General features: G+C 34.5%; 4 protein-coding genes and 1 non-coding gene across 5 annotated transcripts; 3 read left to right on the top strand and 2 right to left on the bottom strand.

Annotated features, from left to right (window-relative positions):
• Positions 1 to 17,987: 17,987 nt before the first annotated feature.
• On the bottom strand, positions 17,988 to 19,342 carry LOC127788200 (putative E3 ubiquitin-protein ligase XBAT31). Its single transcript, XM_052316309.1, has 6 exons — positions 19,265 to 19,342; positions 18,595 to 18,716; positions 18,402 to 18,511; positions 18,289 to 18,319; positions 18,092 to 18,199; positions 17,988 to 18,006 (listed from the first exon to the last, which is right to left on the bottom strand). The coding sequence occupies exons 1-6, from the start codon at positions 19,340 to 19,342 to the stop codon at positions 17,988 to 17,990; spliced, it is 468 nt and encodes a 155-aa protein (XP_052172269.1).
• A 9,298-nt stretch (positions 19,343 to 28,640) lies between these two features.
• On the top strand, positions 28,641 to 28,712 carry TRNAP-AGG (transfer RNA proline (anticodon AGG)). The gene has a single exon. It is a non-coding gene; the product is annotated as a tRNA-Pro (tRNA).
• Positions 28,713 to 36,596: 7,884 nt separating this feature from the next.
• Positions 36,597 to 59,151, bottom strand: LOC127787830 (probable protein S-acyltransferase 3). Its single transcript, XM_052315858.1, has 7 exons — positions 58,132 to 59,151; positions 57,478 to 57,965; positions 53,724 to 53,903; positions 53,329 to 53,634; positions 41,837 to 42,058; positions 39,866 to 40,273; positions 36,597 to 37,253 (listed from the first exon to the last, which is right to left on the bottom strand). Exons 2-6 carry the CDS (start codon positions 57,571 to 57,573, stop codon positions 39,896 to 39,898), a joined length of 1,182 nt encoding a protein of 393 aa, XP_052171818.1. The 5' UTR covers positions 57,574 to 57,965; positions 58,132 to 59,151; the 3' UTR covers positions 36,597 to 37,253; positions 39,866 to 39,895.
• Positions 59,152 to 59,176: 25 nt separating this feature from the next.
• On the top strand, positions 59,177 to 61,357 carry LOC127788198 (mitogen-activated protein kinase kinase kinase 20-like). Its single transcript, XM_052316308.1, has 2 exons — positions 59,177 to 60,241; positions 60,520 to 61,357. Exons 1-2 carry the CDS (start codon positions 59,567 to 59,569, stop codon positions 60,997 to 60,999), a joined length of 1,155 nt encoding a protein of 384 aa, XP_052172268.1. The 5' UTR covers positions 59,177 to 59,566; the 3' UTR covers positions 61,000 to 61,357.
• Positions 61,358 to 65,328: 3,971 nt separating this feature from the next.
• LOC127789217 (mitogen-activated protein kinase kinase kinase 20-like) lies at positions 65,329 to 66,614 on the top strand. The gene has a single exon (XM_052318039.1). The coding sequence runs from the start codon at positions 65,351 to 65,353 to the stop codon at positions 66,443 to 66,445; it is 1,095 nt and encodes a 364-aa protein (XP_052173999.1). The 5' UTR covers positions 65,329 to 65,350; the 3' UTR covers positions 66,446 to 66,614.
• Positions 66,615 to 72,089: the final 5,475 nt, after the last annotated feature.

Below are 72,089 nucleotides of genomic sequence, written 5' to 3'. Positions count from 1 at the left end.
GACACACACTCACCCCCTCATATTAACCTGCTTGTGCACCCAGAGGAAAACCTTACACTTTTCATGAACCGTTTAAACTTGTTCATAGCCTCATGAAGATCATTTTTTACTTAAGCATTGGAGGCTCCACGCAAGAGGAATCCTCGTGTGCCTTTTGACTATGGATTGCCTTGCAAACCTTCTCTCATGTATAGTGGAGCACTCTCTACGTGAAACCATCTCACTTTTTTGGACAGTTGAGTACTTTTCTCAGGCAACTATCTCACTCTCTTACTTCAATCCTTGTGCTACTTATTCAAGTTCGACAGTTGCTTATTTGAGAAACTCATACTAGTAGATCTTTTTCCCAAACAACGAATCGAACTCTCCCCTAGAGAGCTTGCTACTTGCCTCTTGGTTTGTAGATCGAGTTCCTTACTGTACTCTACCTCAGCTTGGACTTTTCGTTCTATAAATTTTACTTGTTGTACCATGAGTAGATGAAATTTAACCACATACATTGCTTAAATCAAATGTAAATAAAGCGTATAATATTTATACTTGTGATTGAATCAAGGTTGGAATGCTTTCGTTGGGGCTATTATGAAGGGCCTAAAAGTCCTCACCAAGCAAGCTACTGAGAAACCACTCTCCATTTTTTTGTGCTAGACAAAATGAAGACGATGTTAAGTAAGAGTGGGAATCGTTCTTCAAAAATTAGTTCATCACAAGAACATATAAATGGAAAGATTTAGAGAAAGGTGTAGGCAGAAAATGAAGAGATTTCTCATTGGAAAAATTGCCTGTAAAACTATCGGTGCAACCGTTACTGGTCAACGTTGCAATTGCTGCTGGCAACTTTTTCCATCCATAATGCCACTTATTGCAAACTTTGTCGGAATTCACTTCTTCATCGGACTACTGGCCCGCGGCTTATCGGTTGCCTGGTTCGATGTTGTCAGTCATTGCGTTTGCCGGAGAAGATGAAGTCAAAAATAGTAAATAGACTCTCTCTCTATCCTTTCTGCTTTCTCTTTCTTTTCATAAGGCGTTTCTAAGATTGTCTTCAATGCTTTTCCAAACTACTCGCCAAGCCAAATAGATAGCGAGGCAACCCAATTTGGATGCCTCCAACGCTGCTCGCCATCGCCAAATTTGGTTACCAAAGTTTTGGTGAACCCCAATCCCCTCATCAGATTTGGTGATCCATTTCGACCAAGCCACCATCGCTATCTCTCATCCATAACGACCATATTAATGCTAGTATAAGTTGATTTGCTATTGGAAGTGGCCTACCATTATAGTAGATCCACAGATCGAAGGACCACCTTGGAAAAAGAAGTTAGCCAGAAAAGACAACCAGTAAACGCGCGTGAACAAATGTGGCGTCAACGAGCATCAGACTAGGTGGCGTCAACGACCATCAAATTCGATAACGATGATGACCAAATTGTTCGATAACAGTGACGACGATGGGAACATACGTGATCTGGGTTTGTGATTATTGATTTTGGGAAATTTTTTATTTATTTGTATATTGGATGAGTGAAATTGTGCTTTTAGTTATTGATTTGTGTATTTGATTATTAATTTTGTGTTTATATGTATTTGATTATTGATTTTGTGTGTGTATCTAATTATTTTATGTATTTAATTATTTAGTCTATTAAGTGTTCAAAGATAATCTCATGACTTGATGAATTGAATTCCCAAACAAAGTGTGATAAGTTATCTAAATTAGAGAAAACTATATTAAATATATTTATAATTTTTTATATAAAATGACACATTAGTGAATTATCTCATTGCTGAGTTAAATCACATAAAATTTGTATCATATTTTTTTTCTAAAGTTTTCAATGTAATATTTTCGATTTGATCTTAAAAATGGGTATCAAAGTTATTCAACAAGATTATTTATTTGTGTATTTGAAATAGTAATTATTGTATTATATTTTTTTATTTGTGTTTTTTAGCATATTTGGGCTATTGATGTACTATTGTTGTGTTTAATTTGATACCATAATATTTATTATTAAAATTTTATACCATAATATTTATAATTAAATTATAAAATAAAAAATAAATTTTTATAATAGTGAAAATTATATATAAGGTAAAATAAATAAAATTAAAATTTATTAACAAATAAATAAAATGGAGAGTGAAATATAAAAAAAATAAAAAATGTGATTAGATAAATATCATTTTTGGGATAAAAAATAAATTATTTATAATAATATAATAAGGATTGTGAGTGGAGCCATATTGTGACACTTCCTTCTTTCCTTGTCCGTGCTTTTATATATCATATGCAAGTGAGGTCAATGTCCACCTGATGCGATGTCCCGCTCAAGCATTAACTGCTTTTCTGCTGCTGCCACGTTTCATATATATATATATATCATGTCTATATATATATATCATGTCTTAAATGCACTGAGACCCTTTAACATGAGTGTGATTGGATCACGATAAAATAAAATTTACATAGTAAATCGTGAGTTCAATTTTTTATCATATTCAGTAAGACAAAATTTTCACTTACAATTTATCTTTTTTATCAAAATTAAGGAGATGAGCAACGAGAATCACACAAGAACAATCATCTCAAATGCATAAAAACATTTAATAAATATTAATAAATAAAAATATTTAATAAAAACTTACCACGATTAAAAAAGAGGAAAAGTTTAATTTATTTGAATTAATTAAATTGAATTGACTGAATTTGCTAATTTAGTTTGATTTTTTGTTTTGTATTAATTTGGTTCAGTTATATTTTTTTTTTAAAGTTCAATTTTTGTTTTTTTTTTATTAAAAGAACTGAACTAATCGAATTAATTGAATTTTAAAATAATTTTGGGTGTTTTCTATTGGTTATTTTGATTTTTTTTTTTTACTTTCTTTGATTTAATTGATTCGATTCAATTTATACTGTTTGGGTTCGATTTTTTCTATTATCGATTAGTTCGGTTTTCGGGTTAATCGATCGATAACTAAACAAACCGTTTGCAAACTCTTAATTATGGTAATTCTTTAATAATTAAAAAATATGACATTATCTATTCTATTAAAATAAATATGGTGTTATCTACGCCAAGTAAGGTACCACGTTACATAAAAAAAGTCATGTAACGGGACAAATTAGATTAATTTTAATATAAAAATATTATACTTGATTTCTCGATAATTAGAAAATTTGATATTTGGTCCCTAATATGAAAAAAAGAGATCACATTTGATAAAAGACTTACATTTCATAAAAAGACATAAAAATTTCACAAAAAAATACCTAAAATATTCAAAATAAGATCTAAATTTTATAACAAAACCTGGAAATTTCATAAAAACTAAAAATAATTCAAAAAGACCTAAGAATTTCATAAAAAGGCTTAAAATAATAAAAAAACCTAAATTTTATAAAAAGACCAAAAATAATTATAAAAAGACCTAAAATAATAGAAAAAACCTAAATTTTATAAAAAGACATAAAAATTCATTAAAAAACCTAAATATATTTGAAAAAAATACCTAAATTTCATAAAATGACCTAAAATTTTTTAAAAAAAAAAACCTAAATTTCATTTTATATGCTTTTTTTGGGGGGTTTTAAAATGAAATTTAGGTCTTTTTTTATAAATATTTTTAGGTCTTTTATGAATTATTTAGATCTTTTTATAAAATTTATGTTTTTTTTTAATTTTTAAGTATTTTTGATGAAATTTTTAGATTTTTTTTATAATAAATTTAATTTTTTTTATCAAATTCAATCTTTTTTTCATATCAGGGAGCAAATGTCAATTTTTTTAATTATTTAGAAATAAAATATCATATTTATGTATTAAACGTAATATAATGTGTCACGCTAATATAGTTTTTTTTATGTGACGTGGCATCCTATGTGGCATAAATAATGATTTCGTTATTCTTAATAACAGTGAGGGCTTAAATTAATAATTTTTAATAGTTAAGATATTAAATTTTGACATTTTGCACTTCAAGAACCAAATGTCATATGTTTTTAATTATTAAGAGATCGCTATACCTGTTAAACCTTTAATAAATGAGAGAGTTTTTCTTTTTTTCCTTTAAGATTTGTTCTATTACACTTTTATTTGTCATTATTAATTATACTTTAACCCTATTAATTTTTATTAGTGTTTTGTTTTACCATTAACTTTTAATGGTATTTTAATTCCCCATTAACTCTTAATTGTGGTGAAAAACAATATATTTGTTGCCCAGAAAAACACGCAAGAAGATGGTGAATTGGGTGTTTTAAAAATATTTAACTTTTTACTCTAATTAAAAGTTCTTTTTGTAGTGATATTTTTGTTGAGTTTTTGCAATAGATACAATAAAAAATAAAACAATCAACCACATAACACACAAGATAATTTTTATAGAGATTCAGCTCTTTAAAGAGCTTAGTCCTCTCTCCCAAGGACAAACTTTGAGCAAAGAGCTTAGTCCTCTCTCCCAAGGACAAACCTTGAGCTTCTCCTAGGGAAGGAAAAATAACATTAGCTTTTGATATGGAGTTAAAATCAATAGAAAATCCCTTGCTTACACACTAACATACAACTAGTAATAACCTCTTACACAATAAATGAGTAAAACAAACAAACAAACTTACAACCAATTTGAGCCAAATCGAAAACAAGCAATCAGCTATCTTTCACAATAGTAAATCTTCAACACTTGAACTTGCACTCTTGTTTTCAAAGCTCTTTGAAGTTTGTTTCTCTCAATCATGGACTGCTTTATCATTCAGGACATACATTATATTTATATTAGGAGCTTCAAGAACACTAGCAACACATGAGGGAATGAGCAGTAATAAAATCAATTTTTCAACCCTTTAGTCCATCTTTTTAGCAGCTGTTGGAATGAAATCATCAGAAAATAATTTATACAACAAGTTAAAGAGTTAGCAAGAAGGGACAACCTATAACATAACTAAACATAAGGTTTAAGGAAACAAAAAGTGGCAAAGATGTTAGAATAAAACAAAACTGAAAAAAAAGCAAACTAAAAAGCAACTTTATCACAAAAAGCATTTACCTTTTAAACATGAAAATCATACCAAAAAATGAAATATAAGGGTAAATAGTGGTACAAAAAAAAACAACTTAACATGCACTGAGTAGGAGATACAAAGAGTTAGAAACAACAGAGTTGACCAATGAACTTTGGTTAACTGAAGTCATTACTTGGGTCGACCTAAGTTATCTAGAGGGCTAAAAACCCATCTTCGGTCAAAAGATAGGTCGAACTAAGCTCAAAGGCTGACATTCTGGTCGACTTCGGTTTATTGAAGATACTACCTCAATCGACTTAAGTTACCCAGCATCCTTAGGCACAAGATCGGTCGACTTATAAGTCAACTTAAGATGTGGGCCAAACTTTTTGGCCAACTTTGGTTGACTTAAAATTAATTTCGATCAACCTAAGTTAAACAAAAACAGATCCAAACAAACTACCAAACTTTGGTCGACTTATTTGAAGTATCGGTCGATCGAAAATGCTTGTGTATGAAAGATAGAGATTTTAAAAGCATAGGAGACGTTGAATAGGTATAAATAAATAACAAATCATTTTTGTTATTATCAAAATCATTTTTGCTACCCTTGAGCTTAACAATACCAACTTAGACTTACTAATCCAGTCATTTTACTTTTAGGTGTGTGACTGTCTAAGTTTGTTACCAAATAGTAATAAAAAAACATCAGATCACTTTGACGTTAACCTAACTTTTTGATTTATTTTGAGAATCTCTCAATATTATCAAAATACCTTGAAAGGTCTTGAGTGACATTTAACAATATATCAAGATGATCTTATAAGGTAATGAATTCATACTTTGTGTGATCCTAGTTGGTTAATAATTATAGTGTAATAAAATAATTCCATTAACTAACTTCTTGATCAAGTGCAAGCTATGGACCAATCAAGCTCATATGACTCAATAAATATGCCAAGATCTAATTTTGGTGTGATGGAGATGATACATTGGAAACTTTTTTTCGATCATTCATACCTTGGCTAAGGGTTTTACCAATCAACCCTCAACAAAGATATCATAAGATGTTCCCCTCACATTGGAGACTAATGGATCTTATCTAGCAATCACCTATGTAACACCCCACTTTGCTGTGTGTGTTATAATTTAGGACAATTCTGAGAAATAATTTGTTTTTCTATTCAAAACTATGACTAAACTATATTATTGCTCATATTCATCCCAAAATCTTAATTCATCTATTTAGAATGAGAATTATCATAAACATCAAAGCGGAAGCTAGAATCAAACCTTAACTTTAACATTAACCATTAATAAGGTTATACATTATCGTTCTTCAAAACGTTTAGAATTCAAATAACAAAATTTAAATACATAAGCTACATAACATACAATCATTACATCATGCACTTTGCTAAGTGCCATTACATGCCTCTTTTAACCTCATTTTTGCTACAATCTCCATCTGGAGCGTTTGAATATTCCAGGGATAAAGCCCACGTTAGATGCTGAATCATCTAAGTAAGGGTTCATCATTTAATGCACATGTATGTATGCAATGCAACATTTATTGTTACTCTATGTTTGGGTCGATCGTACCCAACTGGTGCCCACCATTTTTATAATCTTCCTACTAGACCGAGATGTATGGGTGCACCATTAGAAAAACAACGATGTCAGTCCCTAATCCCAAACCCATGCGATGTATGACCGAAAATCTCATCATGCACATATGCATATTTCATCACCAAAAAATATAAATGCACTTTACGTGATGCATAACATGCCAAGACATGATAACAAAACATTTGCATGAAATTGGATTTTGGGTTAAACCACTTACCTCAAACGTATATCAGAATATCTTGATTCTCGTGCCAAACTTCTAATATGTTAAATTTGAAACATCAACGTACCTTTAACTTAACTTCTTAGGCTTCTTCGATATACGTGCCCCAATCTCAAAACGCCTGACCGAATAATTTCTTGGCTCTGACAAGCTTCTCTGGCCCCAAATTAATTTATAGAATTTTCAAAAAAAAATTCCTTATTTTTCTTTTCTTTCTTTTTTCCTTTCCTTTTCTTCTTCTTCTTCTTCTTCTTACACCTCCCGCATGAGTAGGGCCTCATTGCCACCCCTTACGCGCTAGTCGTCGTGTTGCTGGCCTTGTCGCTACTCTCGTAGGCCACTATAGGCCTCATCAGCCACTGTCCACGCCCATGCGGCCACCGTCGCAGCTGCTATCGGTCGTCGCTGCTTTGCCTGCTCCGCCACTGTTCGCTGCCGCCACAGCCTTTGGCCGCCACATCACCCAACTCCCTCTCTTTCTCAATCTCCTCCTAATTCTCCTCAACCAAGATCATTGCCAATTTATAGGCAGCCACGACTTGAGCTCTACGAAATATATATATATTATACATCACATTTATTATCCAATCTTATCCCAATCTCCTACTCCATACTTCTTATAGATTTCCTCCTCAAATCTTGCTGACAAATTTCCTTCCAAGTCTTGCACAAATCTCGGCCATGAAGATGCAGAGGCATGGCTGTGAAGTTATAGCTTAACATACAGGCATATATATATACTACTATATATTACATCAATATATATAGAAAATTATACATTTAAACTCCAATTTCATCTCTATTTCACTTGGATAATTTTTTAATTGTAATTATATCTTCAAACATCAAATTAATTTGCATTATGATACTGAAAATTCAAAATTAATAACTCAAGGCTTACTAGATAAGGAAGATTTTGCATTTGTGCCCTTAAGGGACCTTTGTTTCATCCCAAAACAACTTCTGGGTTGATCCTTACAAAAAAATCGAAGCCCCCTCAAGGTTTCGTTGACTTCCCGGGAGTCCCTATGATGATTCGATTTTTCAGTCTGAATCGAAATTATACCGAAAACTATATCGGTTATAATTTCTTTTAATACCATAAATTCTATCTCGGAACAGTCGTTAATACCATATCAATTTTCTTAGACATCTATGCTCCAGGTCATTCCCCACAATTGATTCGGTACTGATAACTGTAAAAAATTATACTTAAGTTCCAAATCTTTTGATAACTTCACCTATGACCCAAGGTAAAATTACTCTTGAGCCCTTTAGAAAATCTGGGATATTACAACCTATCTTCATATACCAATAAAAAAGGAACCACACGGTGAACATTCTTATCTCGTAATTGGATGGTTCCGCTCATTAGTAAATCTTTAACACAAGTATACAAGATGACAACACTAATAACGAAACACTATTTGATTCCAAAACATGCCGTGCATTCTATCAAAGGTGGGGAATTCACCTCCAAATAACTTTCGTTGAGTATCCACAAGCCAACGGTTATGCCAAGGCTAGTAAAAAAACCATTCTCCATAGGCTCAAAACTCAGCTTGAGAAGACAAAAGGTGATCCACAAGCCAACGGTTATGCCAAGGCTAGTAATAAAACCATTCTCCACAGGCTCAAAACTCGGTTTGAGAAGGGAAAAGGTGCTTGGGTCGATGAACTCCCAATGATCCCATGGGCCTATCGAACAACTAGCCAAATATTCATGGGGGAGAAGCCATTCAACTTGGTGTATAGTTTCGAAGTATTCATTCCAATTGAAATGGATATCCAGTCCCCCTAAGTGATGGCTTTTGAGGAGTAATTTAACTTGGAGCAATTATGCAATAACTTGGACTTGATTGATGAACTAAGAGACAAAGCTTCCATACAGCTAAGGGCATATAAAAAATGAGTTGTTAACTATTACAACTCGTGTGTTTGAGACAAGCCGCTACAATGGGGAGATTTAATCCTCAAGAAATCAAGGATCACCAACATGCTCTGAGAAGAAGGAAAATTAAGAGCCAACTAGAAGAACTCGCATCGAATCCAAAAGATACTAGGACCCAACATGTGTATCTTATAAACACTTCAAGGGGAGACACTCGGCAAAACATGGAATACAATGCATCTAAAGAGATACTTTTTAACTTATCATTCCATGTAACCACTATAAGAAAATAACGAATTTGAGAAAAAAAATTTAGATGGATTTTAATCCATCTCAATTTTGAGATAGATTTTGAGACGGAAAACTTATTTTAGATTTGAGACAAATTTTAAGACGAAAAATTATCTATGACAACATGATGCATCATCACATGCATCGGTAGGTGGCCCATTGAAAGATAGTGACGATGAACACCCCTTCTAGCCAGCTATTGATGAGACATTCTTATGGTTGGAGGTTGCAGGTGGGAAGAAAAATGTTGTGTGTATGGGATGGGGTTAAAAGCCCATGTCATCCCTGCTAATCGCTCCTGCCAGCTATAGTCACCATCGCCACCGTCATCGTCATCCTCGTTCATGGACCAGATTTGACAAGCTATGAGGGAGGTGGTTAGGGAAGTTGTGGATCCCATAAACCAACACTTGTAGGTCTTGGAAGACAGAGTCATGAACCATTATCCGTTGTTGTGGCCCCATAATCCTTCGAATCATTAGGAGGATTCGCCATTGGCATGGATAAATTTTAGGTTGTAACACTTCCTAAATAGATCTATTCATGGATGATGTTAGTATTACTATTATTGTATATTTATAATGGATGATGTTATTTATTATGATGAATGTATATTTATGCATGATTTTTAATTTAGTCAATGTGTTTTGTTATATTGGTGCATATATATATTGTGTCTATTAGGTTTAATTCTAAAATTTTGAAAGAAAATTAATTTACATTTGAGACAGATTTTATTTGTTTCAAAAAATGTACACAAAAAAATGCGTCTCAAAATCCATATGAAAATCCGTCTGAATTTCAATCTCAAATTAGAGATAAAAAAAATACATCTCAAAAATCCATTTCAAATTTTGCGGCAAGCATTTTTTAGATGACCCAAAATCATCTTGAAATTTGTCTCAAATTGCAGATGAAAAAATTTATCTTAAAATTCGTTTCAAATTCTATCTTAAATTTTACGATAAGCATTTCTTAGATGGCCCAAAATCTATTTCAAATCGAAAATCCATCTCAAATCGACTGTTTTCTTGTAGGAAACTTTCATGCACTTTACTTTTTCAAATGATGTAATCCCCCAATGTAATATAAACAACACACACTTCCTTGTATAATGGATGATAGTGGATGGTGGTGTGTGTGATGCACGCCGTATATACTTTATTTTTCATTTTTCATTATATACATATACATATATATATGTATATATGCTTTGGTCGTTTGCTTTGTCTTGCAATAGGGCAACATCACATGGAAAGCAAACAAAGAGCCTACAAGGCCAACAATGCACATTTCTCTTTAAAGAGCCATTACCCTCAATTCTAGCAACATGTGCTTGCACAACATTAGAGAGCCAAATTGCATAGTGTCCCTTTGCCTGGTTCAGTCTTACCTAGTTTTACCTCAAAGCAATCTTGTGTGTGCCTCGTCGTCAGGATTACCTTGAGGTAAAAATAGTCGAGTGATGCTCTGCCTAAGTTCTGTTTCTTTTTAATGATCTAGCCCTAATGAAACTCTTCACTAAAAGTCCAAAAGGGTAATCTAGGCTAGAATCGGCTAAACTCGGACAAAAGACCAAAGCATGGGTTGTAATTACCAATCTTAATTGGCACTCAAATTTCAAAACTCCCAAGTCATGGTTCGAGGTGCTATGTCAAATAATTCTAAGAGGTTCGTTTACCTTTAATTTAAAGATACACCTAGAAGAAATTACTTAACTTTCATAATTCATATCTTCAAGCATTTATGTTATATGCTTATTATTCATTTATATTAATGACTCATTGTAACATTTTGGTATTTTCAAGAAATAATAATAAATTATTTTGTGCAATTAGATGATCGATTTAATGGAGATTTGTGATTTTGAGGAATTTAATGGAGGACATTAAATTTATTGTATTTTGAGAAATGATTGAAAGTTTGTGAAAATTTTAAGATGTAAATTATCATTAAGTGTTTAAGATAAAAATATTATTATAATTAATATACAATAAATAATATATATAATAAAATAATAAAATAAGAAAAATGAAGGCAATCTTAAAGTGAAGTGTCCATGCATAGTGGTATGCGTATATGTGATAATATAGTATATTAATAATAAATATTAATTTAAATTAATACATATTATTCTAATATTTATATTTTATATTATAAAAGCAAGAAAAATTTGGGATGGAGGGGAGGGGGGCAAGGGGGAGTGCAATTTTGTGCACCTCATTTAATGGTGGGTAACTTTACCCATCCTTAAATTAAATAGAGAGAAAGGGAGAGAGACAAATGGAATTGCACGTGACTCAATGTGAGTTGACCCATTTCTTCTCCTCCCACTTTCTTTCACACCATACACACACACTTTCTCTCTCACTCTTCCTCCACCTCCGGTGACCACTTCTCCAGCAACGGTGTCTCTCCATCTCTGACTTGTTGTTTGCCTCCTACCGTCGTCAAAGAATGACCCTCCACCTCTGGTGTCCCCCTCCACCCGCGACGACTCTCTCTCTCTCTAGACTCTTCTTCACAAATACCAAACAAACATATATCATCTTCTTGATAGTTCACATCCACTATCTCATCTTATCTTATTTCTTTTTCCAAAGCTCCCCTCTTCTGCCACGACCACTGCCTTGTTCTCCACACCCACCATCTAGGGTCTCAGACCTCTCAACAAGCCCATCGACTCCTACTTCTTCCAAAGTAATAAACAAAATACTTAAAAAATACTTATATTTGCTTAAAAGAAAGTTATCTAGGCAAAGAATTTGTTGTTTGACATGGGTATATAATATACAGGCTTGTGACTTAATTGTTCAACTTTATTTAATTATTAATATTATATTTGGTTATAGATGGGTATATAATATACAGGTCTGTGACTTAATTATTCAAATTTTATTTAATTATTAATATTATATTTGGCTATAGTGTGAAGTAATTTTAAGTAATTATAAATATTTTTTAAGTAATTTTTTTATTATTAAAAGTAATATATGTGTTTTATTTTTTATACATTTGTCAAAAAACTTTTTTATCATATAACAACTATAAAACGTAAAAAAGAGTGAGTGCGTACTTTAGTTTAGCAATAGATGTTAAAACATAATTTTTATCTCTCCATTACAATTTATCTTATAAAAGATTAAAATAAAATCATATCCTGTAATATTAATAAATTAGTGTATACTTGTGTTTAAAGATACAGTGTAAATAATATTAAAATTAAAATGTAGTTATAATTTATATGTATTATGTTGAAATTTGTGAAAAATTTATAATAATTTTGCTTGTATTAAATGCTCTACAAAACTCAAATAAGAAACAAACATATAAAATTTATAATGTTTACCAATATTGCAAATCAAAATATAATTAGAGCAAATAAAAAAATTTTGTAAACACTAAATAAAAAACAAAAATTAAAATTATTGTATACTTGTTAACGTTTTATAATAAAAAAATATTAAATTTATATAATAAAGCATATTAGTAAGTGTTTTATAATCTGAACAAATTAAATTAAAAATTAAATATCAAATAATACATATCAACCTGTATTCTACAATTTCAAATAAATCAAATATAAAAAAAATTAAATATCAAATAATTCGCAACAGTCTATACTCTGCAACTTAAAAAAAATTAAAATTAAATTGCACATCAATTAGTGTTACTCACATCAACGAGGGAATCCCGATTCGAGGTTGAAGAACTTTGGGTTCCCCAACTACGCATGGTTAGGAAAGCCTTGGGTTTCCGACCATGAGTGGTTGGTAACCCTTTGATTTTTATTGTAATAAAATAAAAATAAAATTTTAAAAATAATACGAATAAATGAATTCTTTTTGAATATCTGCATCTTTAAGTAACTCAATTTCATATTTCTTTAAGTATCAATGATTCAACACCTAAAGATAAAAATATTAAATTTTGAATTAAACTTTCTACTTTGATATTATTATTAAATATTAAATGTTATAGTGCCCACATCCAAATGCATGAGAGAAAAGAAGAGAAAGCATGAAAGTGACATTTGAATGTGCTCCATGTTCCATCTGAATGTTACACACAAAGGATGAGAAACCCATGTGAGTGACATCTGAATGTGTGGCCTCTCCATCCGAATGCTTTCCCAAGCCATCCGAATGCATCATGGCTTATTCGAATGTGGCCAAGCATCTAACACATCTGAATAGCTCAAGCCTCATTCGGATACCTTAGGTTAAACACTACAATTTTCTTCCTTATACACTTGATTACACCCACACCACTTACGCATAACACCTAAGCAACTTACACTTAACTGACATTCCAATCCATTAAATCCCACAACATTATATTTTCCTTATTTTTACAATCAAATTAACATCAGGGCATGCAAAATCATTCTCGAATCCCAACATCGAGTCACTGCATTTGCCTTATTTTTTAAAAAAATTCGTTATGTAAAAAATTTTTGAATCAGGAAAATTTAGCTATATTTTCTGTATAAAAAAAAAAATTGGTCTTGTGTTGTTGGAGATTTGAGTAACCGAAAATGACTCATTGCCAATGATCCGTGGGGAAGTAGTGACTTCATGAATGGTGGTCATGTCCCATTCCTCAACAGAGAAGACGACCGATTTAATCGATTATTTGAATAAAATTTTAAACTAAAAACCAATAAATTTTAAATGTCAAAACCTCTTTTTTTTTAATAAATTAAAACTGGTGTTTTATTATTTTAAAATTTTCTGGTAAAATGAAGTATTGATATTTAGAAACTAAAAAAATTGTATATTAATTTTTGTAAAAAAAATTAAAAAATTTGGAGAGTCCCCGCCATCATTGGCCGATCAGGAGCCTACAATTTGTATAAAAAATTGTATATTAATTTTTAAAAATTTGAAGCCCCCGACAATGGCCGATTAGGAGTCTACGGGTCAGGGATTTGTCGAACCCCCGTCGGGGGTTCCTCGAACTCCCCATCGCCGCCGATTGAGGGCGATGGGTCGGCAATTACCAACGACCAATCATTTGCGCGAGTGTATATATCTATATATATGTGTGCGCGCTTGAGTGTTTGGGGCGATGGCGACTATCGACTGTGATGAGAACAAGAGGGTAAAGAAAGGAAAGTAGGGAGAAAGGGAGAGAGACAGAAAGGGATTGTTGGGCGGGAATACAAAATAATCTCAACTATTAAAATGTGTCTCTAATACATTTTATATATTTTCAAAAACCCTTCTCCTTTATTATATAGATATGTCATGATATGTAAGAGTTAATTGATATTTTATATAATGCAAAAAAATGATTTGTAACGTAAATAATATATATTATTTTTTTATGTTATATATATAGATGTTTTTATTATATAATTAATATATTTTAATATCATATAAAATATCATTCACATTATACAAAATATTAATACTCTTCTTACTATAACATTTCTTATATATCTACGTATGTATGTATTACACTGATGCTGACACTTGACCTATCTACCTACGCTCCCCATGCATTGGCTTTCAAATTGTAAATGGAATTGCATTACCCCCAATTATTATTATTTTATCCTAACTTCTAAATAATAATAATATAGTAAAAACATTAATATAAAATCATCAATTATTATGTATTAAGGTTTACACTAACTTCACTTAAGAAAAAGATTAATTTCAAAAGATCTTTCTCCAATTATAAAAAAATTATAGAAATGAAATATAATTTGGTTCAAATAAAGGGATAATTTATAAAATTTTAAAGTAAACTCATGTATATAGGCTTACATAATATTTATCATATATTATTACATATCATGTTTAATATTTACCCAACAATATCTTTTAGCAAAAAAGATTTTATTTAAGTTTTATAATGTCCAAATAGTGGTATATAGTTTTATGAATTTGTTTAGTTTAAGTACTAAAAAGTTTTTAAAAAATAAACAAATCATAATTTATGATATGTTGCTCGAATTACACCGCGTAAAACCTAAATCAAACAAAATCAAAATCATGATAGTCATGTCTCTTCCGGAAGCCCAAATAAATTGATAAACCACCTCCCCACGTTGGAGAGAGAGAGAGAGAGAGGACGCCAGAGATGGAGAGGACGTCGTGGCTGTTGTTGGAGGGGATGTCCGAGGACCATGGTCGCTATTGGAGAGGACGTCAGATGACTACGGTTGCTGTTGCAGGGTCGCTGCTAGGCTGCTATAGGGGGATGACACGCTGGAGAGAGAGGACATCGGAGGTGGAAGAGACGTCGCGGCCGCTGCTAGAGGGATGCCGGAGGTGGAAGGCCGCTATTGAAGAGAGACAGAGAATGGAGTGGAATGGAGTGTCGCTGCTGGATGGATGCCGAAGATGGAAGGTCGCTTCTGGAAAGAGAGCACTGCTGGAAAAAGAGGAAAAACTTTTAAGAGTTAGGTTGATAAATAAACTTATAAAATAAAAATTAAAAAATTAAAATACCATCACCTATATTATATTATATATTTTTAATATAATATAATTAATAATATTCTAATCTTTTAACACTCATTTTTATAAGTAAGTTTGTTTACTTGTGACTCTTTGTAGAATAATTAAAGAGAAAAATGGATGCGTGAGAGAGTGAGTGAAGAAGCGGTTGGGCGGGCGGCTACATTGGGCCGCGTAAAATTAATTACATATTTTCTTTATGTGGCTGGGGAGAGAAGACACTTGAAAGGGAAATTGCCCCTCCCCTCAAAGTCAAACATTGTGGCTGTAGAGAGAGAGACAATTGAAGGGGAAATTGGCAGGAGTACACATGGTGTCGCTTGGGGGGACGTGACATTGGATGGAGACTTAGCCTCCAAGTTCCAGTTGCATGCGTGAATATTATATATTAAAGAAATTAATAAGATGGAAGAAGCTGGTGAGAGAATTCAACGCACGGGACGACCAAGAGGTGGTGTTAACATATATATAAATATATATATATATATATTAGGGATAACTCGTGCCTGAAGATACGATATAATTAAAAAAAATTAAATATTAAATTTGAATGCGAAATAATCAAGCATTGAACTCATATTCGCACCCTCCACTGTAAAGAGCACTGCCGTCTGCCATTGCCCCACCACCATCGTTCTCGATTCGCACCCTTCAGGTCGGTTGCCCCTACTCGTCGACCCCTCGCTGTTCGCACCACCTATTGTCGCCCACCACCGTCGCACCACTAGACCAGATCCGTCATCGCGCTTATCTCTTCATCTCCTTCGCCATCCCTTATTCTCTCTCTCCCACACTCTCTGTCTAAAACAACCCACCGCCCAAAGAGTACCATTCGCCGATCGTCGCTCCTCTCGCCCCACCGCAGCCGCGAGCATTCGTTATCACCCCCCTGCCGCGAGCACCGGCCCATTCGCCCTGCCACTACCGCTAGCATCATCTCGATCATAAACCGCCCCTCTCCCCGTTCGCACTCTTCCCTCCGCCATCGTCCCCCCATCCAGTCTCCCCCACTCTTCATCCCCTTACCTACTATCGCCCCCGCAGGTTGCACACTGTCGGCATGGGTGGGTGAGTCTGAGAAAGAGAGAAAAATGGGCACTAAGTGAAAGGTGGGTCTGTGAGAGAGTAAAAGACACAGGGAGAGAGAGAGAGAGACAAAGAGAGTGAATCGGTAGAAATATCCACTCATTTCAACCAATCTCAACCATTTATATATACTAAAAATTAATCTTAGCCATTGAAATCAAATGTAATAATATTCACTAATAATTTTAAAAAATCATCTTGCTTTATTATATAAATTTTATTTTATTTTTATTTTATGAAGAGACTATTTTTACTTGTTTACAATTAAGAGCTCAGCATGTAAATTTAATTAAAAATAATTAAAACTAAATTTAATTAAGAACATCAACATCAATTAAAACTAAAGCTATATTACATTAAAATTATAAATTAAATATAAAAAAATTTAACACCTCTGTCAATAATAGCTCATTCTACTTACTTACACACAAAACATTATAATAATATTTAATTAATAAAAAAATAATCCATACAAAAATTTAATTGAGTTTACTATGATTTCTCAAATAACATGATAAACAATACCAATAAAATATTAGAATTATACAAACACAATCTTTAATGTTTGTGCATATATTCACATCTTTACACCCCTTCTTTAGTTTTGTAAATTGAAAACTAAATGGCACATATCTCCAACTAATGAACACACAGATGAAAAAATCAGTACCGACAACGAGAAGCTTCAAGTGAAGAAAAATATATATACATAAAATATATATATACATAATGAGTGATACATAAAATCAATATATACAGTGAGTTTTAGGCGGCGTAAACACTCACAAAATATATACACAAAGTGAGCTCCAGTCCAACTACTTCACCATTTTTCATCTTTGTTGATGACTTATCTCATTTCTTTCAAACATAAACACAAAAAACTTGTTAAGTGACCTGCCTGCATCATCTATTGGACCTCCAAAAAGAATCAACGTAACAACACCTAAAACTAATGGCCAAAGATGCATAATATGGTTTACTATCTTACATATATGGAACACCAAAAAGTACACATAAAGTAATATTTAAAGTTCCTAAATGGTTTACTATCTTACATGTAATGTTTTTAAGTTTTAAATATATTAAGGTAATTTTATTTAAAAATATTTTTACTTTATATTTTATCTAACTTTAAATATTTGTGTAAAAATATTTTTACACAAATTATAAGTGTAAGATAAAAAAAACCAAAAAATAATGAAGTATAAAATAAAAAAATAAAAAAAGCGACTGGGGAAGGGTGCCCTCTCTAGCCGTGCGCAGCCGGGGAGAGGGCATCCCTTCTCAGCCACCCCCTCCCCTTGGTTCTAGACCCCCGCACCCCACCCCCAGCAACGTGGCCGACGACTTCAATACAGGATTTCTTTCATTTTAATAAATATAACAGATCATTCAAAGAAAAACCTTCAATCTATACATAAGCACATTGGATTAGCTGACAGGGCATAAATTGGAAAGTCTCCATTCCTAAATTCAAAATGTGACCCAAGTAGTACCCCGATGCATCTCTTTGAAGTCGATTGGCGCCCCAAGCCAACAATTCACGGATGCAATCAAGAGAACCCCCTCTAGCGGCCAAATGGAGAAGAGTGCTTCCCGGGAAGCTGCAGAAATCAAATTAATTCATCAAAACAAAGGCACAATTGATATCCAAAGACTGGAACAACAATGAAGAGCTTAAGCCAATTTTTACCCATAACAACCAGTTGAAGCATAGACCAGACCTCCATTGTCTAAGAGAATATGGACGCATTCCGATAGTCTTTGTCGGGCTGCCAAGTGCAAAGGTGTTGCTCCAGACCAGACCTCCATTGTCTAAGAGAATATGGATGCATTCCGATCGTCTTTGTCTGGCCGCCAAGTGCAAAGGTGTTGCTCCTTTATCATCTCTAATATTTACAAACCGGGCATAACCCCTGAAATCTAATACAATAGAATAACCAATTATGAACTATCTAACTTAGTGCTCAAACAATCACACAGAGAGAGAAAGACCCACCAAGAGGCAACAATACGGGAAGAACAGGAAGCAGAGAGAATGGCCTGTAGGCAATTAGAATGGCCATAATAAGCAGTATAGTGCAAACAGGTCCTCCCATGGCTTGAATCAAACATCAAAATCTGGGAAAACAGTCGATAAAATATAAGAATGAAAAACATAATCACACAACTTCTGATAAAATATCAGGGAATCTGACAAACATTTGCCCTAGCTTCAATAAGCTTTTGAGAGAGAGAGAGAGAGAGAGAAGGGGAGGTGAGAGAGAAAACCCATTTACATATACACACACACACACACACCCATTTATATATATACACATACACAGAACACACACATACACCCATTTACATATATATACACATACCCATTTACACAACACACACATACATATATTACGTATACACAAAACACACACACACACCCATTTACATATATATACACACACCCATTTACACAGAACACACACATACATATATTACGTATACACAGAACACACACACACACACACCCATTTACATATACACAGAACACAGATACATATATTACATATATATGCGCGCACACACATATACATACATACGCAGAACACACACACATACCCATTTACATATACACAGAACACACGAACACACACACCCATTTACATATACACATAACACACACGCACATACATACGGCGGAGGCGAGGAGGATACGATGGAGCTGGAGGCAGCGGCGACGATGGAGTTGGAGGCGATGGCGGCATAGATGCAGCTTGAGGCGCCGGAGCTTGAGGGAGTGGGAAAGAGAGAAAGAGACGATGAAGGCTGTACATTGGGGGCTGACGGCGATTGAGCGGCTGCCGATGGGGCGACAGGGGGGGCGGCAATGGCGTGGGTGGGTGGGTGACTTAGGGAGAGAAAGAGAGAGAGGGAGAGAGAGAGCGGGTGGGCAAAGATGGAGTGTGAGAGGAAAAGAGGGAAGAGATGGTTGGGCAGTGAGTGGCTCTGTAGGCGTGTGTTAGCAGGGGATGTGATGGTTTTTGGGGGGAAAGTTACATCCTCAAAACTGATCTCAGCCATTGATTTTCCTGAAAACTCATCTTAACCATTCAAAAAATGTCCCACTCACATTTGTGTTATACAATTTAAAAATTGTTATGTTTTATTATATAGATGTTATATAATGTTAAATATAGTAATTGAAAATAATATATATATATATACACTAAGATATAATATTATTTCTAATTTTCTATTTATGTTATGCAAGGAATATTATAAAAATACAATAGAATGTGATAAGCAAAGGGAATATAATATGAATGTTATAAGGTGATAGGATAAGAGAAGCTGGAGGCGGCCGAAAAATTCGGGAGAAGTTAGAATTGGAGTGGGATGTGAGCTGCCGAGTTTCCAAGGAGCATATAATATATATTCGCTTTTTATTGTATAATATATATATATATATACGGAATAAGTGAATAGAGAATATAATATATGTATAAAAAATATTATTTTATAAATAATTGGGTTATTGAGAGGATGATCGAATACGTCAAATAATAAAAATGCCCTCACCTAATTTGTAGATTCACCACCTCTGTGCTTGGTCACCTCCTCTCTCCTCTATCATGGCCGTCTCCAGCAAGCTCTGCCTCGCCTCGTCGACTGCTGATGCATCCTTTCGTTGCCCCGCTGTAGGGCCTCGTGTGACCGCCATTACATCCTATCGTCGCCTCGCGTGATTGCCGCTGCATCCCTGTCGTTGCCCCGCTGCAGCGTCTTACGTGATTATCGCTGCATCCTGTCATCACCTCGTGCCGATCGTTATTACACCATCTTGTCGCCTCGTTGTTGCCGCCTTTGGATGAAGCCCAGTCTTCTCCTATCCGCAGCGGCTTGATGATTGATGATGAAGTTCGATTCGGTCATCGAGTCTGTCATCCCGTCGGTGCATATATCACGATCCTATATGTATATATCTGAATGTAGTGCAAAGAAAAGAGAATTGAGAAGGAGGTAGTGGAGTTAACGGGGATTTAATGTGCATATAAATTTAGAAGTGTGAATATATAAAAGAAGGGAAAATGGGAGAAGTAACAGTAGATTTCTGGGGGCTTTTGGTGTGAGGGTTTCCTTCTCTTTTTCTTATTCCTTTCTTTCTCCTTGATTCTCAAGGCTTCAAGGAAGGTGATGGTTATAGTTCCAATGCGTTACTTCTTCGTTTCAGCGGCTTTGTTCGTTGCTTTCTGTTGTTTGGTCCTTCTATCTAGTTCGACTAGCAAGCATTCTGTGTGTGATTAATTATATATAAAAAGGGTATGTGTAGCAGCACCGCGTATGGCACCAACAACAGTCCTGTTCCGTTATCTTCTTCCTCTGGAAGTGAGATTATAATTTGAAAGATTATGGCCACAATTAAAGAGGTAAGGTAAGGCCATATGCTAGGGATTAATTTATAGAGAATTGTGGGTTATGATGGAGTTTGTAGTTGGCCTTCAGAAATCCAAGAAACCCCTCTGTAATATATCAAAGTTGTTGGAAATTGATACACAAAGCAAGGAAGCTAAATTCAAGTTGTGGAATGATTCGGGGAGAGGAAGTAGGCTTGAGGAAACTGACGTTCTTGTTGCAAGATAAAGGCCTAGTCACTATTGATCAGCTCTGCCATTATGTGACATACTGCATGGCATTGTAATGCATGGGACTGGACTTGCATTATTCGGGCAAACATAAGTTATCAATGCTTGGACACGAACATCTTAGAATGACTAGGTGCACGAGCATTGTATTGAATGTGTATTCCTATGTGGGCGAACCATGGCCTAATGCTTGGTTTATGGGGGCCAATGTATCACGTCAATTCTTATTACGCCATTGCATTTATTATTTGTTGCATTACATAGTTACGTTATGATGTGGTATGGAGTTGACCCTCGATAGCTATGAGTGGAGCTCGGTTTCGAGTAGTTATGACTCTGAAACTCTCGTATGTAGTTATGATATGAAGGCCTCGGGCTTATGCGGATTATGCTAGCCAATTCATGGCTACAATAGGTTTATATGCTGAGACTTGGGTGCCAGGTTGTGCATTTCTTATGTGGGCGCTACGGACTGTTATGTGTATTGGTATATTTATGTTGAGAACTAGATATCTTGGTGCATAGTATGGTGTGGCATTTTAATTTACAACATGACATTTTGTGGGTTGTATTTAGTGTGAGAGGTTTACCCCCAGCTTTATTGTCATTCTTCTACATGCTTGTTGAGCTTTGTGGCTCACTTTGTTTTAACATTATTTCAGGTATGAAATATGATATTCAATAATGGATCATGTGGTGATTGATATTTCTTTCCTTTAGGTGGCTGTGTATAGGGCAATCCCAATCGAAAAGATCTTTCGGGGTGAGTTGTGAACAGGGGCTCAAATATTGTGTTTTGTTATATTTGAATGATTGAAGTTTTGTTATGTATGGAATGTTAGAACAGGTAGGTTCTATGGCACACACCAAGAGGGGGGGTGAATTGGTTATTTTAAAAACTTAAATGATAGAACATTAATACAAAAACTTTTTGATACAGATTGAGGATTTAGAGTTTTAAAGCGTAAACCATAAAAATGACAAATGAACAAAGATAAATATGAGAACCGAGGAGGAATAATGAAATGCTTGGAAAGATAAATATATCAAAGAACACAAGCATAAGAAAACACAAGGATTTACAGTGGTTCGGCTTAACCAAGCCTAATCCACTACCTTAGCTCCTCACTAAGGATTTTTCAAACCATCTACTAAAACCCCCTACTTAAACCAAGTAGGTCCTCTAGTCCAAGACTACGAATTACAACCTCTTGCTTATATAAGCAAGCCCTCTAGCACCTAGCTAGGAATTACAGCCACTTGCTTTAACGAGCAAGTCTTCTAGCATAAAGCTAGGAAAGTAAGAGTGATACAAATGTAAACGAGATGCTAAGAGTGGGCACTCTTAGTTACAAGTTCTCTTACAATAAAAACAAGGCTTGAATGAATTAATACAAGTTAAAATCAAAGCCTTGAAGAGAAAAAAAAATTGAAGCACAATCACTGTAAATACAAACGAGTAACAGTAAGCTTAAATTAATTCATTCTCGTCGATTAGCCTTCTCTTGATCTCCTTGATATGTATATATAAGCTTCCCACAAGATTGAAGAGAAATGAAGTCGTTTGTGACTGTTAGAGAATGAGAAACTAGCCGTTGGAGATTGAAAAACTAGCCGTTGTAAGTTTCTGTGAAACACATAGTCGACAGATCAAATAGGTTAGTCGACTATTTTATCAAATAAAACTAGCCATAGTCGACAGACAGAAAAGCATAGTCGACTATCTTATAATACAAAAATCTCATAGTCGACAGATACATATGCATAGTCGACTATTGCAAAAATGTGAAGAAAATTTTGAATTTACAGAACAAAAATAGTCGATAGATGAAATAGCATAGTCGACTATCCTTTCACAATAGTCGACAGACACACAAATAGTCGACAGATGCAAGATATAGTCGACAGATTGAAGAAGCAAAGTCGACTATCCTTATGCATAGTCGACCGATTGAAGCACACAGTCGACAGATGAAGAAGATTTTCAACAGAATGAATTTTGAAAACATTACAACATATTTACATTTCTTTAGTAAATAAGAAAGTACTAAATGTAAATAAGAAAGTACCCCCCATTTGGATTCAATAAAAATATCTAAAAAATCAAAATCCATAAGAATAAAAAAGTAGAATTTGGATTTTAGTAGGAACTTAGGATTTTGCGATTTTATCACCTCCAAGATATACACTTTTCATCTCTTGAAAAATTCGTTAAAAATCATTTTATCACTAATGAATGTTAGTTATTGAATTACCGGGAGTTAGTTTTCTAAAAAGAAACCATTTTCATATATGTCTCCTTATAAGATGCTAGGCTTCCAGACTTAGAAAAATATTGAAGCGTTATCAAAACGAGTTTCAAGACATAATGCATAAACTAAAGGATTTTTCATACGATTAAGTTTCAAACCAAAACCTTTCATGCATGTTTCAAAATATGAAAGCTTATTCTGAAGAATGAGATTAACATAAATGATTTTTCATACTTAAGATTGAATTTTCATCAAACACATTTATGTTCAAGTTGGTCTTTTGCCTTAGAACAATTTTAGCTCTATGTTGACCAACGACTTCAAAGCTAATTTGAAAATCATTTTAGGAGATTCTTTTAAGACTAAAAACTTGACTTTGCAAATCTCTAACTAAAATAGAAAATCATAAATCTTTTTGGTTTTCATTTTAACAATGCACTTGAAATTGATTTTTGTTGAAAACCACCACCTTGATTCATGACTTAGGGATTTAATAACATATGTTTTTCATCATCAAAACTAAGCACAAGGGTAGAACATCATGGAAAAGCCACTGAAATGTGTATTTATAATTAATATGCTTATGTTGTTGAAAACAAAAAAAGAAAAGAAGAAATGATTGAGAATTTAAGTTATCAGAGCGTGTTTAAAGAGAAATTAAGGTAATTTGAGGGCATTACACTCACAGTATCGTGTTCAAGAAAAGCTTGAACTTCTTCACTCATAAATTGGGGAGTTAGCATTATTGCGTGTTATAGTGTTAGGAAGACATTTTTGTTTTATTCAAAATGGTTGTGTCCTGCACACAACAAACCATCTATAAACCTAAGGTATGGTACCTATTTTCGTTTTTTCATTTTTACCCTAACCTATGTGGTTGATAGATTCAAGGAGATCACATTTAAATTACAACTTATAAGGTACCATCACCTTAACTTATGTTTATTTTTAACTTATCGATCTTCTTATTCATTTATGTGCATTCTCATTCACACTTAGGCGATCATGAAATGAAATGCATTAAACACTCATACAACCATGTACAATAAACACGATAAGTGAATATCGAAAATCTCACTTCATTCATAAATACAATATTTACATTAGAAGTACATGAAATTAGAAAATAAAAAATTACATGAAATGGAAATATACTCTATTGGAAACAAAGAAGGAATGTCAGGTTGCTTGGGAGCTGTGATGGGAGCCTTGAGCTAACCCTTTATAAGATCCTCATTGAGAGGCTTCAGAATAACGATATCCAAATCATGTAGAGCCTTAATGATTCCTGAGTCAATATTAAACTTGCGCATATATGGACTCTAGGGCCCAGAAAGGTTGGCCATGTTATCCACAAATGAAAAGTTTAAGTACTCCTTAGGATCCTAAGGATCTGGATCATACCTCTGTCAGTTAGGAGCCTCCAAAAATGCAATCTTAGGGGTGTAGACCAGCTCAGGGTAAGTCTCCATGTGACGCTTGGTCTCCAAAAAGTGTCGAGCCATATAAAACCCATACTTGATGAAACCAGTCACGTAAGCTTCTTTACACTTGTAGTAGTCTCGAGAGAGCTTGTATTCCCTCACGGCTTTTGAGTGGGCGATGTTTATATCTCTACTTTTGTCCTTGAGCTTGCGTTTTATTTCTTAGAGATGACCTTGGAAATACATTCCTTAAGTGCAAGCATACTCTACTTCCACCATTGCTTGGCTATGTTCTTGAGAGAGGGTGATGTGAGATGTTCGTGTCTTATCCAAAGTTTGTTGTTGCTCTTCATCCACCTACCTTATTCTTCTTATGCTCATCCTCCAATGAGAGGTTCTTTATTTTTAACTTTTCAACCTCTGCCTCAAGGCTGTGGATTCAGCCTTGGAGTTGTCGACACTCTTGCTCAACCTTATCAACTCACTGTGAGGCATTAGTGCAAGCTTGTGCTAAACATACACCATTTTCGGGCATTAGCGACTACCATTGCTTGTACGCATTACAAATATATATAACATGTTAGAGATCAAAGTCAACATACATGATAAGAACTAGCAATGAGACTTTAGCTAAAATTAAACCATTACTTTAATTAATTGTCGTTCGACAATATTCATATCTTTCGGTGCACGTCAAAAGTAGTTTTATTCGTCATGGGGTAAGATTGTGGAATAAATTAATCTTGCCCCAACCTCAGGGTCAACCACTATGTCGGTATCTAATACCCCGAGTAAATTAGAAAATTTTCTCCCCGTAGCTAATGGACTCCTGGGCAGTTTTATTTCATTATTGATTGAGGGCACATCCAAACGTATGGGGGTAGCTCTCAAAGCCCCGTCGGAGTCCAATGTCCTCCTATTGTGGTGCTCAGGCATCAAAGGGTGATGACATTCAACCCTATTCAATTTATGGTGTGCCTCTAGGGCCTCTATGTTAAGTCACGAAATAATATGATTCTTTGGGGCGCATTGTTGGAGATCATGTATTATAGTTGCCACCGGGGAGGGAGAAGGAATCTTCTTTGTTTTACCCATATGATCTTCTTGAGGGTGTGTTGGGGGATTATAACAAGGGAGCTAAAGTGATCGGTGCTTGAGCCAAGTGGTCGGCCTCATCTTATTGAGCGCTTGAGCATGCTCTCTTTTTCTTTATCACCAAGGGGACCTCAATTTCCCCTTAGGCTTCAATAATTAGAGACTGTGTAACTTGGACTTCTTGGGTTTGCCTCGCTTGTTCTAGGCAACCCTATTGAAAGTGTCTTATTTATGCAAACAAACATAAAATAGGGTTAAAACTCATATATGAGGTGTATAACCTAAAAATGAAAGGGAAAAAACAAAGACAAAAAGAAAAATGAAAAGGAGAAAAGAATAGAAGTAAGCATCCTTAGGTTCTTCCTCTTCTCCTTGAGGTCTTCCCCTTCTTCTAGGAGCCAATTGGCGCCCTTTAACCAATCATTGGAAAGCAAATCAAAGAGATTGATCGGTCTAACCCTAGTATGGCTTGTTACGGCTGCTTGATATTTCACTCGCATTATCCGAATTATGGGCATCTTAAAGGGACTTCCTTGCCTCCTTGTTGCACCAAAATCGAGGGGCACACCATGTTAATAACGGTCTCACTACAATCCACCAAGTCTCAATGTGATCCACCTTTAGCAGAGATTTGATGAACACTTGTTTGTTGTTGTGTACCTTTTGTCAACCACTATGTCGGTATGTAATATCGTTGTTGTTTGTTGTGTACCTTTTATTAACCTGAGTTGGAAATGGTTTTGTTCATTCAATCATTGATACCTTTATATTTCGACAATAATGGAGTTATTGCACAAGTTAAGGAACTTAGATATCATCAAATGTCCAAACACATTGAACATCGACTTCATATTATTTGAGAAATTGATTATCACACGTGGAGACATGCACTTGCATAAAATAATATGAGCAAATAATGTTGCTAACCCACTTACTAAGGCCATGACTCAGTCACAAATAAATCGTCATCTTGAGAAGATAGGTATTAGATATTAGATGATGATACATTAATATTATGTAAATTAACATTAATGCAAGTGAGAGATTGTAGGTGATATGCCCTAATGCTAGATTTAGATGACATCTATCAAGCATAAAACATGTGATGTATCTTTGTGTTATTGTGTATTATTAATGGCAAGATATATTTATTTATTACTCTCTAATTTTTGTATGAATAAGTCTCTAGATTTCTTATTAAAGATCTCATTCTTAAGTTGTTAAGAATATATTATCGAATTTTCTAAAAATAAGATTTCTTAAATGTTCCTGGTCTTTTAATTTTTCAATTGGAGACTTAAGAACAAGTTGAGAGCATATACAAATAAGAGACGAGAAAACTAGAGAGGGAGAATAAGCATTGGTTTAGAAAGACAAAAGCAATCGAAAAAAAATACAATAATTCTTCTTCAAGCACATTATTAAGGTAATAGGTACGGGCAAAATTTTTCTTACATTACATGACATGATGATATGATTTTACAAATATTATTTTTAATCCTGAAAATGACTATACATATATATACTCGTTGGGTATTCTCGAAAAAAACACGTTATATGTGAATGTCATAATGCATTTGAAATTTGTAGAAAATGCAATACACATCAAATGTTTATGCAATTCTTAATAAACCTATAGTTTAGGCCCCAAATATATTTTTTTCTCTACAAAACGGATACATATGTAGTTGTGGCAATGGATCTTTTAATGACAAAGAGGAGATTGATGAATAAACGAATATGTTTTGAATATAAGATGGGGATGAATATTTTAATTAGTTTTGGTTATATATTACAAGTTCATGTTCTTGGGGATTTTTAAACTACATGGGGTTCCATTTGGTAGGGTTTTGTATGAAAGTGAATCCCTTTATAGTAATATGTAGCTCATTGAAAGATTAAGATGCAAAGTAATTTTGTTATGAGTGATTGGAATAAAATAACTTTATTCTATAACACTTATTGTTTTAATTTAAAACGAAGTTTCTAATGTATGATTATGTGCTTAATTATATTTTTTTCTTCATAAACTGGGATATTTTATCGAACTTTTGACACAAGAATAGTTGAAAATTGATTTTGTGCATTTAGTTATGAATTTTACTGTAAAATCTATATGAAGGAATTAAAACAGAACTCTAATACAAATTAGTTAATTTTAATGACTTCCAAAAAATAGTAGACAATGTATTAGATCACAATAAGGCTTCGTTTAATATGGGTGAAATTCATTTTTCATCCAAATTTTAGGAAATTTCATCAAATAATTTTTTTTTTTTATAGAATTCGAATTTCATCTTAGTTTAAAAAATAAAGATTTTTCTTGAAATCAAGAAATTAAAATTTTTAAGAGACGGGGTGAGAATTGAAATTCCATGGAATTGGAATTCCACCCTACTTTTCACCCTCCAATCAAATGCACCCTAAGATTATAAATAATGGCGATGAAAGTCTAGTTTTTAACGAAGTCGGTTTCGTGTCTTTCTGATTTTTTTTGAAAAATGATATGTCCCGATTTGGTAACGATTGAACAGTGCAGTCAATTAGATGTCACCAAACGTGGTGGAATTTGGTTTAGTATACTATTTGTGTTATTTCAATTGGTTAGTATTTGGTTTAGTATAATATCTGGTTTAGTGCTGTTAAGGTGGGCATTTGGTCTAGTGGTATGATTCTCGCTTAGGGTGCGAGAGGTCCCGAGTTCAATTCTCGGAATGCCCCCCCCCCCCCCCCCCCCACAAGCTTGTGTATCCTTTTTTTTTTGGCTTTTGTTCGAAGGTGTCGGACGCTTTGGACCATGAACGACACTGGCCGTGTCTAATTTGTAGGTCCCACTCAGCAAAAGATAAATTTGGTTGAGGAGTATCGAAATTCAAATATTTAGTAAAAAAAATCTAAATTTTTTCGTGAATTTTGTAAATTTATCTAAACATTTTAATTTTGATAATTATTTTTTAATTGACTCAATTTAGTATAATTTTATCTACACTTAAAATTAATTTAGAAAACGTATATTATTACTAACACACGCCAAGTCACTTGTCGTAAAAATATATATATATAAATAAGATCTATATATATATATATGAGTGAGATTCATATATATAATTTTATTTTTTATTTTTTTTATACTTATATATGTGACTCTCACTCATATATTTTTTTATGACAAATGACATGTTATATCAGTAATGACACATGCCTCTTAAATTAATTTTAAGTATTACATAAAATTACACCTAATTGAGTCAATAGTAACACAACTTTCAAAATTAAAACGTTTGAATAAATTTACAAATTTAGGAGAAAGTTTGATTTTTTTTTTTTTTACTATTTGCCCAATATTTAAACTTTGTGAACTTTACTCAACAACCATTATTAGGTTTAAATTTGTTGAAATTTTCAAATTTAAATCAACTTATTATTATCTTTCTAATACCATCTAACTTATTATTTAGTCTTAAGAGTAAATAATATTACTGCCTTTGAATTTTATATTTTGTAAGAAATTAGTTCTTGTAATTTAATTTATTTTATAGCAACTATTAAATTTTTAATCTTGTCATAATTTAATTATCTATTAAAAATAATGTGACAAATACATAAAATAAAAAATAAAAAAATAAAAATAGTGACCCACAAATGGTCGCGGTTGGTAACCGCTACTATGGACCTTGTATTAGAGGAATGTTTTATAATGCTACTTGTACAAATTATTAGATTACGAAGAGAATGATCGAAGGCTTCAAATGACAAAAATACCCTTACCTAATTTGTCGTTGTCACCTTTGGATGAAGCCCGATCGGGCTTCATGAAGTCCAGACTTCTTCCGTTCTCGATGTCTTGATGATTGATGAAGAAGTCTGATTTATGAAGTCTGATTCAGTCATCAGCCTATACATCTCATCGATACATATAGCACGGTCCTATAAGCTCTTTCCTCAATGTTGGGAATGGTTAGGTTTTCTTCTAATTCACTTTCCTTTTAATTTCTTAAAAACTTCTTTTCAAGATCATAGAGATTCTTTTTTATATACCAAAATTTTACTATAAATATGTGAGATTATGTATATACATATATTTGTAGATAATCTTCAAAATCTTAAGTGGTACTTGTCGACAACAATTGCTTCTTTATTTTTTTTATTTTATATATTTATAACGTAAAATTCACATAGTTCAACGAAAATTTTAAAAAGAAAATAAATCGTAACAAGGTTAAAAATTTAGCGATTACTATAATACATATTAAAGTATAAGAACTATTTTATTATAAGAAAATTCTATTTGCAGCCAATTTTTTTGTTTTTCTCGGCCACTAAAAACCCACTTTCACCCTTTTACTCTTTACAACTACCTTAATAACTCTTTGCAGTCAAATTTTTCTAAAAATACCCTCTTTTATCACCATCGCACATAGCTACAGTCATCCCCACACACTCAAATAGTTGCTCGGCAACACCAGCCAGCTGTGTGGGTGTGGGTCACCTTTGCAAAATCAGAGACGGCATCGCGGCCACTGGTGGCCACCACCATCACGGCAAATACACACACACACATATATACATACACAAATCTCTAGCCTTAAGAGAATGCTCTTTCGAAGGGCATCGACATAGTTGTGGTCGAAAATCGGGCATGCAAACAAACACAATAGTGAGACAAGGAAAATGTAGAACAATGACGAAAAATTCTCTGAAAATTTGGCTGGAGAACAACGAGGATTTTGTGCCATTTTCCCATTCTTTTCTCTAGGTTCTTTGCTTGTAGTTGCGTGGCAGAGTAGAAAATGAAAGGCAGCCACGATAATCGCCCTTTATGGCCCCCTAAACCCTAGGGGGGCCATGAAGGGGGTCCCCGCTGACGGGTATGGCAACCGCCATGGCCGTTTCCCAGTTTATGTTTGTGTATATATATATATGTCTGTGTATGTGGGGATGTGTGTATATGTGTGTTTGTGTATGTATATATGTGTATGTCTCTGTATGCGTTCTTTTATTCTTGTATTTTTATTCGTTTTTTGTTTTTGTCGCATCGTATCCGGCATTGTTTGACGCATCATCTTCGATATGAATGGGCGGTCGCATATGGTTTGTGGGCATTTCATCGAGAGAGAAAGTGGCTATAATAGTAAGGGTAAGAATGAGTTTTCAAAATAGGGCATTTGAGATATATTGAAAGGTAATTGTGGAGAGCAAAATGAGTGACTGTAAATAGAATTCTTTTTTATTATAAAATATAAAATTAAAAGACTAATTATATCAAGTAGGTACCCTTAACTTTATTGATAGACATATGATGTGACGATTCACCATTAATATTAGGACATGTTTCATTTTTTTTTAGAAAGAGATGAAAAGAGAAAGAAGAATAACCCTGATTAGTCATTATACCAGCCAGGGTTGACTCATTGAAAAAGAAACTAAAAAGACTTGAAATTACAATGACATGGAAGTACATGCATTTAATTAGCTTGCAAAGAAACTAAAAATGTTTCTTTTTTTGGGAAAGATAATATAACCCTTAAAAATGATTTTTTAACACACCTTTTGAGGACTTGGGATGTGTCTCGAAAAAATTAGAATTCAAATTCGCGACTTATTGGATGACACCAGCATATCACGATCTGTCTTTTGCCATCCGAATCATGCCTTGGGGGCTGCATATGATTCATTCTTGTTTGATATCAAGAAAGCACTAAGACAATCACAACTGAACCCCACTAATGGCTATAGTAATACTACGAATGAAATATCCAAGGATCATAACTCCAGTTGATGTTCTTTAGAGATTCTTTCATAGTTAAAGGTAAATTTTCATGATATGAATCATATTGTGTTGATAACAACATGAACATTGTGAACTCACCAAAAATTGGGTAATGGTAAGGTATGTTAATCTTTTATCTGGTAATAATCAATCATGTTGTACAAATGTGTATTTACACAGTTGCCATGTTTTTGTACAGCTTTTCCTGGGCTTATGGTTATGTTACAGATAGCATAATCTGTTGTCATAGCCACTATCTTTATATATAAAGGACAGCGAACTTAGATAAAGAATCCTGTTATACAAAATACTTTAAATAGATGAATTACTTACTTTGGGTTTGTTATGTCAAAAGTTCATTAAAAGTTCAAAAGATCAAAATACTTTTTTTGAGTTAAAAAAATGTAAATTTTTCATATGTAGGGGATTCTACACAAACGCGTAAACTAGATAATTTTGACATTTAAATTTTTTTTGAATATTCTAAGAAAAGAATAAATAATTATTCATAAGTAATTCTAATTATAAAATAATTTTAAAATATTAAGATAAATATCATTTATAAGAATTCTAATCCTAACTAATGGATTTCAAAATATCATAATCCTAATTTTCACAAAAATTAAAATAAATATTATCTATAATAATTTTAATCTCATATTAATTAAGATTACTCATTCACAACTCTCTCAAGGCCAGTGGCAGGCAAGCTTGGCACATGCAAACACACACACAATACTCAGGCCTTCAAAAATTTGGGGCCACCCTAAAAATACACCCCTCCCGCCGCCGCGGGGCCCCCAAAAAATACAACCCCCAAGAAAAATACAAGAGAGAACAAAGCACCCCTTCTCATCCCCTCAAAAAAAAATAGCCCCTCCCCCGTCCACAAAAAAATTATTATCGCCCACGACTCCACTGGCCTTGGACTGGCCCTGACAATACTTTGGGTAAGATAGCGACAATACCTGCAAAGCATAGAACCATCAGTGCACACTCCGGTATTATAGGCCACACATGTGCATCATATGCCACCCTACCAGTCCACATGGGTAGGGGGATTCTCTGAGTCCGTGACAGCATGCTCTTCTTTGACTGGGTTCTTTTTCTTTGTTCTACTATTCTGGACCTCCAGGCTACATCGTTAGTTCTCAACTTGTTTCCAAGGAAAAGAAGCTTATCTAGTAGTGGAAAATAAGTTCTTCATTTACTACAATTACCTACCTGAAGAAATTGAGAATAGAGAACCCGCAGATGAAGAGAAAACTAGAGAACAGTATATAAGCAGAGGAAGAAGAAGAGATCAGAAAGCAAAGAAGAATGTCTAGACGCATGAAAGAGATTATGGAGGAGAGGTAACAAGTAGTAGAAGGGATCAGGAGGAGAAGATAAGATGCAGTAGTAGCAGAAAAGGGAACAGCAGAGAAGAGGGAAGGAAGAATACAAAAGGGGAATAAAGAAGGAGAGGAGAAGAGAAAGAGTTGCAGCTCTTAAATAACTTTTATTCATTCTCAGAATTCATTGCTTCAGATTACACCAATATGCCATATTTATATGGGCATTATAGAACTCCTAAAATATGTAAAACTCTTTTTAAACTAATCTGATCTAATATAAGAACCCTGATAAAATTAAAATACATTAAGTTCAAATCAGAATTTCTCAATTACATAAAGCTACTATCTTTATTTGCTATGTGTGATTCTCAAATCAGCTTGATTGCATCAACAAATTGGCCAAAAATTGAGGTCATGTGCTTCCCAACAAGGAGCGCTTTTGGTCGCAAAATTGTTTCTTTGCACTTGAGCACTGAAACTCATTATGGAATCAAAGGGAGGGCTAGTTTGGGTCGACAGAGATACTTGCAATAATAGCATTGTTGGAGCTTTTATATGCCCTGCAATGCTGCTTTTCCGAATCCCTTTTGTTGTCATTTCTTGAAGCTTTAAGGAATGTCTGTTGTCATTTCTTGAAGCTACTCTTTTAGGGAATTACTCAAATTTTGTGCTTGAACTCTTGGAGTAGATCTTCTAGCTTGCTTGCTAATGGCAAAATGCTCAGCTGAGTAAGGAAGCCTGAAAACCTTTTTCCCTTTTGTTGTCCAGACCCCATTCAGCTCACTCAACGCGACATTTGATGTCTTTGTTCACCTCTTGTTCTCCTTGAATCTTGTTTTGATTTTTAATTGAGAGCAAGCTTTCAGCTAATCAGATTAGTCCTGCAAATTAACATGGCATCTGATATCTTTGTTTACGTCTTGTTCCACTCCTATCTTGCTTAGATTTCTCACTGAGCATGTTTTTGGTCAATCAAATTAGTTCTGCGAAGTTCATCAGTACTTACACTTTAATTTCATTCAAAATGTAAACTTGGAATGGAATCATCTAGTAAAATCTACATCTAGAAAACCGTCAACTCCAGTGATTGTTGAACATTTACTTGGCTTACAAACAGAACCTGGTTTTAATGTGTTACTTTGGTGGTGCTCTTCTTTTTAGCATATATGGCGATGCCCTTACAGTATCTTGTGATATTTTGCGGAGGGCTAAGTCCATGATAGGGGGTATAGCAATTTCATCTGGTGGCATTATCTTGATATCTTCGTGTGCATTGGCCTTAATTTACCGATGATAAAGCTAAAAATCAAAGCTTCAGTCCCCATTGATTGTGAAGTGTTCAAGACTCAAGGCAACCCTCAAAGTCAGAGAAGAAGAAGGAAACTAAGAAGTGTAAAAGGAATGGAAGAAAAGGTAGGAGAAAATCAAGCTCCAACTTGAAATGCTAAATACAACAAAATGCAGGGCTAGCAACAACATGATAGTGCCAGATATCTTTTCTTGTTGTTCATTTCATTCATTTACTGTGGCTGTGTTCATCTTTTTTAATTTCTGGGAGAAGGGTTACTGCTTGGGGGAGTTTGTAAAATTGTTGATTGTTGAATATAGAGTTGTTAGTCCCTTTCTTGTAGTTAGAAGTGATGGGGGTAAAGGAAAACAAAAATTATAAATGTGATGTGATACCTGGACTACCATTGCTATATTGTCACTATGCTCATGCTTATGTTGGGGACAGGAAACATCACTACTAAATTGTTGGTACAAACTCATCTCCCAATATCGAATTGATGCTAAAGAGGTTATAATGTCTTATTTGTAAGATTGTAATTAAGGTTAAATCACTTTATACTCTAGTTTATGTATACATTCATATGCACATTCGGTACATTTACATCTAGACTATACACTATTGCTTGTGTAATGTGATGACCTAATTTTACATAGATAGTCTATTGGAAAAGTCTTAGGAGTACCATTACTTGGTCGTATAAACCCATAAGTCACATTGATATTATATGTAACACCCATTCTCTTGATACTAATTATTGAAAAATTAAGTAATTTTTTTTGTTAATTATATTTATTCTCATCTAGAGGTGACTTAATCCACCCAAATTATATTCTAACTCATCAAGGTTTAAGTTGATTAAAGTTCATAAATAATCCTAAAGTTTTAGTGAGTGAAACTCATAATTTTAACTTTAATTTCTCAATTAATTAGCCAAGGATAAGTAACAACTTATTTCTAAGTTTAAAAATTGTGCATAATTAATCATTCGATATTATAAAATATGATCTCCATTATTTTGAAATCTTTCTCTCAACAAATTTCCTTACCCGATTTAATATTCACTTGATTTAATTATAGAAATGTTATACCCACAAACAAATTTGATAGATAATCCTCATAAATTAATAAATTTTTTAATAATTTATCTAAAATTAATAATAATGAGAATTTTATTATTAATTTTAAATAAACCTTACAAATTTTATGTGTGTCAAAATAATTTATGAAAATTATTTGTGGGTATAATATTTTTTATTCCATTATTGTTTAGTCTTAAGAGATTGGATAATTAATTAAAAAAAAAGAATGAACTGGGTATTTTAAGATCATGTATAATTGAACCATCATTTCATTCATATATAAATACAAAATTAAATATCCCATCGACACACAACAAAGTAAAAAGGACACAAAATAGAGTAAGAACAATTGTTATTTAAGATTACTTTGATAATTTTTCTATTTTTTTGAGTATCTCGTCGTCATTACACATGCTTCACACACATGGTTGAGAACTTGAGGATCACAAAACCCTAATTTTTGGCCAAGGGAATCACACCCCTAATTTAGAAATACGTATATCTTGTCATAAAATTAATTTAAGATATACTAGTACAATTTTATCTCCAATTAGACTAATCCCAATAAAGTAGTTATCCTTATTGAGATAAAGCCCAATCCAAGCAAAGTTTATTTGTTTGACCCAATACAATTAACCAACGTTAGCTCGGCTATCATCCAATCCATTGGCCTAATATAGACAAGAACACTACTTTTAGTTACTGATTATTTAGGAATTTGTATGATTGAATTCATTATGTTATTTTTTTATTTTTAATTTATTTTATATACTTCATATTATTATGTGATCAGGCAGGACGTGGCTGATTAGAATTATTGTTAGGTGATTGGACCAAACTTCTTAATTTTATTATTTTAACATAAAAAATAAGGAGATAAACGACTATTTTATTAACTATAATGACTTGTTATTTTTAACTGAATGGATATTTAATTTTGTATTCATATATAGATGAAATACTGGTTCAATTACACATGATCTTAAAATACCCAGTTCATTCATTTTAGTTAATTACTCATATGACAAAGTAATATATCTAAGATTTTTCCAATAAATTATCTATGTAAAATCATGTCATCACATTACACAAATAATAACATATAATTTAGATATGGATGGACCGAATACACATAAATATATACATAAATTAGAGTATAAAGTGATTTAACTTTAGTTACAATCTTACAAACAAGACATTATAACCTCTTTAGCATCAATTCGACATTGGAGATGAGTTCGTACCAACAATTTAGTAGTGATGTTTCCGGTCCCCAACATAAGCATAAGCATAGTGACAATATAGCAACGGTAGTGCAGGTATCACATCACATTTATAATTTTTGTTTTCCTTTACCCCCACCACTTCTAACTACAAGAAAGGGACTAACAACTCTATATTCAACAATCAACAATTTTACAAACTCCCCCAAGCAATAACCCTTCTCCCAGAAATTGAAAAAGATGAACACAGCCACAGTTAATGAATGAAATGAACAACAAGAAAAGATATTTGGCACCATCATGTTGTTGCTAGCCCTGCACTTTGTTGTATTTAGCATTTCAAGTTGGAGCTTGATTTTCTCCTACCTTTTCTTCCATTCCTTTTACACTTCTTAGTTTCCTCCTCCTTCTCTGACTTTGAGGGTTGCCTTGAGTCTTGAACAATTCACAATCAATGGGGACTGAAGCTTTGATTTTTAGCTTTATCATCAGTAAATTAAGGCCAATGCACACGAAGATATCAAGATAATGCCACCAGATGAAATTGCATGGACTTAGCCCTCTGCAAAATGTCACAAGATACTGTAAGGGCATCGCCATATATGCTAAAAAGAAGAGCACCACCAAAGTAACACATTAAAACCAGGTTCTGTTTGTAAGCCAAGTAAATGTTCAACAATCACTGGAGTTGACGGTTTTCTAGATGTAGATTTTGCTAGATGATTCCATTCCAATTTTACATTTTGAATGAAATTAAACTGAAGTACTGATGAACTTTGCAGAACTAATTTGATTGACCAAAAACATACTCGGTGAGAAATCTAAGCAAGATAGGAGTGGAACAAGAGGTAAACAAAGATATCAGATGCCATGTTAATTTGCAGGACTAATCTGATTAGCTGAAAGCTTGCTCTCAATTAAAAATCAAAACAAGATTCAAGGAGAACAAGAGGTGAACAAAGACATCAAATGTCGTGTTGAGTGAGTTGAATGGGGTCTGAACAACAAAAGGGAAAAAGGTTTTCTGGCTTCCTTACTCAGCTGAGCATTTTGCAATTAGCAAGCAAGCTAGAAGATCTACTCTAAAAGTTCAAGCACAAAATTTGAGTAAGTCCCTAAAAGAGTAGCTTCAAGAAATGACAACAGACAATCCTTAAAGCTTCAAGAAATGACAACAAAAGGGATTCGGAAAAGCAGCATTGCAAGGATATAAAAGCTCCCAGACTGCTATTATTGCAAATATCTCTGTCAACCCAAACTAGCCCTCCCTTTGATTCCATAATACTTTTCAGTGCTCAAGGGCAAAGAAACAATTTTGCAACCAAAAGCGCTCCTTGTTGGGAAGCACATGACCTCAATTTTTGGCCAATTTGTTGATGCAATCAAGCTGATTTGAGAACCACACATATCACATAAAGATATTAGCTTTATGTAATTGAGAAATTCTGATTTTAACTTAAATGTATTTTAATTTTATCAGGGTTCTTATATTAGATTGGATTAGTTTAAAAAGAATTTTACATATTTTAGGAGTTCTATAATGCCCATAAATATGGCATATTGGTGTAATCTGAAAGCAATGAATTCTGAGAATAAATAAAAGTTATTTAAGAGCAGCAACTCTTTCTCTTCTCCTCTTCTTCTTTATTCCCCTTTGTATTCTTCCTTCCCTCTTCTCTGCTGTTCCCTTTTCTGCTACTGCATCTTATCTTCTCCTGATCCCTTCTACTACTTGTTACCTCTCCTTCATAAACTCTTTCATTTGTCTAGATATTCTTCTTTGCTTTCTGATCTCTTCTTCTATCTCTGCTTATATACTATTCTCTAGTTTTCTCTTTATCTATGGGTTCCCTATTCTCAATTTCTTCAGGTAGGTAATTGTAGTAAATGAAGACTTATTTTCCACTACTAGATATGCTTCTTTTCCTTGGAAACAAGTTGAGAACTAATGATGTAGCCTGGAGATCCAGAATAGTAGAATAAAGAAAAAGAACCTAGTCAAAGAAAGAGCTTGCACAACCTTAAAAGGGGTGATGCATCCATATATAATTAAAAGCCAGTGATGCTGCAAATGCTGCTATGAATGATGCATCTCAAAATCTTTAGTAGAATTTGATGGTATCAAAAGAGGGGGAGAAAAAAGACTTTAGACAAATTCACATGTCATGTAGGATTTATCCAAAAATAAGGTCAGAGAAAGAGATGAATAAATGTCTTTACACACTGCAAAAATGAGCTGTGCTATAATTCCCTTTAGCATGATATGAGCTGAATGAAAGTTGCAGAATCACTAGACCTGTTTGGTTTTCAGAAAACTGAAGCTTAAACATAATGGATGGTTGGAAATGGTAGATCAGCTTATCAACAGACTACTTATCCTGTTGATGTTAAAGAAATTCAAAATGCAGCTCAAGAAGTCAAAAGTCTTACTCAAGTTTCATTGATCAGAGGCTGGCGAGTCAGTAATCAAATGAATTAGACCTTCCCCCTCAGTTGAAATAATTAAAAGCTGCATTTTTCCGGTTACTTACAAATTATTAATAGTGCAGCCTACAAAAGCCCGTAACTGGTGTTTAAAGATTTGGTTGGCTCTTCCATCATTGATTTCTACAATCTTACAAAATCAGTAAAATACCACCTTAACTTTTTATTTCTTTATCTTTCCCAATACAAGGGTATAGCTAAATATTCATATTTCTTTTACTTTTCATTATTTCCGGAGGATAAAAATATAATAACTGATATAAACAGTGCATTTCTCATTTTGAAGCAAGGTGCGTTGTACAATTATATAGTAAACATGAATTAAATAATGCACATATAGGGTGCACATCAGTACTTTGACTGATTATGCTAACCAGGGGTCATTTAACCTAAAGTAGGTAATTCATATATTTAAAGTATTTTGTATAACAGGATTCTTTCTCTAAGTTCCCTGTCCTTTATATATAAAGATAGTGGCTATGACAACAGATTATGCTATCTGTAACATAACCATAAGCCCAGGAAAAGCTGTACAAAAACATGACAAAGTGTGTAAATACACATTTGTACAACATGATTGATTATAACCAGATAAAAGATTAACACACCATACCATTAGCCAATTTTTAGTGAGTCCACAATGTTCATGTTGTTATCAACACAATATGATTCATATCATAAATAATTTACCTTTAATGATGAAGGAATCTCTAAAGAACATCAACGGGAGTTATGATCCTTGGACATTTCATCTGTAGTATTACTATAGCCATTAGTGGGGTCCAATTGTGATTGTCTCAGTTCTTTCTTGGCATCAAACAAGAATGAGTCATATGCGATATCACCCCCTCTGTCCTTCTTTAGATTATCATCAATTCCTGCATAATCCAAATTTTGCAAAATATTTGGAACCATCATTGCACCATCTTTGCCAATCATCTCATCCATTTCGGTGTCATCTTCCACTACCCATTCTCTGAAATTGATTTCTGATGATGGGGTCTTGGAGAAAAAGAATTCCTTAAGGTTCTTCATTATCCCTTTGTTATATGGGTTTTCCTTCTTGTCGTAGCGATAACGGAAATTCTCATAAGTCGTCTGTAAAGGCAAATGACCAGAATAGAAGATCCCATTCTTTAGCAGAAGGATAAAACATACACAAGAATTATGCCAAAAAAAATATAAAGAATAGCATTGTGAAGTAGAATTGATTTACAAATTCTAAGCAAGGCACATCCATTAATATAGTCTATTGCTTACTAGTCAAGAGAAAAGGTTGGCACACAATTTACACATCAACAGTCTGTTTTCAACAATATCAGGCTGCACCCACCAACCAGAGTTTCGAAAGGGAACAATAATTAAAAATTTCACAGAATACAATATAAAGCATTTTATTTATTGAAAATTTCCTTTTTTTGTGGGGGGGGGGGGGGGAGAGGGGTTTGGATTGGTGAGCTAGAATAGAATTCATGTAGTCAACTACACCATGCGAGATTAAGGCTTGATATGTCATTTTTATTAGGGGCTGGGCGATGGGGAAGCACCATGGAATCAAATTGCGCCTTTAACAATACATTTGTATCTTTACCCAATATGAATTAAATCTCTAGATTGGTTTCCTCAAGTTAAGTCCTCAAAAAGTGTGTTAAGAGTCATTTTTAATAGTTATATAGTGTTTAATTTGTTGGCATTTGCAGTTGTGCACCTGAACTGGGGTTGCCCATGGTGCATCAGCCCAATACTTAATATCAAATGGACATGCAATGAAGAACAATGTGAATTGTTAACCACCATTTGATCTAAAAGTTTAAGCTATTAAATAGAGAGTTGACTTTTATCTTTTGTATTATTATTTTTACTCTCAACATGCCCCGTGATGTGTGGCTAGATTTCACCGCATAATTGGTTCAAACACATGCAACAATTTAAATATTGGGTTAGCGATAAGGTTTGAACTTAGGACTTTTTACTTGCTTTGATATCATGTTAAATTGTTAGACAAAGGGTTATCTTTATCTTTTATATTATTATTTTTACTCTAAACAAACAACAAGGGGGTGAAGAGAGAAGATGATGAAAAAGAATATGTATGCATCTTCCTATTTATAAAAGAAAGTTATAGTGCTTTGGAAAGAAAAAAAAAGATAGGATTCTAACCCAAAAAAAGAAAATCCTATTTTAGTTAGGATTGTTGCTTCCTATTCTTTTTCTCCTAAGCCAGTCCAAAATTCTTAATCCCTATCATCTCTTCTTGGCTGAGAATAACTTATCTATTGAGTGTAATGAGTAAGGCAGTGGTCCACAAGTACAATATGCAGACAGAGGAATTATTTGGGTTTTTCATTACCTCTAAGTCTGTATTTCATGATCTCTGGGAATGATACAATTCTTCTTTATCACAGAAAAAAGAAAAGGAAACATGGATGGAACCATGAGAGAATAAATCTCATTCTTATTTTCTGTCTCTCCCTCCTAAAAAGAGAGATTTTTTCTACATTTATGTCCTAAATATATAAACTCTGCATGGCAATTGTAAGTATGTAAGAGCAAAATATTTGTGAAGAGCATGCATTTCTTGTCTATAGAAAGATCTACATGGTGTTGCATTCTCAACATAATATTGTAAACTACATTAATAGCCTTTTTGAGGAGTATCACCTGGTTTTTGCTGATAAGGTAGAAGTGGAAAACAGTAAGTCCACCAACAAACCAAATGGCTATGAAGCAATATATTACTAGGGCAACTGATACAATATCTTCTGAGACAGTACGCCAGAAGCCGCTTGTCTGTTGCATCAGATTCATCAATGAGAATGTGAAGACATATATGCAGAGCATGGTTGATGATGATATAAACAGGATGAAGAATCGATAATTGCGCTGCAACCAAATCAATGTGCAAAAGACTGGTTAGTTTGTTCGCAACAGTCTAAAATAACATTGCTTTTATAGTAAACTGATAAGCATTACTTACTACATAAGCATAGATCATGTCTGATTGTAAGTAAAGATAGTAAGTTAAGGCTGCTAGGGGGTTCGGGCATCTGAAAACCCCTTCCTTTTTAGCTATCAATTTATACTCCTAAAAGTGCAAGAAAGTTGACAAGTGTGAGGCTACTCTGAAGATTTTATCCTGCCCAGGTAATATATACATATAACATTGGGTGGGTTTGTGTTTGACAAATTCAGAAGGTAAAGATTTTATACTTCCTGGATATAAATAGTTTTATAAAAGATAAACTTACTGCTCTAGAATAGCATGTTTAGATGATGAGTTAATGATTAATAATTTAATATGGTATCAAAGCATGCAAAAATTTTGTGTTCAAACATAATTGCCAACCTGTAAAATTTCAATACGCACACATGTTTGGCCTAGTTATAAGAAGAGTCAACTACACATGAGGAGGTCTATTAAGAGTATAAATATTAATTCAAAAGATAATATTACCCCTCTCTAAGATCTTAAACTTCTAGATGAGCCAGAGGTCAATAATTTAACGATAATTAACATAGAAATTTGCATGGCTATATTTTCCATGAAAGTATGAAACAACTTCATTGAGTGAGTCTGCCTGTGAATTGAGTAATCCTGTAAACATCCACAAAGTTAAAAGGCAGTACTCATTATCATCATCGGTCCCAATCTTGGATGGAGGAGGAGGGTTGAGTTAGGTAGTTGATAAAATATTATCTTGCTGGGGTATACTTTCTTAGTATCACGTTCCATTGCTTGAGTTCAATGAAAATGGACTAGATCAGCTACATTGACACACAAATTTCGTGCTAAATTTGTAAGGTTTCTTGCATTTTTATGGACAGATGTGAGGAAAGAAGTTAATCTAGGATAAGAAGCTTAGGATTTGATCATAGAACATTGGAATCTTGACAGGGAAATCTGTTGAAGTTATAGATGTGATGATTACTAGGAGAATAGTTACTATTAGTGGCCTCCAAGAGGGTCAAGATGGGTTGGTGAGAACACTAAAATGTTAACTAAGTCAAGATATAAATTTTGGAGGGAAGGACCTTCCACGAAATGGAGAAGGAATATGATGAATAGGACTAAAAGGAAGAGGTAGCGGATGCAAAGAGGTTGGAAGATAGGACTATCAAAATATGTAATTGTTTCTAGAGAGGAGATTATGAATATTGTTAGTGCGAGTTGGACTGGGTTGGGAGAATTTAGTGAGGTTGCAGGGAATAACTAGAGGCAAGAAATCATTATAGGAGGTGACTTCATTGGTGATATAGGTAGAGAAGTAGTATAGATATGTACATGGAGGTCGCAAGAAATAATGAGGGAAAAACTATTTTAGATTTTTTCTTCTATTGAGGAATTCGGAACACAACACTAAGAAAGAGAGAAAGGAAGAACAAGAACAAGAGAAAACAAAACAGAAACCAGCCATGGAGGATCAAGGCTGAGTAGACAAACTGCAGATAATCTTGGCATAGGGTCCATATGCAGTTTGGAATGTCCAGGGTAAGGAGCTTCTTGAGAAATGAACCTGTTATCCCTCTGTGGCAAGTTCATGTTAGCAAGCCTCGGTGTATGGAGAGAGACCAGCCAAGAAAGGAGGATACGAGATTCATAAAATCCATTAAAAATATGCTCTAATAGACCAGTGGATCTCATCTTGTGGGCGATTCCTTACATTGACCATGGATAGGGTATCAGATTCAAAGGAGATAAATTCCCATCATTCGCTGGCAATCAAAGTAGCTTCATGGAGGAAAATGGCTTATGCCATCAGACTAGAGCTGGGAACAGGATAGATGTACTAGCATCACAAGCCATAATACCACCTGATCCTGAACCATTCTTAAAGGAGGCATTCATGTTAATATTTATTTTCCCAAATGGAGAATCCCAAGAGAGAGGTAGAGACGTGGATGGATAGATTGCAATCAGAGTTGGGGCTGGGCAATGGTTCTTCAACTTGGGTCAGATGATAGTTCCAAGATTGCCAGATGGAATTGATAGTGGCACCTAATCTTGGAGTTGCCAAAGATGGTCAAAGAGGACTGCTGCAAAATCAGCAGACCTGCTCCATGCTTTGCCAAACCTTGATGAAGCCAACCAGGGTGAAAGATGGGAAAAAGCCACAACGGGATATCATTCACAAGCTACAAACAGGTGGATAGGGTCCAGCATTCCCCCAAATACTGCAGGCAATGGGGCAGTAAACAAAATTCATGGAGGGAGGCTTGTGCCCTTTGCCACATAAAAAAACCTGAGCAATTCTCAACCGGGAACCTCTTAGTGAGAAGGTGAAGGAGGCCAGGCTGTCATGATCAATCCACAGTCAGTGTGAGTCACCTCAGAAGAGAGAAAACCGGGGGGGGGGGGGGGGGGGGGTGTAAAAATCTTTCTCCAGCTGAATGGGGTGGATGGTCTCCTCCACTTCAGATCTATTCCATCTACAAGCATCTGGGTTTATCAAGTCTCCTAGGGTGATGTTGGGGAAGAGTAGAGACCCAAGGGTCTTATCGTAGGTTGAGAGAACTGTTAATGCCGACAGACTTGCAGACTTTTGTAGACCAACAATGTCCTTCTAAATGGCCAAATCTGTGCTCTTAGCTCATGTTTGCATAAAGGATTGGTGATAACAATATTTAGCCTTCACAGCTTTGATCCAGAGCTTTTGATGGATTGAATTCTCAACAGAGAGCATTCTCTGACCTAGGTGAGAGAGGAGAGCTTTGTTCATGACAGTCGTCTTGCAAAGACTCAGTCTTCCTCCATCTTTTGGTTTGCACATGGAGCTCCATAACTTGAGGAAGAGGCTCTTTTGATTGGCAAATTTTCCCCCACCAAAATCCTCTCATTTTGTTATCCAGTTGAGAACATATTCTTTGATGTAATTTTCAGGTGGCCATTGTGTAGTTGGGGAGTGAAGAGGCTGCCACTTGAAACATGATAGGGTGTCCTGCAAATGAGAGAGTATGGGCTTTCCAACCAGAAAGTTTTTACCCATTTTTTTCCAAAAGAAATTTGAAAGATGAGATTTGTGATTGATGAACAAAGATAGAAGACCCAGATAAGTGTAGTTATGGTTATCTTGATGTAGCCCAGTGAGACTCGAGATTGCTTGCTGCTGATCATTTGGAGTGCTTGGACTGAAAAACAATTCTTACTTTGGTAGGTGGAAATCTTGGCATAACAAAATACTATGTGTGAAAACAGGTTTGGGGAGCCTCAACATTACAGGCTGTGGCATTGCAAAAGATGAACAAAAATCAGCAAACAGGTGGTGGCTGATCAATTCACAGGCTGGGGAGATCTTTATTCCTTGAAGTTCACAATCCAGCTTTGCTTTACAGAGAAGACGTGAAAGGGCTTCTGTGCCAAAGATAAAGAAAAAAGGCGATAGTGGATCCCTTGACAAAGACCTCATGGGGAAGAGAATTTACCACACAGAGAACAATTTTAGATTTTGTGCTGATATATGATCTCATTATAACCAACTAGATGGTTGGCCTACACAGCAAGTAAAACAATAGAAGATTTCAAATGAAGGCTCGTCTTCAATGAGTGGTACTTGGTGGTTGCAGTTTAGTTTGTTATTTTTTCTCCCCAACAAATTTTAAATGAAGATGAGCTTTGGTGCAATTGTAAGATGGTTCTTGTTTTGGAATCAGGTGAGTGGTTATTTTTGCAATAGTGTATATATTTTGAAAAATTATTTCCATGCATGATTGAAAACTATTTTGACATGATATATGTTCTCAATTCTATTACTTGATATATTGATGATATGAAAACAAATTCAGAACGTGGATTTGTGAAATTGTTTTGAGAAGCATGAAAAATTTATTGATGGTGTTAGCATGTGATTATAAATTGTTTTCGGACCATGTGGAAGTCCAAGGTCATTTTGGCAATTAGAATTCGACAACCTATGTGAATCCATGAATTTTAGCTACTCAACAGGAGGAGAAGAGACTCATATATTTTGGTTGTGAGATGCTTGACCAGACACTTGGGGAGACCCTAGGGAAGTTACTAGTTTCCCCTATACATTGATTGGATTCAGCTTGCAGGGCTATACTGCCATTGAGATATTTATTGTGATGTTAATTGATTATTGAATATTATGGTTCCCTTAGTTAATTGATGTTTTATACGTTGTGGGTAATTTGATAGGTACACTAAGTGACAAGATTTTATCCTTTTGTTGTCACATGTTATTGCATTGGGAATATTTGAATTTGAAATCTGTTTTTTATTGTATATATATGAAATTCGTGATTTTGGATATTGTGTGGTAACTCTCATTGGGCTTTAAGCTCACGCCTCTCCTACCATTTTTCAAGTGAGTAGGATCAACAGGACTACACTTGGACTCAAATTGGGGGATATTAGTGGACTCAGTTTAAGATAGTCTATCTTCAATTATTTTACTTATAAACAATGATGATATTGGTGTTTAGTGATTCATTTTTATTTTTTTTTCAGACCTTGGAGTTGGACCGGCCAATTGTAACTAAAGACTTTGGCAAGGAAGAGAGATCGAACAAGGATATCGGTGGGGATCACTGTTTATATTTTTCGGAAGTTGATGAAGTGGCACAAGAAGAGAAGGATTGCGATGAAGATAGCATTCATGTAGTTGAGAAGAAGTATGAGGTTGATAAGGTCCTAAGAATCGGAATGGTAGCTGCAAAGTATGGGGAAAAACTTGAATTGGATCAGGCAATTTAGGCTGACAAAGAAGGAATGGTAATTGCTAAAGAAGTCATCAAGGTTCCACTGGAGGAAAAATATGCTGAAAGTGGGCTTTTGCTGTACACCAGCAATCAGGAAGTAAAAGATACTCCACTTGAGGATACCTCTACTAAAGATAAGGAAGGAGAAGATGCTCAGAAGATGGTGGAGGAATTTGTTGTTGAGGGGAACGAGACTTTTATGGTTTTGTTTATTCCTATTTCAGTTGGAGAGTTGCAACATCAAATCAAAATTTTGGCCTATAGAGAAGTTTGAATTCCTTTCTATGATTGGAAATGCTATGGTTGCAGGAATGACAGATTAACTAGAACCATTTTCAATGGCAATAGGGAAGAGGTGGATGGCTGGACTTGATGTTGCAGCAAGTAATAGTATTGTTATTGTTGAGGAAAAAGAAAAGGGAAAGCTAAAGAAACAGAAGATAAGAGATAAGAACAAGAAAAGGCGCATAAGAAATCAGATGGTGAAGATGGGGATTGGGGACAAGAAACCTTTCAAGGAGAAGGGACTGTCACGACCCAAGGGGTATTAGAGGGCAAAGATGTAATTGAGTTACAATTGTTATTAGGAGATCTTTTGTAATTCTGTTAGCAACAGATGTGTGCTGTTATTCTAGAGCATGTTTTATGTTAGTTGCTAGTTGATGCCTATAAAAGGCTACTTGTAGGAGGATGGGAGGATAATTGAAGAATGAATTTGAATTCCAATTCTCTCCCTTAATTCTCCTAGCTCTCCCTCAGCTTTTCTCTCTTCTCCCTCAATTCTTCTGTTATGTTCTTTCTTTCCCTCCCTTTCTGCTCTTTTTTTCCTGCGCTATTACCAATTTCCTTCCTAAGCCCTAGCCAAACCCTAGGGTTGTAACAACTTGGTAGGTCAATAATGGAAATTCTATACTTGCTAAGGCATTTGATGGAAACCACTATAGATAAAGAAGGGTAAATTGCACCCATACTCGTTGTGGTTTGGGCCATTTGCACGAAAATCCCTTGTGGTTTAGAAATGGCTTTGGAGGTCCATGTGATTTATATTTTTTTGCTCATACACCCCTCTGTCACAAACGACATTGATTAAACATTAATTACATTAAATTAAGTTAATTAATCAAAATTAAATATATTAAATTAACATTAACTAAAAATAAAACATAAAAAATAAAAAAACACAAATAAGCGCCCCACCTTGGAACCATTGTCACAAATGGTTCCATCATTTTTGATAATGGTTCCAACTTGGGTGCCTTTTTTTCTTTTTGATTTTTTATGTTTTATTTTTAGTTAAGTTTAATAGAATATAACTTAATTATGATTAATTAATTTAATTAAGATTTAATTAACATTATTTATGATGAAGGGAGTGTCTGAGCAAAAAATATAAATCACAATAACCTTTAGAGCTATTTTGTAAACCATAGGGGTCCCCATGCAAATGGATCCTAGAGGGTTTGGGTGCAATTTACACATAAAAAAAGGATTTATAAATGCGGTTTATAGATTTAGAAGAAGCTTATGACAAAGTCCCTAGAGAAGTCTAATGGAGGATTTTAGAGAAGATAAGAGTTTGGATTGCTTATATACAAGTTATATAAAAATATGTATCATGGAGCAAAAAACATGTGTTGCAACTTGTGGATGAGATGCTAAGGCTATTCTAATTATAATTGGATTATAACAAGGGCCTGCAATGAGCCCATATCTCTTTTCTCTAGTGAAAAATGAACTCACTAAACACATCCAAGACAAGGTGCCTTGGTGTATGCTACTTACAAATGACATTACCTTGTGGGTGAAAGACAAAAGAAGGCATGATTATTAAACTTGAGATGTCCACCTTAGAATCCAAAGGTTTCAGGTTGAGTAATCAAAAATCAAATATGGGAATGTTAAGTTTAGTAAAAAGAGAAGTGTGCCAATAAAGAAAAAATGAGAAGTGTGGTATGGTGAGACTTGAAGATCAAGTCATTCTAAGAAAAAATTAGTCCAAATATCTTGAATCAATTGTCTAGAAAGAGAAAACAAGGTCATAAAGGATTATATTCATAAAATTAAGGTAGGATGGTTAAAATAAAGAAGTGTGCCTAGTGTTTATGTGATAATAAAATCTCATAAAGCTAAAATAAAAATTCTATTAGATAGCTAATAAACCAATGCCATATGGGATGTAATTTTGGGCACTAAAGCACCAACATGTGCAAAATATGAGCATAACGAAGATCGGGAAGTTATCGAAATGTGCAATCATTTAATAAAGGGTAAAACTAGAAATAAAGTTATTGGTTACCATATTAGAGTGGTTCCTACTAAAGATAATATGCATAAGATATGATTAAGATAATTTGCTCACGCGATAAGAATACAAATAGTTGCTCGTAAGAGGAGAATGGATAGAATGGAAGAAGTTATTAGCAAAAGAGATAAGAGGAAGATGGAAAAACAAAACCTTGTCGGGAAACTCTAGGCATACAGTGTAATGGCCATGAAAAGGTATGATAATAGATGGAGATGATTGGCAAGCTAGAATCCATATAGTCAATCCCACTTAGTTGGATTAAGGCTTGACATGTTTAATATATACTAAAGATACAAAAGCAGAATGGTACTAGTGTGGTTGGGGCAAGCAGCTTCTTAGAGTAGCCCTCAAAATTTGGTTAGATCTTTTTCTTTAGGGAAGTAAAAGTGGTTTGTGATCACCGCATGGAACTCCAGATCATATAGAAGTCAAGGATCTAATAGATTGGGATACTCTATATTGGAAGAAAGAGAAACTAGAAGAAATCTTAGTTCACAACTCAGCCAAAGAAATTGAAAGGTTCACATTCCACTTAAAAAAAGCCAAGTTCTGTATTTGGAATGACACGTAGGAGCAGGATTCTCTACTAAACATGTCTTTCAAAATATATCAGCGTCCCAATTTAAATGTTCTTAATGCTATAGAATGGCAGTTGATTTGGAAAGCCAGAATTCATGGAAGACTGTGAGATGTTATGGAGAGTTGCAACCAATGCAATAACAAACAAAACAGAGCTACCTAAAAGGATCTATAAAGATACATAAAATGTCTATTCTGTAATCAGGAACCTGAATCATCTCTCCATATTTTCACCCATTCTCACCTGGCATATATACTAACAATATTCAGTCTTTTCTCCTAGATGAACTTTAGTTGCAGTAATCCTATCTCTTTTTTTCTTCACATCCACTACCTCACCTTTTAAAGTTAAAGTCTTACCAATAGTAATCCCTACTCCACTCCTTGCCCGATCATTCCCTGAGTTCAAAAGTTTATATCTAGATTCTGTCAACATTTTAGCCTTATCTCCAATCAATCTTGTTTCTTAAAGAAAAATGGTATTAATTTTTCTCCAAATCATGATGTCCCCCACTTCCATGAATTTTCCTGTCAAATTCACTATGTTCCACGATCCTAGACTAACCTCTTTACTAGCTCCATGTAGAAAATGCGAGAACCTTTGCAAGTTTAACACTATATCTGGGCTATGATGCAGTGGCTCTGACTGATTTTTATTGCACTTGGGGCTATATAGCACGTCTCTAAGAGGATTATGCCCCAATGATTTGCTCATTTATCTAGGTTTCACGTTGTTTGATTGACTTTTTCTCAATTTCTTATATGAGATGATAAATAACTAGCAAATGAATAAACTATAAAATTTATATTGAAACAAATTCTGCAAGAGTTATAAGGGCCAAATAACTAAATTACTAACTTAAATACATGAAAGTCATACAGTTACCATACATGCATTCTTGAAATACATGAAATTTAAGCTTCCATAAAGTATGTTCATTACATTTAAATGAAAAAGTAACTTTATCATCCACTAAACCATTTCAATTATTAAATCAAATAGATGATGGCATGTTAATTAGTATATATAATAGATGATACACAACTTAGTTAACCAAAGTATAGAAAAACAAGAAAACAAAATTAGAAAATTAATTTGTATTACACTAAAAATCATTATAACAATAAAGACAGATTTATAACATTAAACAGATTTGTTGGCATGGCATGGACCTTAAGAAGAAGGAAAATGCTATAGCTACCCCTTGGGTTACCCTTTGGGTTACCCTTTGGGCTACCAAATGTGTATCAAATGACAAAAATACCCTTGGGCTAATGCGGTGATGTGAGGCGGTGAGGTGAATGACTAAACACCTCTCATCTAAGGTGGTGAGGCGAGGCGGTAAGGCGCAAGGGGTATTTTTGTCATTTAACATGCATTTGGTAGCCTAAGGGGTAGCCCAAAGGGGACCCCTAGCATGGTCCTAAGAAGAAATAATAAAGCTATGGCATTTGTTTTCCCCAAAAGAAAGGTAAGAAGGAACAAAAAAAAGTAGTTCAATTATCTGGAGCTAACATGCATATATTTGTGTAATGCTCCTCTCTAGGGCTCCCTAGAAGCTCCTATTGCCAATATGATGCATCGGCAACCATCTTGGCCAGTTCTTCCCCCCATCCCTGTAGTGATCACTCTATTCTTGCTTTCACCTTCACTCTCCCCATAGGTCTCAATTTCCCCTATACCTTTTCCCCTGTCCCCCTTGCTTCAATCAGCACTCTAATCCCCTACCTTTGCTGCCTCTCCTCACCTCTAGTCCCCAGAACCCAATTCCTTCCTCTTCACTTCACATTATCCTTTGTCGTCTCCCTCCTTTGTTCACAAATTTGGCTGTGAACCCCTTGTTTGCAGTTGGGTTCTGGTCTTCTTTGACTGAGGGGTTCCACGTCTTTTGTCAGTGCTGATCAAGGCCCCAAATGATCTGAAAATCTCCATGGGGCTTTCTTTAAGGTGTTGAATATGGGATCTAGGGAAGAAGTATAACATGCATATCTATTTAGGATTTTAGTCTTCATCAGGTCAATGGTATCATAGACCGGTGAAAAGGCAGCCAAGAGATCTTGCCATTCAAAAGCTAACTGCAAGGAGGTCTTGGAGATGCAAAGCATGGGTTCCAGGGCAATGGTTGATCTTCAAGCCCTGGTAGTTCTTTGTTTTTGTGATTTCTTGTATTGTTTTGGTCATTAGCAATCATCATTTGGAGATTATGTGCTGCACTTCGTTGATTTTGTGGATCGTGGGTTTGCGTTGGCTCCTGTTTCTCACAGTGGATTTCATATGGGGTTTCTCAGAACATTTCATTTAGGTTTTTAGTGCTGGTTGTTGTACTTACTTTGTGTGCTTGGACTTTAGTGTTCACTGCTTTGACTGGGAATCGTTCATGGTTATTAGGATTGGTGCTGTTGGCTTTGACATATAACCGGGTAATGGTTTGAGCTCTTCAAAATATTATCCTAAGCATGTCTCATTGCAAGTCCCTTGTGGGGATGGCTTAGCAGTATGTCTTGGCTCTTCAGCCCTCTTCTAGCATCACAGGCTGTCTCCAGTCAGTCTGTTTTTTGTGGGATTATTCATCTTTGTAAGAGTTTTGAGTGTTGCTTCGATGACCAGAAGTAGGTGGTCTGGCAGGTGGGTGGTTGGTCCAGGTTTCTTGCTCCTCAGGAGCTCTTTGGCATGAGCTTTATGCTCAGCACGGGCCACCTTTGATGGGGATATCCCTGGTTGAGTCAGTCATCTCCTAGACTTTGAGAAAAAAAAAATGCTTATATTTGTAACAAGGTTGAAGCGGCACCTATTGAAGATAAAAGGCACAAAATGTGATTAAGATAGTTTAGACATGTGAGAAGTAGAACAAGAAGCGCACCTATAAGGCAAGTGGATGAAATGGAAGAAGTTTGTAGCAAAAGAGATAAGGGAAGACTTAGAAAAAGAAAACTTAGTGGGAAACCCTTAGGCATGACATGTGATATAATGGACTTGTAGAACATATAATTATGGATACAGGTGATTGGAAAGCTCAAACTCATGTGATCAACCATGACTAGTGGAATTTAAAGCTTGTGAAGACAATGACGGCACTTCTTTATGGAACAAGTGCACTGGGTATTATTATTGGAGCATAAACTTGATATATGAATTGGATTTAACTATAAGATTAGGTGAGTGATTTAGATAAATGAATTGGATGTTTTTAAGATTATTTTATTCAGCTGAGTGGTTCAAAGATCATTGAGAAATGAAAGGCTGTGTTTATGAATGAGTGGAGAATGTAGTGTCGTTAAGATAAGAGTCTAGATGGTTCTACTGAGTAATATAAATAGATCCTGGTAGGAAGGCTATACCAAAGTGAGAGTTGGAACACAAAGTATTAACAAGTTCAATCAATGTTTCTTCCTTTCTCTACTTCGTGCAAGTGTGTGGGTGCCCTCCAAACTTCCAACAATTATAACAACATATAGAGAACTCATTTAAACGCCTAGTAAAATGGAACAGATTGATACAGCTTTTGCCAATGTAAATGCTTTGTTTATGTTCAGATCAATCAAAATGACTTACTATTCCAATACACTGACCCACCCATGGACAGTGATGATCAAACCTGTGCACACAATTGTTGCAAATGGAACAGTGAGAAGCACGTGGTGGCCGATATAGCAAACAAGTGTCACAGAACTTCACTTTAATAGTGTATCCATTAACCCTCAGATCCTTAGTTCGTGGTAATTTCAAATTGGGGGTTGTAGTGTTGATCCATTCCATAGATGAGACACTGAAATCGAGTTCATCTGAATCAGGTGGCCTTGAGTTCCTTGGTATTATGCCAGGATTTCTTGTGGATGTTAGGAAGAGGAAAGTTAGATCCTGCATAAAAAGATATCAAGCCAAAATCAGTAGCCATTCAATTAATCTCAGCATAAGAATTACCAAGAAATATACCCCATTATAATTACCAAAACTGTGAGGACACATCCCACTATTAATGGAGAATACCCATGTAACTGTTGAGCTGTTTGAATCCTTATGAGCATTTTTATGCAGAATATGATAGCTGGGCCTCCTATCAGGAATGAAGATAAATACAGTGATGATGCATCAGGACCAAGGACCAATCTTCCACCGCATAAAAATTTCTGACAGTTCACAAGAGAAAAAAAAAAAGGACATGTTTCATTAGTGCACAATCTACAAAAAGCAAGTCAAATGCAAATTTTTCTGTTTCCTTCTCTCCACTCCACAAGAAATCTATTTGATTTGTGAGTTTTTTTATTCATGCTATTTAACAAAAAGGAAGTAGCTTATGATGAGTTGGTGTTGAAATTAAGTGCACTTGTGAGGAGAAAAGGAAACTAGGAATATTATTAAATAATGTATATTTTTTAATTATTATGTGCCATAAATTCAATCAAATATATGTTCTCATCTACACAACTAGTTCACTTATGTTATCATCTATAGAATAGAAATTTAATGGTACTGCAGTACTCTACGCTCAATGGGTTAGGTACAAGCACATTTAACCAAAGAATTAATCACAGAAAGTTCTAAAGGGAAGACAGAAGACAGAGCAGTATAATCGAACAGCATCAAAATATGAGTGAAGTTGATAGTTGATTAAATGATGGAAGTCTTAAAGACGTTGCTTGCTCCAAACCTGTAAAAACAAATATAGAAAAATGATATTTACTTAAAACAGATGCTAAAGTTATACTTGATTTCTATTACCATAATGCAAGGGGCCAGGGAAACAATGGAAACCAATAGGTTAAAGAGAAACAACAGTAAGGATAGAGGGGTTTAGTATTTACAATGAGAGCTACCACTTCAACAGAATTAATGAACTATAATCCCTAAATGCAGAATGCAATCAAGAATTCAAGAACATGAAACAAAGGAAATGGAATAAATCTTATTATGGGAATGAGTTCAAGGTAATGAAGTGAGTTTTTACAGTAGCTCAATTTGGATTAATGTGACTATTCCTCTCTGCCAGTGAGATTTGACCAACAACTCTTCTCTCTCTACTTTTGATGACAAATAAACAAAGGAAAATTTAATGGAGTTAACTCTACTTGCAAATGAAGCTAACTTGAAATTCCTCCAATTAGATTCAGTGATAACCAAATAATCCAATCTCCACTTCGTTCATGTTCCCTAAATAGATGTTTTACTTTCAAAATATAGCCAGCAACATACACATAAATATCATTACTATACTAATTTCATTAAAGAGCCTTTCTTTCTTTTTCATTCTCACTGATTTCGAGCCAAGATGAATCTCAGATTAGCTTGACTCAATTAAAATTTGCTTGGCTCTTAGCTCAACTCAAGTTCGATATGAATCAAATTATATGGCTCGAGCTCAACGTCAATGAAGCTCACAAACTGTTCAACTTGAACCTATAAACTCAGATAATGTCCAAATATACTAATATGAACCAACTCATGAGCTTGGTTCATTACCTCAACTCAATTTAGCCTAAATATAGCAATACAAAAATCAAAGAAAGCTGACCTCAGCACATAAAAAATTAATCACTTGAGAAAGAAAATGCACGAATCAAATATGCAATATTTTTTAATTAATAAATTTACCATAATCAAGTATATATTATGGGCAAATAAATTTACTATAGGATATTCATTAGCGAGAAATTAAATTTATAATCATAAAAAGTATTACAAATACTTCAGATTTTAAGCTTGAAAACTCTTATTAAGTATTTTACTACTAATATATAATAGATATAACAGTACTATTAATATATTTTATAACATATAATATGTATTATATATATATATACATATATCTAAAGGATTTAAATAAAGTAGGTGAAAGCCAAATATATAAAATGTAAGTTTAGTAAGAACGTAAGTGTGGATCATCATCAACTATACCTTATGCTAACTAAGATAGGGTTGGTGGCATGACATTCATAGTGTTAACTGATTTCTAAAAGTGATACTAACAATACAAATTCATACAAAAGAACAATGTAGCAAAATTCTACACTAGATGCCCTTCCTGATGCGACCCTCTAGTGAAGAGATGATGAGATGAAACTCAAATCATACCAAAAAAATATCAATTTAGATATCTTAGATTAGTTGCCCAAGAAGATAGGGAGATTAACGAGAATGTTACTTATAGAACTAAGGCAGGCTAATTAAAACAAAAAACTGCATTTGGCATTTTATTTGATAATAAGATTCCACTCAAGCTAAATGAAAAATTCTATGCAACAACAATAGAACCAGTTTTGTCATATGGCATGGATTGTTAGATAGTAAAGAACCATTATGTGCAAAATATGAGGATGACCGAGATGTGGATGCTAAGATGGATGTGTGGCCAAACAAAAGAGACCGAATTAGAAATGAGGTTATTTGTAATAAGGCTGAAGTAGCTTCTATAAAAGATAAGATGTGATAGACATGATTAAGATGTTTGGTCATGTGAGAAGAAGACCAATAGAGGCTCATGTTAGTACAAGAGGTCGAGGAAGACAAAAAAAAAGAAAAAAACTTGGTGGAGATACTTAGGTTTGATATTAAGTATATTGGCCTTGCAGAAGAAAAGGCAATGGATAAAAATAAACAAATATCTAGAATTCTTATAGTTGACCCACATGGTGGGATAACGACTTGGCATTATATTGTTTTATATATTACCTTATGTAATTCAATCAAACTAGTTCATGAACCAAATGAGTCAAACACATAACGAATCAAGCTCGACTTGTTTATTATATGAGCCATATTTTTCAGCTCACTTCATTCATGAACCCAACTTGTCAAGCTAGTTAATGAGTCGAGTTATGAACATTTCTCAAGCCAGCTAGGCTCATTTCTAGCACTAGTTGCAACCATACTTCTGTATAGCTTCCATCATTGTATTATGATGACAGCTTTAGTTTTATACGAAATTTCCCCTTCCTCATACTTCCACCAACACTCAATGGCAACAATAATTACATATCTACTTTTTTGTAAAGAGAACCTTCCCATTTAATTATCTCCAGATTGAGAGAGAAATCCTTTTACATTGAAAACACTTTGTGAATATAATATGCAAAGAGGAAAATCAAAGTGCTTGACCCAACAAGAACATTCACAAAATTCTTTTGGCGTGTGAGTATTCCAATGTAAGCGTTTTCTTTTGGCGCCCGCACTGATATGCTCCCTCTTGTTATAGGGTGAGATGTAGACATTTTATTGCTGTGAATAGCAGCAACCCTCAAGATTATCTATAACCAAGGGGCACTTTCTGTTCTTTAAGATTGAAAATACATCTACTGGGGAGAACATAATCCAGTTGTCACATATATGATCTCAGCTGATTTCTACTAACTGTTCAATCTACACTAATATACTAGCGCTTTCACATCAACTTCGCAGAGAATTTTAATAATCATCAAAGCGTAATGGAAAGCATGTCGGAGTTTCAGCTCATAAAAATAAACTTTTCTATTTCTGTAGAACATGAGATGTCAAATTCCTTGTTCTGGAAGTCCCCCATTTGTTATAAAAAGATTTACAGGAGGAGAAACGTAGAACAACAGCAGAAGAAGAAGATTCAATTCAAGAATGGCTATCAGAAATAAAAACAAGAAAACGAAAGAAATAGTTGAGAAAACGAAAGAGCTACGAAGATTCAATTCAAGAATGGCTATATATCGCAACAAGAAATATGAGGAAGAAGATTACATTGCGGCCCCTCCAAACTTGATAGAGCCTCTTGGATTTGGGAAGATCAATGCTTTTGGAGGAAAGAACCCCTTTCTCATTACCGACCTCGCCCATAATTGATTGTTCCTTTCCTCTGCTAATTCATATCTAAAACAAAAACCCAATAGCAAAACGACGATTCGTGTGAGAAGGAACACAATGAGCCGCTGCAAATGGGGCCGGTTTCTGTTATCTTCTTCGGGGGGAGAGGGAGAAGAAGAGGCTCTCTCTCTCTCTCTCTCTCTGAAAAATAACAACAATCTATATCAGCTTCCCCTGCCGCTGTCCATCCTTCTCTCTCACACAGAATTGAATCCCCAATGATTTCCTGTTTATCCCCCAACAGCTCTCTCTCTTCATCTCCAACTTTCTCTCTCCGATATCCAACCGTCCATGACAAACCAATGAATCTTTCCACCCTCAACGGCCAATCTCTCTCTTCCATTTCACCGTATTTTTCGCGGGAACTGCAAAAGAAAGAAAGGAAGAAAGAAAGGCCGGCCATCTTTTTCTTGCATATATAGGGACAGGGGTAGAGTACATAGATCAAAATATCACAAAAATAACTAACCACATTATATAGCAATATTAATAAAATCCATAAGAATTCTCACAAGTCCACAATGATCTTACAGTTACATACAGGATAGCCTGCAAAAGTTTGAAACCCAACTGGACTGAGAGGAAGAATCTTGTTTCTGTTCTGTGTCTATATATATATAAATAAGCAAAAGGATACATCTTTCCTATATATATATACGTATTTATATATATTATCAACATAAAATAAAAAATATATGTATTTATATATAGATATTATATGAAGCCTTATATATATAAGATGAGAAATCCTTTACATCTTTCCTTTTAATTTATAAATTGAGAAAGCGACAGAGAGAATAGTGCAGCCAGCCAAAAAGGCATCAGATGAAGGGCACTGCATGGAGGAAATGATCTAAATTTATTAAATTAATATTATTTTAAAATAAAACAAATCATTTATGAAACCACACAAGTGGGTTTGCTCATTTTAAGTAAAATGAACAGAAATAGTGAATTTGGCACATAATATCAATAAAAAATACATATATATATATATACATAAGAAAAATATTATTAGTATATTATTTTGTACATCTTACACTATATAATGATGTATTAATGTCTAAAATGCCCTCACCCAAGATGATAAGGCGTATTGAGACGAGGAATATTTATATCATTTATGCATTTTGTATAATTCAAAATGTACATAAATAATGTACAAGTAACATGACTTATATATAAAAGATATAAATGATATGATTTGCTCATTTTAATTAATTCTTATATATACAAAAATTGCTTCATTTTCAATTTGGAAAGTTAGATAAGAAAACAAGTATGAAAAAGGATAGCGCAATCCTAATCCAAATCCCATTCCCAATCCCAATTGAATTGGGATATATATATATATATATTATCAACTAAAGCCTATAGAAGAGTTATGCTATTTGTATAGAATAAATATTACAAAAACTTTACGGGGCAATCAAAATATCTATTTTATCCTTGCAATTAATGACCCAAATGCTCAATTGCATCTCTCTCTCCCTCTGTCTCTCTCGCTCTCCTTCTCACACCGTCAGCCCTAGCGGCAGTGACAGCGACGAGGTGAGGTGAGGCGAGGCAGCAAGGCGATCGAGACGACACAATGAGGTGACAGAGGCGATGGGGCAAGACAACAGAGGCGACGGGGCGAGGCAGTCGAGGTTGCAACGGCGAGGCAAAACGGCTGAGGCGAGGTGATGGCAAGGCGAGGTGAAGCGAGGCGGCGACGAAAGCATGCGGAGGCAAAGATCAGCGATAGGTGAGGTTGCAGCAGCGAGGGAAAGGGAGAAAGGAAGAAAGGGATGAACAAAGATCAAAATATCGCGAAATACTAACGTCAAAATATCACAATATATCATCTTTGTAGTCATTCTGTAAAAAATCCTTCTGTATAAAAGCATATCCTTCATTTGTTAATTTGATAACTGAGAAGAGAAGAGAAGAACGCAGCGAAGCGATCCAATTCCAATTCCAAGATATGGTCTTTTGGGTAAAGAAGCAAGTTCTTGGGCAGGGCACGTACGGGACGGTGAGCTTGGCCGTTATTCCCTTTCCCCACCTCCACCGCCCTGAAATCGCCGTCAAGACTGCAAGACGCGCCAGCTACATCTCATCCCTTCACAAGGAAGTCCAGATACTAGAAGCCCTGCGCTTTTTCCCTGGGATTGTTCGCTGTTTCGATGGAGATCTCGGCGTTGAGGAGCAAGACGGCAAAAAGAAGATTACTTACCACCTGTTATTGGAGTTTGCTCCCGGAGGTTCCCTCAAGGATCTCATCCCCAAGAATGGAGGAACCTTGCCGGATTCTGATGTCATGAGATACACGCATATGATTCTTGAAGCTCTGAGGTACGTGCACGGAGAGGGCTACGTCCACTGCGATATTAAACCCTCCAACATTATTGTCTTTCCCTCCCGGGAGATGGAGACGGAGACCAACGTTAGGCCTCAAGACCACTACCTCAAGATAGCGGATTTTGGATCGGCAAAGCGAAGAGACAGCTTGCTGAGCAGAGGATGCCGAGGAACCCTTCTCTACTCATCGCCAGAATCGGTTTTGTGTGGTTTACACGAATCGCCTGCGGATATTGAAGGGATTTATCGCAACCGAGTCACACGATCACACAAAAAACTAAGAAAAATAAGAGAGAGATGAGATTATCCAGGTTCACCCTAAGTTAGGGCTACATCCTGCAAAGAATTTTTTTTACTATATTTTTCGGTTACAGCAGATTCAACAACATTACAATTGAACAAAAGAAGCAAAAATATATATGCCTCAAAAATGGGCCTAAAACCTAAAACAATATAAAAGACTCTTAAGTCCAACCATTTGCCCCGAACCCCCGCCTGCTGACCGGGCAGCGGGATACCAATGTCGGGGGCGCTGCCCCCGAATCCCTGTATCCCGCGCGTAGGGGTCACATTTAGTTGGGTAATACTTCAGTTCCCCTAAGCTCACATGGGCGTACCCGGTGTGAGAAACAAGGGTCCCCGAAATATTCGCCAACTCCAACAGATATCTGGTCACTGGGTTGCACCATGATTGAGATGATTACGGGAAAGCCCCCATGGTCGACGACCATCAAGGACGTCCGGCAGCTGCAACGTGAGATTGGAATGGGAAAACAGTTGCCTGCACAGATCCCTCAGAATCTGTCTGAACATGGAAAGGATTTCTTGAGAATGTGTCTGATTCGGGATCCATGTTCCAGATGGACGGCTGACATGCTCTTGGAGCATCCCTTTCTGGCGGAAGGTCCTCTGTCTGCAGCAGTTGCGTACTATCCCAGCGACGAAGACAATCGATGGAATTCTGTGCAGTCTATGTTTGAGAGATATCATTATACTGTCAAGTTGGGGATGATGAAATTAAAATCAGAAGCGCAATGCGTTGGTTTAGAGGGCTGAACCATGTGATGTAACCCAATTAATCTCTATATATGTTCGTTCATTCATTCATTCATTGCTCCTAGCTAGTATATATTATTTGGATTTGCATGTAACAGAAGAACTACGTCCGGCTTGATCCCCCATTTGGGGTGCGTAGGGCAGCCTTACAGTACAGATGATTAGAATTAAGGTCCAGCCGTTTAGGATTTAATTACTAACAATTTTGGGTTATGTTATTGTAAATTGTCGGATCCAAAATTCTGTTAAAGAATTGGCATGTATGTATATATATTAAACCCAATAATGGTTGTGGGCTGTTGTAGTTTTCAGTATTTCAAAACAATAAATTGTACTCCTCCTAGATTTGCTCATTGAGAAGAGCAAGTGATTGCATTCCTAACTACATTTGATTATTCTTTTAATTTAATTAGTAGTGTCTGAGTTTTGAAGTTTGATTGAGAAAACTGATGACTTTTATTGTCTGAAATTTTAGGAGAACATTTATTTTCTCTTTCTCTTGGTTACATAATTGAGAGCTGAAGTTTTTGTTCCTTTTTCTACTTCAGTGGAGCTAAGTGGGCTGAGGTCTCCTTGTCTGATGAGTTTGTACATTTGTTCAATTCTAGTGTTGGCGATGGTAATTCATCTCCACCTTGGTTTGGTTTTCCGGTGGTTTCTTGAAAGGGAAAAAATGAATGCAAAAGGAGAAACAAAAAAATCAAGCACTCTGTTTTCTGTCTTTTTGAACTGAGTATCACTGTAGCGTGAATTTGCATTATTAGATATGACTCACTTACTGAGAAGAAGCTTCTGGAGGCACCCAAGTATGTTACAATATATATATATATATATTAATTATTATAAATGTTTTCAATTGATTTGTAGGGAAGAAGGTTTTGGAGTCACCTAAGGTATGTTATAATATATATATATATATATATTAATCAATTATAAATATTTAAATAGTATGTGTTTGGGGGAGTTGCAAAACAATTATTCAAAGTTAATTGTTAGAATTATATATATTAATCATAGTTAATTGTTATGTTTTATTTTAGTTAATTAATTATTGATAATTTAATTAGCTTTCATAGGTTATCCATCTCTGTGTGTTTTAGTAGTGCCACACAGATTGAGACACATTTTTGGCTCATAGATTTTTGGTTTATACAGGCTTGCACAAGTCAAAAGACATGTTTGTAATGCCTCGAGACCAAGGTTTAATTTTAAAGTTTTTCACATTAGCATTTTATGGTTTTAATGGAATTTGCTGTTGTTCTAAGGAAAACAGTCTTAAAGCAAGATTCAACTTGTAAAGGGATGGACTGAAAGATTTGGAGTTTGAGCCATTGATGCATGAGATCAGGTCACAAATAGCTGATGCCTTGACTACATTTGTCTGATAAGTGTATGCTGGGATTCTGTTAGTTTCGAGACATTCTAGCCAAAGGCCCACAGATGAAGTGTTTGGAGCAATCAACCCATTCTTGATTTCTGATGATGGGTCTTGGAGAAAAGATATCCTTAAGGTTCTTCATTATTCTCTTGTGATTTGTGCTATATGTATCGAAAGGATAATATATTCGATGGTCGAATCACACTTCATCATCAATCATCAAGATGTCGTGAACAGGAGAAGCTTGGGCTGACTTTATGAAGTCCGCTCGGATTTCATCTAGAAGCGACAAAATGGTGCAACGACAATTGACACGAGGCATTGCGGCGAAACGATAATAGAATACAACGACAATCGTGTGAGGCGCTATAGTGAGGCGACGACAAGATGCAGCGATAATTGTGTGAGGTGTTATAGCGGTGCGATGAAAAAATGTATTAACGGTCAGCGAAGTGAGACTAAGCTTGCTGGAGGTGGCCATGACAGAGAGAGGAGGCAACCAAGGGCAGGGATAGTGAATCTGTAAATTGGGTGAGGGTATTTTTATTATTTGGCGCCATCGATCATCCTTTAGATAACTCAATTATTTTTACAAGTAGTATTTTTTCATATATATATATATATATATATGGGTTTTCTTTCTTGCTATAGAGATAGCGAAAGTTGTAGTTTAATTAAATTTTGAGCCCAAGGTTGGCTATTAATGAAGTTGCCAAAACTTTGGCATGACAATTTTAGGAAAATTACACTTTCACATATAATTTTGGAAATTCTCAATTATATCGTTAATTAAATCTAAAAAATGTTTGATAATTACATTTTACCTCTAAAATTATGAATAATTTTCATTTCAACCTATTTTTAAAAATTTTCTTTATAATTAAATTTCTCATAAACTAATTTAAATTCTCTAAACTTCCGTAAGAATTTTGTAAAATTCCAAGATATTTCATCTAGTTAGGTTTAAGGTTGGGTATTTACTTTGCCCAATAAGTGTTTGTTCCAATTTTGAGTTTTCTTTTCTTCTAATTTATTTAATGATTTCTAAATCTACAATTTTATTTCAGTCTCATCTATAAAGACCGTTAATAGGTTCAGGCAATTTAATCTGGTTTGATGGAATTTTGAGCCAAAAGCTGGCTACTGAAAGTTGCCAAAACTGCCTGGCATGCAAATTTTATGAAAATTTACAATTTTATGGAAATTCTCAATTACACCCTCCATTAAATCCCAAATATTTGATAATTACACTTTCCCCAAAAGGAAAAAATTGTAAATTGGGCTCATTTTTTCAATTTTTTTGAGAATTAAATTTCTCAAAAATTATTTTAAAATTTTCAAAATTCTCTAAGAATTTTATAAGAATCTAAAATATTACATCAAACCCCAAAATTATACACCAAAAATATTAAAAAAAATTGATATTTAAATTTCTAAAACTTATATCTCAAAATTATACAACATAAGGATTTGACATGTATGTTTAAACCTATAGGTTGCACGAAAATGGAAATGAGAAACGTTTCTGATATGAAATAGAAATAAAAAAATAGAAAATGAAAACCTGAACTAAAGTGTAAATTAAAAAAATATAGAATTTTTTTTGTAAATATAATTTTAACATAGAAAACTATAAAAAAAAAATAGTTCAAATATAATACAAACAAACATAAATAATAAACATAAGATATGGTGTAATAATAGAAAAAATAATAAAATAAAGAATACTTAGATAATAATAAAATAGATAGCAAAAAAGAAAAGAGAAAGAACAAGAAGGAAAATGAAAGAAGAGATGGAGCAGGTCAACCCAATCCATCATATCTGAACCAACCCAAACGGGTTAGAGTATAAAATGTAGGGAAGACCTATCTTTCCCCAAACCCTAGCATTGTCTTTGCCTCATTCTTTTTTTCTTCTCTCTCTTCCTTCCACCTAATTGCCAACCAACTTCCCAACAATCCAGTCATAGGATCATTGATCCAACATTAGATCTACAGAATAAGGGCTCTGACCTTCATAGTAGTGGTTTCAGAACTGAGGTCTGATGAGTCCCAACCATCGATAACAACATACCAAAGTTGTTTTACCCCAAGGAAATGACGACGGAGCAACAAAAAGTAACAACGATTGAAAACGAAGGAATAACGATAGAGCACTCAGAGTAGTAAGCTTTGACGATCAAGAAAAGGAACTTTGAGATTCTAAAACAAAGAACTGAAAGAAGAAAAAAAAGACTAAAAGATCAGGAACTTCGGTCGCCGAAAATGCATTTTCGATTATTTTTTGTAATTTGCAAAACATAATGAAACAGGCTTGAAATGTTTCACAAATTACAAAAATGACTCGAAAAACATTTTGAGTTGTCTGTGCAATTTTTGAAATGAGAAACAGTTCTAAAATGTCAAAATGATGTCTCTGAGTCATTTCCGTACACAGTGGTTTAAACATCAACTCACCTGAATTGTAATTAGTAAAAATATCTTATTCAATTGACTTTTACAACATGTTATGTGATAATATTATATATATATATATGTTACATAAGTTACAATACTAAATTAATAATAATTTGTGTAATATTAAAACAAAATAAATATATATTAATAAATCTATGTGAGTTGAATATGGGTTAAAGATAATAAGACATCATCATACCTAACGATAATACCCATATGAGTATCGTTACATATGAATCATAAAATTGTGTAAAATATTTTGTTTGTATATTTTCACCTTAACATATAATTAGGATTTTACTCAAAAAAATCCTACAAAATCAGATCGATGACTCATTTACAAAAAGAAATAAAAATAATTTTTACTTTTCTAATATGAAAGACTTGCAAGCAAGAAACTCAATCCAATTCTGAAAAGGAAACCCAATTCAACTGAGAGAAGGATACTTCACAATAAAAATAATTCAACCTTTAGGATCTGTTAGTGAAGAAGAGAAGAGGATTCTGTTGAAGAATGAATATCAATCAGTCAACGATGGGTTCTTGGGTGAAGACGCGAGTTCTTCAAGATCAGTTCTTGAAGATTCGTCAATCATATACATGTGATATGGATTGTTGGGTGAAAACGCGAGTTCTTGGGAGGGAAAGGTACGGAACAGTGACCTTGGCTGTTTTTCACTTCCCCGAAGACGCACTAGACGACGACTTTCCGATGATCGCCGTCAAGTCTGCAGATTTCGACAGATCATCGTCGCTTCAGAAGGAAGCCTGGATTTTACAACGGCTGCGTGGTTGCCCCGGAATTGTTCGCTGTTTCGGGGGAGACGTCTGTATTGAGGAGCTGGACGGAAAGATAATGTACAATCTGTTACTGGAGTTTGCTCCCGGAGGTTCCCTTCAGGATCTGATAGGAAACAACGGAGGAACGCTGCCAGAGCTTGATGTCAGGAGATATACGCGTATGATTCTTGAAGGCCTAAGGTACGTGCACAGGAAAGGCTACGTCCATTGTGATATTAAACCTTCCAACATTCTTGTCTTTTCATCACGAGATGACCAAAACTACGTCAAGATAGCAGATTTTGGATCGGCCAAGAGACGAGACGGCCAGCTGAATGCACGCCTAGGATCCCTTCTTTACAAATCGCCAGAATCAGTTTTATATGGTTTAAACGAAGCGCCTATGGATATCTGGTCTCTGGGTTGCACAATAGTTAAGATGATTACCGGAAAGTCTGTGTGGCAGATGAACAAATTCAAGAACGCCCAAGAACTGCGAAGAGAGATTGCGATTGGGGAAGAACTGCCCGAAATCCCTGAGAATATGTCCGCTCAAGGGAAGGATTTCTTGAAAAGGTGTCTGGTTAGGGACCCGAGGTTCAGATGGTCGGCTGATATGCTTTTGAATCATCCTTTTCTAGTGGAAGAGTCGGAAGATTCCCCACTAATATTCGTTCCCAGTGATGAAGACGATCGGTGGAATTCTGTGCAGTCTGCAGTGGGAGACTATCCTTTTTATGTCAAGTTGATGAAGATGTTATCAAAATCAAAAGCGCTTGAATTGGGTTGGCGTGAAGCTGAGATGATCGATTACCTATTTGCATACTGACGCTTTTCATATATGGACGTATGCATTCTTGCTTGGTAGTTTTACACAAGCAAAGAGAATTCTCATTTACAACCTGTATATAGAAATGAGTAATCAATACTCGCTACATTGTGTTCTATCCCTCGTTGTGTGAATCTATGAGAAACTTTGCATTTTAATAAGTAATCAATACTCGCTACATTGTGTTTGATGAGATCGTCTTTGGACGTATATATCTTTGAGTTGTAGAATCGCCATTCTTTTTGCTCCAAGCTGCACTGACGAAATGACTTCACCATCATCTAATTTCCTCTTGCATGGCTCCAAAGGAGTGGAAATGAGGGAGGGAGGCTTAGCTTCGAGCCTTGTTAATAATTATTTTTCATCCATTAAATGAAGAGAGTTTTTCATGAGTTGTATTGTGTGATTCTGCTGCTGGAGATGTAATTATTGGTATCAATCTCTTAATTTAAACAAGACTCACAAATTTAAGTCCCTAACATAGGACCAAAGGCAAGGCATAAGGCTCCCTATTTTCTGTGTCTTTTTGAACTGAGCATCACCGTAGCATGAATTTGCATTATTGATTATGGCTCATTTAGCTGTGAATTTCATGTAAATTTAATTAGCTTCATAGGTTGTCCATCCCTGTGTGTTTTAGTGCCACACAGATCCAGAGACTTTTTTTGGCTATGGCAGGGGCAAAAAGAAACTCTGGTTATAGGTTTTTGGTTTATATGGATTTCATTCTTGCACAAATCATAAGACATGCTTGTAATGCCTCGGGACTAAGGTTTTCGTCACTTGATGACACGTTTTTGAAGTTTTTCACATGAACATTTTATGTTTTAATGGAATTTGCTGTTGTTCTAAGGAAAACAGTCTTAAAGCAAGATTCAACTTGTAAAGGAATAGACTGAAAGATTTGGCGTTTGAGCCATTGATGCAGGAGTTCAGGTCACAAATAGCTGATGCCTTGACTACATTTGTCTGATGACTCGTATGCTGGGATTCTGTGAGTTTCGAGACATTCTAGCCAAATTAAGGCGCACAGATCGATGAAGTGTTTGGAGCTGTCAATCCATTCTTTGTTCAAGTCTGGTTTTGTGGTTAGACTTCGTCCATGCCAACCCTTAAGGGTTAGAAAAGAATGGTTTTGGTTTCCTTCATCTATATATTGTCTGCGAATTTTCTTGGACTTTTGTTGGCTTGATTAGTTTAGGATTTCACTACCTCCCAACTGCCTGGAGTCGCCAGGTTGTCTTCCTGTAAATTGGTGTATATATTGGCTGTTCCCAGGCCTCCTCAAATCCCATAATTTGTTAATTATGTGTTTGAGGCCTGAAACCAGCCGTGGTCCTTGAGGATCCCATTTGTTAATTGTTATGACGGCAGCAGCCCTTTAATTAAGCAGACAGTAACATGATTATGTGAGTGCTGCAGCCAGCCTCACTGCCATTTGAAATTAGAGTCTCCATAAAATTATACTAAAGCCAAGGAACAACAATTTTTAATCTCTGAACTAAAGACCAAAGATGATGTCTTTGGATTGACTGCTTAACTCAGACGGTTACTTCATGCGTGTCAATGGATGTACAAAGCTTTGGCCTCACAGCCAAGCATCCCACCGCAACAAGTTTCAAAGGTGGCTCAGGAAGGGGGGAATGACAGTTGAGACTCTGCTCAGGAAGGTTGCCTTTCAATATTTTGGGTCGGAAAAAATTGTTGGAGACCATCTTGGGATGACTATTCTTGCGCGGCCGGATGCTCATGCCGGTTGGAAACCATCTTAATGATTGGTTGGTTATATATAGATACACATATAACTGTCACTTTTATATTTTTTAAATAATTTACTTGAAATAACTGTCACTTTAATAGAACTTTAATGGGCATCACTCTTTGATCCAACTCTATTCTTCCAGAGTAATTTTGTGAAAAATAGAATTGTTACATTATTTTGAACAAAAAAATTTATATAGCAATATGTAGACTAGAAATTCTACTATAAAAGTATTGTATCATTAGAATTTTAAACAAAATTCTATGTAATATCCAGTGAACATCAAGGGAGTTATTATCAAATCATTTACCTTTAATTAATCACAGAGAATATTTAAAGGACATCAAGGGAGTTATCATTCTTTAGTAACTTTTTCTAGGCATTGGAAAGGTCAAATTATGATTGTCCAAGTTTCATCTAGGCACCGAAAAATAAAGCATCAACGGAATATGACATAAGTGATAAAGTTTTTTAGGAGTGACGGAAGATTAACTCTTAGTAGAAGCAAAAATATCTCATTTAGTAGGGACTGATCGCGTGTTCATTTGAAAGTGTATAAGATTGCGATCGCATCCAATTTACTTGGAGACCTACTTGAGAAAAAGACCAATCTTCTCCAAAACTAGATGAGTGAAACTCGAACACCTAGATCATAAAAAAAAAAATTGCATCAAATGAGATATCACCCTCTCTATTTTCTTCCAAATTATCATCAATTCCTATGTCAAAATATTTTGGACCATATATAATTGCACCATTCTTGCCAAGCATATCGGCCATTTTGATGTCATCTTCCACTACCCATTAAAGTTAATAAAAAAAATCAATTGGGCACACATAGCAAACTTAGAAAAGATTTTTGAAAAATCTATGAAAATTCTCCCAAGTTCAAAGTGATATCAAAGGAAAACTTGGAAAGTGTGATACCTAATTCGATTAGGAGTAAGAATCCTATATCTATCTTTATATATAAGTGAGCAAAAGGATATACATCTATATATTATCAATAGAAAATATAAAATATAAGAGATTAAAAGATATAATCTTGGGGGGTATAATATAATTTTAAGTTTGTATGTGTTTTAAACAAATCAAATTTATAAATATCGATGAAAACAAATAAAAAATGTCATGGCTATTTTATGAATTATAAAATTTTGTGTAAAATATTTTGTTTGTACATTCTCACTGTAAAATACAATTAGGATTTTATTTAAAAATTCTTTCAAAATTAAAAGACTCATTTACAAAAAAAATATAAATAAAAATAATTTTCACTTTCCTAATTCGAAAGACTTCCAAAGCAAGAAACCCAATTTGATTCTGAGAAGGAAATCCAATTGAACTCAGAGAAGGGTACTTCACAATAAAGATACTTCAACCTTTCTGATCTGTAAATAAAGAAGAGAAGATAAGAAAGTTGGGTATTTGAGTATTTTGATAATTTTAATTTTTTTGTATAAGAAATTCTAGAAATTAAGAATCCATTTTCTATTTAAATTAATTAATTTGCAAAGTAATATAAATTAAAAGAAAGAGAACCAAAGTGATTAATTTTGGAAATGATACTCATCCCAAATTCCAATCCCAATTCAAATAGGTTATATATATTGTTGTATTTTTCTCTAATCGGCCACACCACCACAAAGCCAAGAGCAGTACCAATCCAAGAAATAGAAATGAACCACACAACGCACACACGCAAGAACACAAGATATATGTGTTCGGATCCAAACGAATCCTACTCACGGTAGAAGCTCCGCCTCTAATCAATCCACTAAAAATATATATGCATATTTACATAGGATTACAATGAGAGAAACAAGACAACAGAAACAAGAACTTCATCTCAAGATCTTACGGCCACTCAAGAATAATACATCAATCAGAATATAACGCTCACAATACATCAAACAAATCTCACTCATTCAACCTTATCGAATGACGTGTCTTAGATCTGAGTCGATTGCTGCGATCTTCTTCACCGATCGACCGCCTTCATGCGTTCTGTTCTTCTCCCCGCATCGAGTTCTTCTTCGTTCTTGCTAGATCTCTCCCTCTCTCTGTGTTGCACGATTAGGGTTTCTGGAATGCGTTGGTGTGCAAGAGAAAAACCAACCCCCTTGAATAGATTTCCCCCAATCTCATTCATATATATATATATATATGTGTGTGTGTGGGCCAACGGACAAGGCTGGGATTAATGGGTTTCACAATAAGCTTGGGCTTGGGTTTGTTGGGCTGCAGACACCAACGGCCCAACCCAACTTATTTATACATAACCCAAATAACTGATCTACATACAAATGAAATTAAGGCCAAATAAAATGCAAATAAAATAGAAATCAAATGCAAACATTTATCAATATATTTTGAATCACAAATCCTAACACACACATATATATATATATATATATATTATCACTTTGTAACCTTTGATGTGCCCATATTTGTTTTGCCTATGATATCCATTAATTGATTTGATCTGGCCTAAACCAATTGAATTGAATTGAGTTCGGAGTGGTCGACCCAAATTGCTATTGCATTTGCCAAGCAAATTTTCTCAACTTCAAAATCCAATTTCTTGCTATTTGTTGGCCGCTAATGCAAATAGATATAATGTAATATCCCGAAAATTTAATGTCAAGTCTAAAAAAGAATTCTAGAAAAACTAATATATATATCGATGATAGTAAAGAAGAAAACAATATGACCTGAATACCTGAGTTAAATGTAGATAAAGAACTCTCGGATTAAACGTGCTTAAGTTAGGGTAACTCAATAATAGATGAACCTTGAGAAGTCTGCGTAAGCTTATCAAGGTAAGTTAATCCGATCATTCCTATCGCTCGATGCAAAATATTGCACATAATTGTCATGTTCTTTGACTACTCTACTTCAACATTTCCCATTCTATTAGAATCTAATTGAATTCTAGTTAGATTTAAGATTGGGTATTTAGTTTGTTCCATATGAATTTGTTCCAATTTTGAGTTTTTTGTTCTTTTAATTTATTTAATGATTTTTAACAAAACCAAGACCTATAATTTTATTTCAGTCTCGTCTACAAATACCGCTAATGGATTCAGGCAATTTAATCTAGTTTGATGGAATTTTGAGCCTAAAGTTGGCTACTGAAAGTTGCCAAAACTGCCTCGCATGCAAATTTTATGAAAATTTACAATTTTATGAGAATTTTATGGAAATTCTCAATTACTCGATTTATAATTACACTTTTTCCCCAAAAGTAAAAAAATTGTAAATTGGACACATTTTTTCAATTTTTTTTGGAATTAATTTCTCAAAAATTATTTTAAAATTTTCAAAATTCTCTAAGAATTTTATAAAAATCTAGAATATTACATCAAACCCCAAAATTATACACCAAAAGTATTAAAACAAATTTGATATTAAAATTTCTAAAACTTATATCTCAAAATTATATGAGACAAGATTTTCACATTATGTTTAAACATCGTCTGACCTCAATTGCAATTAGTAGAAATATCTTATTCGCCTTTAAGGTATAGATCGAACGGTCGGATGGATAATATGTCGATGTAAATCCGGTGGATTGCGAGTTCAATTCTCGCCCTGCGCAAGAGCCAAATGTTCAATTTACGATTTACATTCTCTGACATAATCGATAGCATGAGTATCGGGGGCATAGAAGGAAACCATTCCAAGAAATATCTTATTGAGTTAACTTTTGCATATTATGTGATAATATTATATATATTACATAAGTTACAATACTCAATTAACAATAGTTTGTGTAATATAAAAATAAAATAAATATATATTAATAATATAAGTGAGTTGGATATGCCTAAAAGGCATCATCATCACACTTATATATAATCAACTTATAAAATTTTAAAT

The sequence above is a fragment of the Diospyros lotus genome, chromosome 13 (assembly GCF_014633365.1).
Source record: "Diospyros lotus cultivar Yz01 chromosome 13, ASM1463336v1, whole genome shotgun sequence".
Taxonomy (NCBI): domain Eukaryota; kingdom Viridiplantae; phylum Streptophyta; class Magnoliopsida; order Ericales; family Ebenaceae; genus Diospyros; species Diospyros lotus.
Note: the sequence above shows the minus strand (reverse complement) of the source record. Positions and strands in the feature narration are given on the sequence as shown.

Coding starts and splice junctions, on each gene's coding strand:
- LOC127789217 (XM_052318039.1), top strand. CDS start 65,351: ATGAATATCAATCAGTCAACGATGGGTTCTTGGGTGAAGACGCGAGTT.
- LOC127788198 (XM_052316308.1), top strand. CDS start 59,567: ATGGTCTTTTGGGTAAAGAAGCAAGTTCTTGGGCAGGGCACGTACGGG. Junction 60,242..60,519: donor TAAGAAAAATAAGAGAGAGA/TGAGATTATCCA, acceptor GGTCACATTTAG/TTGGGTAATACTTCAGTTCC.
- LOC127788200 (XM_052316309.1), bottom strand. CDS start 19,342: ATGCCGCCATCGCCTCCAACTCCATCGTCGCCGCTGCCTCCAGCTCCA. Junction 18,320..18,401: donor TATTCTCTTAGACAATGGAG/GTCTGGTCTGGA, acceptor TAGACAATGGAG/GTCTGGTCTATGCTTCAACT. Junction 18,200..18,288: donor GCTTCAACTGGTTGTTATGG/GTAAAAATTGGC, acceptor TGATTTCTGCAG/CTTCCCGGGAAGCACTCTTC.
- LOC127787830 (XM_052315858.1), bottom strand. CDS start 57,573: ATGGGCGAGGTCGGTAATGAGAAAGGGGTTCTTTCCTCCAAAAGCATT. Junction 42,059..53,328: donor TGGGTCAGTGTATTGGAATA/GTAAGTCATTTT, acceptor ATTTGGTTGCAG/CGCAATTATCGATTCTTCAT. Junction 40,274..41,836: donor ACCTTATCAGCAAAAACCAG/GTGATACTCCTC, acceptor TTGCCTTTACAG/ACGACTTATGAGAATTTCCG.